The sequence below is a fragment of the Phyllostomus hastatus genome, unplaced genomic scaffold (assembly GCF_019186645.2).
Source record: "Phyllostomus hastatus isolate PE091 unplaced genomic scaffold, TTU_PhHast_1.1 phas_contig_17, whole genome shotgun sequence".
In the NCBI taxonomy this organism is placed as follows: domain Eukaryota; kingdom Metazoa; phylum Chordata; class Mammalia; order Chiroptera; family Phyllostomidae; genus Phyllostomus; species Phyllostomus hastatus.
In genome coordinates, this window is record NW_025333664.1 from 21,775,648 (window position 1) to 21,845,005 (window position 69,358).

Here is a 69,358-nt window from a genome sequence, read left to right on the forward strand (position 1 = left end):
CGTGTGTCCTGATTGTCCACCAGCATCTCTGTGAACCCAGCCGCAGTCCGGGGCCCTCCAGAGCCCCATCTAGTTCAAAGGTCTAATCTGCAAATTTATCCTCAGAAACTCACATTTTACAATCAGCCGGCAGGTGTAACATTTCTGCAAATCCTTCAGAGTAAAATAATGACTGTGTCTAAATGACCAAAAAGATATTAAAAATGACATGGTTATAGATCAGATTACAGTGCAACTGACAAAGGAATCTGCTTTTTTTTGTAATAACATTTTTAAGATAACACTAAAAATTATAAATGAAAGTGTATCAGAGTAATACATTAATTAATTTGTCCCCAGCTGTCAATTTTACCTGGGGTTTATTTGGGGAAGGAACAGTTGGTTTTGGAAAATCAAAGAGAGTTTTGGCTTTGTCACTTGTCATTAAAATTATCATTCTGCTTTACTATCTATCTGGGTGCCTTTCCTTTCCTTTCTCATTCCCAGCCTTCCCTGTTTCCAGTTCCCTCCCTGAGAAACCCCTTCTCCAATGTCCCCCTTTCTTGTATGTCCTTATCCTTTATCCTTTCTTGCCTTTTCCACTTCCTCGGTTCCTTCTCTTTTTGCCCCCTCCCTGTGCACAAGCCTTCCCCAACTCTCACAGACCCCCTGCAACTGACAGGAGCCCGCCGAGACATACACGGACCTTTTTAGTTTGTTTCTTCTTCTTAACTCATTCGGAAGTAACCAACCCTCAGTTCTATTTGTTTCAATATATATTGTCGTAATTTAAACTATTGCCAAAATCATATATTTTCCCAACTTAATTAGAATTTTCAATTTTTAGAAACTTTAATGTTAGTGACAACAAAAAGTAAGTAACTAACATTCTTTAGACGGACAAATATATGAATACATTTTGTAATTTTCAGAAATAGTGTTTTCCCCCATTGGCAAATACATTTACATTTTTAAGAGGCATAGTAGAGACAATAAGAACTCTTTTGTAAACCCAGGCAAAAACAAACATATTTTATGTTAACAAGTTTAAAAAACATCAACCAAACTTACACTACTCTTTTGGGTTCTTTGTGATTAGTGCCTTTCTTTAGTGTGTTCAAAGGTCAGCTGTTTGAGTGCCATATTTTCACTGTGTATAATGCACACTTTTTGGGTCAAATTTTTGAGGGAAAAATAAGGATGCACATTATACATGGGTAGTACTAATTCTGTACCTACACAAATATTTTTAATTCTTTTATTTGTGTTCATGCATTAAAAGTGTAATTCTAGAAAGCAATAATGATATCCATATGTTCAAAAAGAAATGCAAAAATACCTTTATAATACAAAAAAAAACAGGATCTAAATATAAATAAATAAATAATTGATTTAAAAAACTAAAATAAAAGATTTTTTCCTTGAAAGCTTGGACCCAAAATGTGGGTGCGCATTATGCCTGGCAAAATATGGTATTTACTGACCTTGACAACTTTTAGGAGCCTGGAGAAGAGAGGGGAGAGGTATCAGGCTTGAAGTGGCTTTAGCAGCTTAAGTTTAAAAATGCCCGTTTTTCCCCTTTTTCTTTCTGAATTTTACTGTCTGAGAAGGGAGAGAGATCTTTTCCACTCTTCAAGCCATTAATTGAAATCCTTTCTGAGTAGAATCCTTATGATGTAACAACATGGAAGTTTGCACATAATAGATTATATCCCATTTACCAGAACTTCGGCAAAACAGTTTGAGATCAGACCAAGGGTTCCCTTCAAAACAGAAACCAAAACAAAATCTAAAGCAAAGACAAAGTTCAAACAAATGAGTATTGCAAATGAAATCCTCTAAAAGGAGGGACTGGGACCAGGGTTAGAATCTTATCTCACACCAACCAGTATTGCCGACGACCCTGAGGAGGTCCCAATGGCACAAGCCCAGATGGCGGAGATAGAAGGTTCCCGGTGTGTACAAAACAGCAAAGATCAAACCAAGTCCCTTAAAGACAAGAAAGCTAGCAAAAAACTGTAACCAAAATTTTATTTCAGGAAGAGGGGAGAAACAGAGAGCGCTCAAACAGAAACAGGCTTCCTCCCACGGAGTAACAGAAAAGCAAAACTAAGAGACCATTACAAAGCAGTTTGCAACAAGAAAAGCAAACGATAAAGCCGGGACTGGGGAACTGGGATATTTTTTTCTTATCACTCAGCCACGCCTGCCACTGAGTGGCACCTGTTGATCCTGCAGAATTCCAAATGGGTCAAAGAACCCAAGTGGCAGGGCAGGGGCTTCTGGCTGTGCACACCAGGCACTGTACCCAGTTTGGGCTGTCAGTCCACAAGAACCGGTTTCCTTTCCCCAGCAAAGCACTGAAAGGCAGCTGATGCCTCACAAACAAGAACAGGAAGTCGCAGCAGCCGCTGGCAAATTCCTGCAATCCCTGCCATGAGGTCAGCCTGCCACAAGCAGCTGAGACCCTCAGCCCAGGCCCTCCAGGCCTTACTGGGGTCCCCAGAGTTCCATCTGAGGTCACCGAAAACTAGAACTGAAAGCAGTTCCAGCTGCCTGCTGCTACAAAAGCCAACAGTCAAGAGGCAGGTGCTGATGTAAAGGAAAGCGGTTTATTTTCAGGTGGCGGCAACCTGGAAGGCGTGGGACTCACATCTCAAAGCCCGTCTCCTGGAAGATGGGGGCTCATGTCACAAAGCCCATCTCCACCTCTCAGTGGAGGCAGACATTTTTACTAGGAGGGAGAGGGGAACAGAACAAAGAGATCAAGGAAGGGGATTGAAAAGTTCTCTATGTGCGGATGAGCACAGTCCGTTCTGATGAGGCAGGTGATGGTCCGGTGTGCGTCATCCCAGCTTCACATCACCCCGGCTTCGCGCCATCCCGGCTCCACAGTCAGGTCAGCAAACCTCCCGCAGCTGGGATGCCTGCAGGTTGGAGTCTATATCATTTGACGCTAGTTCCTAAGATTCTTACACAAACATGCTGTTCATCCACAAGCCACAGATTCGGTAGCGTCAGCACTTAGAGAAACAATGTCAAAGAATGGTGAGGTGGATTACAATCTCCCATCGTTACAACTTTCCACTGTTACAGCTAAGTGACTTGCTCAGTGTCATACAACTGGTTCAGGCCAAGGAGGTGGCAAAAAGCAGTCGACAAAGACCCCCTGGGCCTTGAGCCAGACCAACTGGTTTCTAATCCCATTGCCCGCCGCACTCCTTGGGCCGGTGATGTCAGCTCTCTGAGCCCAGTTTCCTCATTTTCCCCCAGGGATGACAACAGCAGCTTGGTGGGGAGATGGGAGGATACACTGAGATGATGTAAGGGAAGCACCCGCACAGAGCCATACTCAATCCACGGGCACAAGAATGACGTTCTTTGCAAAGAAAACCCAGGCTCACAGGGCAGACAGCAAGATCACCCAGCAGGGCTGTGGCCGCCACTGGGCTACCTACACGTGTGTGGATGCTGCCCCGACACTCGCCTGCCTGTCTTGCCCAGGGCCCAGCCTGAGCCAGATTCAGGTGACGAAGGATTTCTGCAAAGAAACCCCCTGGGAGGCCCCAGAGAAGGAGGAGGTGCCCAGTCTCCTAGTAAAGGCTCCCCAAGAGGAGCAGAGGCTACAGCCGCAACTCTTGAATCACCCACCAGCTTTCCCAAATGCATTTATTTGTTCAATGTTTTTCTTCCAATCAACTCATTTAAAAAATGTACTGAAAATGGAATTTTTAAATTTTACTTTTTATTGTTGTTCAGTTATAGTTATCCTAATTTTCTCCCATTGCTCTCCCCCACCCCGCCTACCCCTAAAATAGAAATTTCAAATTACTGGCCTCAAACGGAAAGTCACTATCATTTGTCATAAAGGGGAAGCAACCATAAAATTAAATACCAGGAAAACAAAACAACATTCTTAAGTTCTAATTAAATCTCATTTCTTGCTGACAGTTCTGAGCTGAGCCCTGCTTTTTCCTCCTTAATAAATGAGGCGTGCCCTGGCTGGCGTAGCTCAGTGGATTGAATGCAGGCTGCAAACCAGGCATCTCAGGTTCGATTCCCAGACAGGGCACATGCCTGGGTTGCAGGCCACGGCCCCCAGCAACCACACATTGATGTTTCTCTCTCTCTCTTTCTCCCTCCCTTCCCTCTCTAAAAATAAATAAACAGAAAACTTTAAAAAATAAATAAATGAGGTGTTAAAGACACAGAAACTGGCCTGGCTGGTGTGGCTCAGTGGATTGAATACCAGTTTACGAACCAAAGGGTCGTGGGTTTGATTCCCAGTCAGGGTACATGCCTGGGTTGCAGGCCACGTCCCTGGTTGGGGGCGTGCAAGAGGCAACAACAACACATTGATGTTTCTCTCCCTCTCTCTCTCTCTCTCCTTTCTGCTCTCTCTATAAACAAACAAACAAATAAATAAATAAAGTAAGAAAAGACATAGAAACTGGCAAATGAGATTTCCTCCCCCTATCAGTGGAGGAAGAGGAAGAAAATCAAAAGGAAATAGGAAAGGAAAGATGCACATCATATGATTCCATGATATGTAACTGCGTCTGGAGACACTAAAACCACCTGGCACCTACCGTTGCTGCACACGTTGTGTCTTGGAAAACGCTGACCTAATCCGACTCTGTTCCTGCCTCACATGTGGGAAAACTAAGGCCCCCAAAGACTGGGCGGTTTGCCCATGATCTCACAAGGTCGGCGACTTCAGCCAGACCTAGAATCCAACCAGAACTCTTTCCAAAGCATCTTTTCACTTCAGTGGGGAGAACTTAAAAAGATAAAAGTTTAAGGACACCAGTGGTGGAATTTCAGGCCTTGGGCAGTCACTAGCGACACCTGAGCGGAAGGGAAGGAGGCAGAATAGATCGTACTGTAGCAGTCCCTGGGACCCTCGGCCCCACGCCCTCCTGCATCACAGCCCTCCGACCTCCCGCCCCAGCAGAGGGGCAGAGCCTGGGCTCATCAGAGCTACAGCACATAGGAGTGCAGCCCGCTTGGCTCAGACACAGGGGCAGAGGAGGTTCTGGGCCTGGACAGAAGCAAATTTATAAAAGCAGAACTCTCTCTCCAGGAAAGTGCACTTTTTTTTACATTTAATTTTTTTGGGGGGGCGTATTTTCTCACCTTTTAGCAAATGCTTATGTAGCAGTTACATTCCAGGTACTTCACAAATATTAAGTCATTTACTCCTCATGACAAACCAGTGAGGTAGGTACTATTACTATTCCCACTTTAAATATGAGGAAACTGAAGCACGGAGAGCTTAATTCACTTACCCAAAATCTCAGCACTTGGAATTGGTAAGGTCTGAACCCGGGAAATGTAGTTTGACTATAACGTGCAGCTGCCTCGATGCATTTAGTCCTCAGGATTTATGCAAGGAAGGTGTAATTAACTGCATTTTACGGATGCAGAAACTGTGCCTCGAGGCTATTTGGCGTTTATGTCGTAGATCCGGCAGACTCTCGCTTTTCTGCTCTACGCAGCCGCGGCGCACGTTGGGAATTCTTCGTCTGGGGTCGTGCTTTTCAATCCAGCACATGTGGCTACTGCACATTTAAAATGTAGCTAATGTGACCGACGCAATGAATTTTATGTTTTATTGCGTTTTAATTTTAAAACAGGTAAACTATTTTTTCCATTAAATGCAACTTAACCTAATTATTTGGGTAGGACAACCTTTCACTTTAACCATTGACAGTTTAGCTTCCATGCTGATTTGTGTCCAAACTAAATGTAAAATACATACCAGGTTTTGAAGATATTAGTATGAAAAAATTAGATGATCTCACTCATAACTTTTATCTGTTCAACTGATAATATGCTAGCTGTAAAGGATTAAATAGAATATATTATTAAAATTAATTGCACCAATTTCTTTTTATTCTTCTTCAGTGCATGACTAGAAAGTTTGAAACTACAGATGTGGCTCCTGTTACGGTCCCTTGGAACACGCTGGTCCAGAGAACTGGGATTTGACACCCTCAGCTGTGACCGGGGGACTCGAACGGGGGGCTGAGCCCAGAGTGCTCCAGAGAATGTGCCCACCAGTGTGCTGGGGGCTGCTGGTGTGCAAAGAAAGATGTGAAATGCCCCTTGCTTGTGTGGGCCGTGGGGTCGGGAGCCCCACCTTGAAATCCAAATCCACCTCCTACTACAAGCTGGGTGGTCTTGGGTGAATGCCTCACCTTGACTGTCTGTGGAATGGAGGTGACAGCCCCCATGTCACAGACAGTTCCTTCAGTGCCTCAGGGCCTTTGCACTTCCTCTTTCCTCTGTCTCCCCTCACACCTTTGCACTTGTCTTCCCTCTTCTTCCTTAAGAGCCTACTTTAAGCATCATCTTCCTGATGATTCCTATTGAAAATATCCACCCCCAGTCATATTTGATAGAGAACAAATCTACCCTATTTTATTCAAGAAAATATATAACACTTATACTCTATTTCAAATGACCTTGATTTATTGATTTTATTTTCTTGATAATGGTTTGTCTCCCCACTGGTTTATAGAACCTGTGAGGACAAGGATAGGTCAGTCTTATCACTGATGGGTCCCCTGCATTCACAAGACGACACAGCATGAAACAAAGTTAGGAATGTGTGCATAAACCCAGCAGAGTGCCAGCCGCATAGCCTCGCTCAGAAGACAACCACGCCTGCCTTTCTTTGCCCCTTACAGCTGTGGGCTCTTCCAACCTGAACGTGTAGAAGAATTCATTCCCCACCCCTCCCCCACAGGCAGGGGAGTCTTCAAGGCTAAATGAGGTCCCAGAATCCCCTGCTGTGCCCTGAAGGCTCTGAGACACAGGTGAGCTAGTCCCTGGGGTTCTGGAAGCAGGGAAACAAAGATGACTCGCTCCACCTCCCATTCAATCTCTGCCTGAGGAGGTTTTGTTTTTTTTGTTTGTTTTTTGGGTTTTGACGCCAGTATATTTCAACATCAAGACCAAAAAAGGATTTTCACTGATAGGTGCTTGGGGTGTGTTTGGGGGGTGGGGTGCTGCCCAGGGAGGCTTCACCAAACAGCAAGTCCCCCTGCGGCCTGCTAGTCCCCGGGAGCAGGCTCTGTTACAGATGCCTTCCCCACTCTGAGGCTCCATTGTGTCCACGTGTTTTGTGGAGCACCTACACTGTGCTACACTAGTCTAAGCACCTACACTGTGCTACACTAGTCTAAGCATTTCATGTGGATTAACTTAAGTCAAGCAACAACCCTATGAAGTGAGTGCTGTACTATTTATAAGCCCATTTTATAGAGGAGGAAACTGAGGCAGGGTTTTCAGTAACTTTCTTGAGGTAGCACAGTGGGTCTGGGCAGAGGTGGGGTGCACTGGCAGGCAGACTGGTTTTAGGGTGCCTGCTCCTAACCAGTAGGCTGCACCGCGTCTGTCAAGTGAATGCTGTGAAGCCCACCCGACTTCAGGCTTCCTCAGGGCATTACACTGGCCCTTTTGAGCCCAGAGTTAGCTCCTGTAAGTCTGTGGGTTTTGCCAAGTTTCTGGGCGGCTTTCCCATAGCTGAGCCTTGGGCAGCACCTTAGTAGAATGGGAATACTAGAACTTTCTGCCAGGTTCTCTAAAGGTTTAATAAAGCAATGGCGGAAAAGTGCTTTATAAACGGGAAGCACTCTGGAGACTGTCCCGGTTTGCTCCGTATTTCCTCAGCACCATCTTGAGAATGAATGACGTTCTTCCCATTTCACAGATAGGGAAACTCAGGTTCAGAAAAGCAAAACGCTTTTTCCAAGATGACGGCGCGAGTCAGTGGCTGGTGTCTGCAACTCACACTTCGGTGCGGGGCGGGAGGGGAAGGGGTTGGAGAAGAGTCACCCCTAGCGGGCGGGAGAGGCAGGTGGTGCCCGCGGCCCACGCTGGGACCGGACGGGAGGGCGGCGGCGGGGCGCGCGGGCGAGACCCAGGGGGCGGAGCGCTGGGGATGGTGCAATCTTTCGCCCGAGCGCGTCAGGCGGCGGGTGGTTTACTCTGGTTTACATCACCCAGGCAGGAGCTGAACTGAGACACTTGCAGTGGAAGCGGCGGCGGCTCCGCAGGCGTCTGGCTGTGGAGTGTAGAGGCCAGGGCTCCGACGGGCGCCGAGCTCAGCCGCAGCGGAGCAGGCCCCTGTCAAAGGCAAGGTACCGCGAGGAGCGCCGGGGCAGGCGGGCCGCTGCAGGTTAGACACACTCACAAACTTTTAACAAACCCGCCGTAGGGGGTGGGGGTGGCGACCTGGGCCTAAGTGTATCCGCTGCGTCCCAGGTGACGCGGCCCCGCACAGCTTGGGGCCGCCCGAGTGTGGTCCGCTCCTATTGGGGCGAGACTGAGCCCCCAGGTGTGGCAGCTGTGTCCCGGAGGCGGTGAGTCGAACACTGAGGTGTCCGAGTGTCACCCCGAGAAAGGTGTGCGGTTGTGTGTTTTGGGTATGAGGCGCGGGAGTCGTGCGGTTTGGTGCGGGGAGGTCTGTATGTGAGGGACCGTGGGGGACGTTGGGCAACTGTGTATAAAGTCTGGCACTGTGGGGTGTGTCTGCAGGGGTCCGCGTGAGCCTGTGGGGTCTAGGTGGGGATATGTCTCGGAGGACACGGGTAGGGGACAGGCTGGGCTGTCCCCGGGGCGGGGAACCGTGTGGGGCAGTGGGGATGCGGATGCTGCGCGAGAGGCGCAGAACCCGGGTGGGTGCCAGGCGCCGCCGCAGGTGTGCACCCAGCGGTGCGCCTACAGCCTTGCACGTTGCACTGAGCGCGCGCGCGAGCATGTTAAGTTCCTGCAGACGGGGTATGCTGTACTTACCGGTAGGGAGGGGGAGGCGAGGGCCAAGACCGCCCCTTCCCACAGCCCTGGGGCCCAAGCCTCCTTCCCTTTGCCTCACCCCTCCGGATCCCCCCCGCCCCCCCCGCGCCCCCCCCCCCGCGCGCTCCCTTTGTCGCCGCGGAACGTTGTGTCCCGGGACAGTCGGGGGCACGGCTTCCGCCCCCATGGGAGGAGCCTGGCTGTGAGAGGAGCCTGGGGCGCAGTAGATGGAGGGGGAGGCAAGGAGCGGGTATTGGACTTTGTGTAACCTTTTTTTGTATCACTCGTGCCATCCTGAGTGTGATAGGTGTGAGCTCTTTGCGTGTGTACGCGCACTGTTGCCCATGGAGGGAGACCTGTGTGTCACTTAATGATGTGTGTGCCCAGCTCTTCTGTGGATGTGTGTCTGGGCTGGCTGGATTGGAGCGAGTGTGTTTTGGGGGGGCATTGTACCCCTGTCTGCCTTGTTGTGTGTGTTTGGGATGACCCGCCCTTATCCCCCCCCCCCCCCCCCACCCCACCCCCACCAGGGTGCCAGGGATCAGAGGCTGCCTCCATCCTACAGTGGCGCTCCCTCAGGGTGCCTGCCAAATCCCTTGTCCAGAGGGTGGGGGTATCCCAGGCCCCACCAGGCTTGGCAGGGATAGGGTCCAGGCGTCCTGGCAACCGGGCTTGCTGATACAGCCCAGCAGGAACCTCTCCACGGTGTCCCTGCTTCACAGGGCACAAAGCGCCTGCACAGCCAGGGATCATCTTGCTTGACTCAGAAACGCGGTGAGATCAACAGTGTCATCCCAGCCTCATCCCTGGGTAGATTTCCGAGACTCCCGCCACCTTCAGCTATGAATAATAATAACAATAGTAGTAACAAAACAGTAGTGGTCATTTCCTGGTATCAGTCCTATAGCAGGGCCATGCTGCCTTACTTGTTTTAATTTCTTCACCACAAAAATCCCATTAGCTTCGCATCCTGTGAAGGAACCAAGGCTCAGGAAGGCTGAAGACTTTGTCCAGGATTACCCAGCCAGGGTTAGATCCCGGGACTCTGACCACTGCCACCCCCATTGCATTCTTACCAAGACAGGACTGCAGCTTTCACCCAAGGGGAGGGGCTCACCCCGAAGGCAGCCCGTGCACTTGGGGGTAGCATGACTGGAGAGGTGGGCATCAGTCTGAAAATGGACTGTGCGTGACGTTTCCCCATTAATCCTGCCTCCTACTGACCTTCGACTGTCTGAAGGTCTTTAATTGGGGTGAAGTCTCCGCCCCTCTAACTAACACCTCATCCCTGGGCCTCTTTGTCCGTCATCTGGAGTCTGCATGGGTCCTAGGGACCACCTTCTGCACTGACAGGTCATTGCCCATTCCTCCACGCACCACTACGCCCAGTGACACAGCTGCGAGGGCGTGGCCTCCTTCACCGCAGAATGAATGCGGTCTCGGGGCCCTTCTGAGACCTCCCGTGCCACCCGGTGACGAAACTGAGCCGGCAGTGCATGAGCACGGTGTGTGCACCCTGGGAGTCTGGTGGCCCTCGGGCTGTCAGGCGATCATAGATAAAGTTCACAACTGAGAAAAAGAAATCCACCCACCTGTTTTGAGATGTTCAAGCAATAAATGAATGTAGAATCTTTATTTTTATTGAAATAAAAAATTTACTTGCCTCCTGACCAGATCCCTTCTCCTAGAGGTCTCCCAGGAGGCCAAGAGCTCCCATGTGGCTGTTTTACCTGGGTCCTGCCAGACCTTCCCCTGTACTAACTATGGGAATACGGAGATGCATCATCCATAGCATACGCTGCTGGTTTTTTTACCCACACGAGATCGTCTTAGGTGTCGTGTTCAGCGGCTCGCTTTGTCCACTTGATGATATAACCATTCCAGAGTGTATATTTGTGTGTACATACCTTATTCACTCACCATCCTCCCCCACTCCTCCCATCCCTCCCTCCCCTGCCCAGGTGCTAGCTGCCTGCCCTGTAATACTCAACAGACACCACAGAGTCGCTCTTCCTTCCTCTCACCAACCACCAAGTCTGTCTTCCACTTCGCTCTTATTTCACTTAATAGTTCACTCTGGACGTGTTTTCAATTAGCAATATAGAGTTAACTCAATCTTTTAAATGGGTGTAGTTGTTCCACATATGGATGAAATAGAAGTTATGTAACCAGTCCCCTAGTGGTGGATGTTCAGGTTTTTTTAAAATAAATCTTATAGATTATGCTGTTACAGTTGTCCCATTTTTTTCTCCTCTTTATTCCCCTCTGCCTGGCACATCCCCTTCCACCACCATCCCCCCCTTAGTTCATGTCCATGGGTCACATATATAAGTTCTTTGGCTTCTCCATTTCCCCCTGTCTATTACCTCCCCCTGTCTATTTTGTACCTACCATTTATGCTTCTTATTCCCTGTACCTTTTCCCGCTCTCTCCCTACCCACTCCCCCACTGATAACCCTCTGTGTGATCTCCATTTCTGTGATTCTGTTCCTGTTCTAGTTGTTTGCTTAGTTTAGTTTTTTTTTAGGTTCAGTTGTTGATAGCTGTGAGTTTGTTGTCATTTTGCTGTTCATATTTTTGATCATCTTCTTTTTCTTAGATAAGTCCCTCTAACATTTCATATAATAAGGGCTGGGTGATGATGAACTCCCTTTAACTTGGCCTTGTCTGGGAAGCGCTTTATCCGCCCTCCCATTCTAAATGATCACACATGGGCTGCAGTCATACCCTTGTACTTGTGTCATTACATCAATATGTAGAGAGCTTCCTGGTCCTTTTTCAGAACTGTATTCTACTATATGGCTATACTGTGATGTTTTAGCCAGCCCCTTACTGCTGGACATTTAGGGGTATTTTCTGTCTTTTTCTCTTAGACACAAAGCTCTGATGAAGAGCATTTTGATCGGAGGATAGCTTGTGGACACGGGACAGGCAGGAGGGGTGTGTGCGGTGGTCAGTTGAGCTCACTCTGCCAAATCACCCTCTGTCCAGGTCGTGCCAGTGTGCGCTCCCACAAGCAGAGGAAGACAGTGGCCACCAGACAGCCTCACTGTAGTGCCTTTCTCTCCCTCTTTCCAGATGCCAGACACCCCTCTGGCAGCTCCTATGAGTGCTCCCTCCAGGAAGAAGCAGTTAAAGCTGGACGATGACCTAGACATTGAATGTCCCACCCAGAAACAAGCTCGAAGTGGACTCCAGCCCAAGCTGCCCCCCTGCCCACTGCCACCGAGACCACCTCCTGCTGCGGGCCGTGCCCCTGCTGTGTCCATTGCCTCTCAGCTTGGGTACTATGTCCTCCAGGGGCCTGAAGAGGGCGGCCGGGCTTACCGGGCCCTGCACCGCCCCACAGGCACCGAATACACCTGCCAGGTACGTGCTTCGGGGGCCCCTCTCCATCAGCATCACAGGGGGCCTGGAGAGAGCCTCGGCTGCAGAGGACCCTCAGGGCTGAGGAGCCCTTATGTTCACTTAGTCCTGTGTTTATTGGAGAAGCAGCCAGTGAGCCCCTAATTCTCTGTCAAGCCCCAGGCTGGGTTGAGACCAGAGAGGTAAACCAGATGGTCCCAGCGCTGGGGAATTCATAGCTTAGGCCCCCATAGTGTGATACATGTTGTAGGGGTGGAGTTTCGGGACCATGAGAGCACAGAGGAGAAGCCTCTCGTGTACTTAGGAGGGTGTCCGAAAGACTGGGGAGTTAGCTGGGGAGAGGCGGGAAAAGCGAGGGCCAGGCTGGGCAACAGCTGTGCAGAGAGGCCGAGAGGAGTGGGAGCATGGCGTTCCCGGTGGTTGCGTGGAGAAGGCACGCAGTCAGGGCGGGAGATGGGGGCTGACAGCCACTGCACATGAGAGCTCTAGAAAAACCTCCCACTGGGCTGTGGGAGCCACTGAAGGTGTCTGCACAAGAGAAGATGAGCTATGGTGGACATCAGAACTCCTGGGACCCTAGAGGGCATTGGGCCTGCACTGTGGCCATTTTACAAATACAGAGACTGAGGTCAAAAGGTCATGCATGAATCCACATAACAGTGGACCTGGCCCTGGCTGGTGTGGCTCAATGGATTGAGTGCCGGACTGTGAAACAAAGGGTTGACAGTTCAATTCCCAGTCAGGGCACATGCCTGGCCTGAGGCCAGGTCCCCAGTAGAGGGCGCATGAGAGGCAACCACACATTGCTGTTTCCTTCTCTCCCTTTCCCTCTCTAAAAAGAAAATAATTCTTTTTTTTTTTAATTTTTTTTTTTAATAACTGGGCATGCTCGCTCAGTTTCACTATTTCCTCTTTTTCTTTTTTCCAAAGATTTTATTTATTTATTTTTAGGGAGGGAGGGAAGGAAGGGGGGGAGAGAGAGAGAGAGAGAAACATCAATGTGCGGTTGCTGGGGGTTATGGCCTGCAACCCAGGAATGTACCCTGGCTGGGAATCGAACCTGGGACACTTTGGTTCCCAGCCCGCGCTCAATCCACTGAGCTACGCCAGCCAGGGCTAAAAGAAAATAATTCTTAAAAACAAAACAAAACATTGGCCTAGCTTTCTAGGACAAGATCCAGGGTTCTTGGCTGAAATCAGGGACTGGGCAGGGCCAAGGCCCCCTGAGGGTCAGGCCCACACAGAACATCGGCAGGTCACAGCCCGAAAGGACAGAGGTGAGAAAGTACAATGACAGGTGTTTACTGTGCAGCAGGTACTGCGTTGATTGCTTTGTGTGCATAATATCTTCTAATCTTCACACGCTCTATGAGGTAGCTACTGTTACTGGGCCCATTTTATAGATGGAGGACACTGAGGCTCAAAGGGATGTGGTTATTTGACACATCTCAGAGTCAGGAGGTGTCAGCAGACATTGGACCCCGGCAGGCTGAGCCCCGAGCCACATGCCCCACACTGGGACAAGTAGTTCAGATACAAGCAGGACAGGTTTGCCTTTAGAGGGCAGGCGTGTGGAAGACAGGAGAGGCCTGGGAACATGAGGGAGGGGCAGAAGGAGACCTGGCTCCCTTGGGAATGCAGAGAAGCCAAACGGCTTAGGCCTCCAACTGGGAGCAGCAGCAGCTGGCTGCAGCTCCTGCCCTGGGGGCGCAGTGGACAGGGGGACACATCTGGACATGTGGTCCAGCCATCAGCTTCACCAGGGCCCTGGGCTGCCTGATGCAGGTCCCCAGTGCTCTGCCCCAGAAGCTCTAAGGAGCCCCTCTGGGTCCCCTTCCTGCAGGGTCACAGGTTCTTTGCTGTTCCTGCTGGGGAGGGAGGGACCGGATCAAGCTGGAGCCGGAAGCCGCACGCTTTCACATGGTCCCAGTTACTTAGAAACGTTTAGGGGAGTCTCCTGGGACGTGCTTGTCCCCTACACCAGCATGAACTGCAGGGGCTGACCTGTTGTTTCCACGTGTCTAGGGTTTTCTGGCCAGCATGTAGAAAGATAAACAATTGTCTTTGTAGATTGTCACCTAATTCATTAATTGAACAGACCAGGGAGCACCAGCAAGCACCATGCTGTGGTTCAAAAATAGACAAAGGTCTGCTTTCATCAGGCTGACGTTCTGATGGGGGACATGGACAATAGACAAGCGAATGAGTTACATTTATGTCAGGTGACGGGAAGGGCTGTGGAGAGAGGGCTGGGAGCCAGGACAGAGGAGGACCAGGAGGGTAGGGGCGCGGGTGATTTTAGCTAGGGAGGTCCGGGGAGACCTCTTTGAGGAGGTAGCATTTGAGCAGTGACTTGTGTGAACCAGGGAACCAGCCCTGTGGTTATCTCAGGGAAGAGCCTCCCTGCGTAGGGACGCGGGAAAGGCAAGTGCGAATGTCCACTTACCCTAACTTTCAAAAAAGTCTCTGTTTTTGGATTATTTCTTCCATGCCACTCACTGTTTTTTTTTAAGACATATGCTTACAGTTTTTCCTAATGGATCAAATATGTATATGCTTTATTTTTATTTCCTGTGTAGCATAGCTAAAACAGCATGCAAAGGGTTTATGCCAGCTTAGCTGCTGACTAGCCACATGGCTCCCAACGAGCCACCTTCCTTCTCCGAACATCTGAGGCTCCCATCCGAGGTCCTAAGGCCCCAGCTCAGCTCCTGACAAGCTGAGCCACCGCACCACGTGCCTCCCTTCCCTCCCCCACCCCATTTCGGCCTGCTGGTCTGTGGTTGTGACTCTAGAGCTGACCAAGCTCTTTCTTGCCCTGGGCTGCCACCTGGAAAGCGTATCCCATGGGCATTCCTGAATCATTCAGGTCACTTCCCCAGAGTCCCTTTTGAACCACAGGTTCTAAAATAGGTGCGCCCTTCCAAAATATTCTGTATTCCAGCCTCCTTCTCAGTTTCTTTGCAATGCTTACCAGAATAGTGCTGATTGTTTAGTGTGCATAAATATTTAGCTTTTGGGCCTGTTTACTGTCTCCCGTATTGGCCTGTGGGCACCAGGGGGGCAGGGACCTCAGCTGTCAGTCAGGTTAGACACCCAGTGGCTGTTGCAGGTAGGAATGAACGAAGGGTGGGCAGCGTGAATTCTAGAGAATGGAAGCTAGGATGGTGATGGGGATGATGATGATGGGCATAAAGTTACTTCTGCATCATGTGCTCTTTTGGATTTCCCTGCATACAGGGTTATTTTTGTTTGGGTTCCCTGTTATTTTTCAACTATCTTAAGTTTAAGGTCATATAAGGCAGCAGTGAAGAGTACTTGATGGCTGTGAGCCCTCCCAGCTTTGTCAGGGTTGAGTAGCTTGCCGCTGAGGCGCATGGCACAGGGTCTAGCACCCAGTAGCGGCCAAAGGGTTGGCTGGGACTGTTTCCAGGCCCACCTGGCTCCACGCGGTCCCCACCTGTGCTCACGACCATGCTCCACCCACAGGTGTACCCAGTCAGCGAGGCCCCGGCGGTGCTGGAGCCCTACTTGCGGCTGCCCCCTCATAGGCACGTGGCACGGCCAGCGGTGGTGCTGGAGGACACACACCATCTTTACATCTTTTTCCCGCGGCCCCATGGGGACCTGCACAGCCTGGTGCGCCGTGGCCGCCTGCCCGAGCCCGAGGCCGCTGGCCTCTTCCGCCAGATGGCCGCCGCCGTGGCCCACTGTCACCAGCACGGCCTAGTCCTGCGGGACCTCAAGCTGCATCGCTTCGTCTTCACTGACTGTGAGAGGTGAGCGTGGCAATGGAGAACCCACCCGCAGACACACCCGGGAGATGGGTCCTGATGGGGAAAATGAGGCTCAGGAAGGCAAAGTAGCCCTCACAAAATGTGGGGAAGCCTGGACCGGTAGCCCTGCCTAGGTCCCAGGAAAAAGCTGACCGGGTCCTGTTGGAAGCCCCTTGGGGCGGAGCCCTGCCGTTGTGATGACAGCCACAGTGATGAAGGACACAGCTGCGCTGTCTGGCTCGGCCTGGGTCCTTACGAGACGAGGTAGATACTCTCATTGCCCCCACATGACAGGCGAGGAAACCGAGACCCAGAGAGGTCAGTAATGCCCAGGATCCCGCAGCTAAATGAATAGTAGAGCTGGGATCTGAACCCAGATGTGACTCCAGAGCCAGGGCCCTGACGCCCTGTGAGCTTGAGAGGTGAGAGGCCTGGCTGGGTTGCTTGGTGACCGGGTGACCCAGGGTCTGTAGACCTCAGGTTCCCTATCGGTAGGAGAAAGGTCTGGACTGTCGAGATGTTTCCAGGATCTGAAGGTCACAGACAACAGCCAAAAAATGAGCCTTGGGTTCCCCACACAGGAACCTTTTCCTGTAAAACTGAAAATGAGTGACTTTTGGAGTGGGGGACAGAAAGGGACCTGGAATCCTGTCCCCACCCGGACTGCTGGGACTATGCAGGATGGTCCACACGCACATCCATATGAAGAACGCTGATTTCATGTCAAGGTTTTTTCTGGGCCAGGCGGTAGGGGAGTGACTCCAGTGAACTTTTAAAAAACTTTCTATTTTCGAATACTTTTAGACTTACAGAAAAGTTGCAAAAAACTGTCCAAAGAGTTCCCATATTTCCCTCACCCAGCTTCCCCTAAGGTTAGTATCTTACACGACCACAGCACAACCGCCACAACCAGGACACTAACCTTGGCCTTGCGCTATTCGCTAAAGCACTGACTGGTTCAGATCTCACCAGCTTCTCACTATGTCCTTTTTCTGTGTGGGATCCACCCAGATCCCCACCCTGCATTCGCCGGTCACATCTCCTTAGTGTCCTCCAGTCTGACTCGGGTCCACAGGTGTTTCTTGTCTGCCTTGACTTTGACACATTGGAAGAGCACCAGTCAGTTATTTTGTCGAATGCCCCTCAGTTAGGGTTCCACTGATGGTTTTGTTATGTTAAGCTGAGGTTCTGCATTTTTGGCAAGAATATCCCAGAAGTGATGATGGCCCTTCTGGGTGCCTGGTCTCAGGAAGCACTCGGTGGCCACGGGTGTTACTGCGGTATTGGCCTCGATCATTAGTCACGGTGCGGTCTGCCCAGCGCCTCCACTGTAAGGTTCCCAACCTTGACCCCAAGGTTAATGACATTAACCTTTGCCATGAATAAAGCCTTGAGTAATACCTTGTCATTAGTAAGTACCCCGAGGTGTTTGGAGGCCGCCGCATGTGAATACACTGTTTCTCCTCAAACTCCCGCCCGCCGGGCCGGCCGCCCGTCTTCCCTGCAGCAATTATTATAGCGGCGTTTGTCTAAGGGAGCTTTTCTATTTCCTTCTTTCCTTCTACATTTTATACTCGAAAAACTTGCCTTTAGTAAGATGTGGAATGTACAATTTATAGTGATTTTTAATCGAATGCACAACTTCAGATCATTTTGAGCCTTGGGTGAGCACAACACCCACAGCCCCCCCAGAGGGGAGAGAGTGCGGCTTCCTCTTCCCAAGGCAGTAGTTCGAGAAGCAGTGCTGGTAGAAGACGGGCGGTGGGGGCAGATAGACCTGGGTTCGAACCCCGGTTACACTGTTTAACCAGTTCTCTGGCCTTGAGCCGTGGCTTCACCTGCCCGAGCCTGACTTTCTGCATCTGTAAAGTGGGCGGCAGTGCTGACACGGACCCCCACCGCCTCCCCTCCCTTGCTGTAGTTCACAGCCTCTGTCACCATTGGTGAAGTGCCAGCAAGCACTGGGGAAGCGGTGCCATAGCGGTAAAGTGAACAGCGGTGGGAGCAGAACGGTTATTAATAAGGCAACCGAGATGCTCCGTGGGAGGTGTGTGAAGCAGAAGCTGCAAATGGCGTGCTACACACTTTTATTTTGGTCCCAGATACGTGTTTATTCGTTTTCAATTAAAGTAGTTTGCCAGCGTTTCCAAAACGGGAACTCTTTTGTTAAAATGTGATTTCTGGCTTCCCGTGGAGAAAAATGGGAATGTGGGGTCCCCTTGGGAACTACGTGAGCCATTGCTAGCACTGGCTGTGGTGGGTGGGAGCTGGCGTCGCCACCCCAACCCCATGCCCTGTGGATGGACGAGGGTGTCTTTCTCACAGGTTGTACGGGTCGTACGAGGATGAAATGAAATGCTCCAGGTACCAAGCTCAGGGCTAGGTACCCAGTGGACAGTTTGTAAATACTGACTGTGATGTTGGTAATGTCACCCTTTTTAGGCAGGGTTTGTGCTGAGATGTTTGGCCCAGTCCCACTTCCTATTTCTCTCTTTTTATTACCTGCCTGGACCCTAAGTTTGCATCTGTTTTGTAAGAAGTGTAATGCCCTCAGCCCCCTTCCACCCCAGGGACTGTTGGGAAATGTGTTCCTTTCAAAGTCCTAGTTCAAATTTAATTGCTCTGTGACCTTGAGCAGTGGCTTCACCTCTCTGAGCCTTGTCTCTCTCATCTGTAAAATGGGCTCAGTCATCCAGCCACACAGGACTGGCTCAATTCTGCCAGATGGCAGCAGGCACTTGGGAAACGGGTAACATTCAGGGTGCTAGTGTGAGGTGGTGGCTTGGCAGTTCTAGCAGGACCTGACCCCTCTGTCTCTCTCCCTGCTACATACAGGACAAAGCTAGTGCTGGAGAACCTGGAGGATGCCTGTGTGCTGACCGGGCCAGACGACTCCCTCTGGGACAAGCAGGCATGCCCAGCCTACGTGGGTCCTGAGATCCTCAGCTCACGGGCATCCTACTCAGGCAAGGCGGCGGACATCTGGAGCCTGGGTGTGGCGCTCTTCACCATGCTGGCTGGCCACTACCCCTTCCAGGACTCAGAGCCTGTCCTGCTCTTCCGCAAGATCCTACAGGGGAACTACTGCCTGCCTCAGGGCCTCTCGGCCCCGGCCCGCTGCCTGATCCACTGCCTCCTTCGACGGGAGCCAGCTGAGAGGCTCAGGGCCTCCGGCATCCTGCTGCATCCCTGGCTGCAGGAGAACCCGACCCCCTCAGTCCCGTCCCGAGCCCACCTCTGGGGGGCTGACCAGGTGGTCCCCAGAGGGCCAGGGCTGGAGGAAGTGGAGGTGGAGGAGGGAGAAAGGGCAATGGACCTATATGGCTAGGGCCACCCTGCCAGCCTCTCAGCTGTGAACTGTGGGCTGAGTTTGGGGTATCCCCAAGCTCTCTCCTACCGCTTTGAACTGAGACACACCCTGAAGTTCCTTCCAGGAGGGAGAAAAGAGGTGTGTGTGGAATGTGCTGTATGCACACACATGTGGTTCACACACCCGTGCACACGGGCTCATGCACTTGCCAAGTCTTTCTTGGGGACCCCCTGTGTGCTCTGTTGTAGGTGCTGAGAACACAGCTGTGACCCAGAGACAAACCCCTGCTCGCAGAGCTGACAGTACTTTTCCATGCCCACAGGCCATTGTCTTGTGCTGGACTGGGTACACTTAGTGCAGGTGACGACACCCACTCGTGCTGGCACTGGCACCTCTGTCATGAGACAGTTCCTCTCACAAACAACCCAGCTGCCTTTGTATCTTGCACCTTTCAGAGGAAGGGAAGCATCGTGTGCCAAAGGCTCCAGGCCTCCCCCTTGCAACTTAGGGCTCCGGAGCCCCAGCCATGCTGGGAATTCCATGCCAGCAGCTGCGTCCTCTTGGTCACAGGATCCTCTGTCCAGGCCTGAGCCAAGGATTTGGGCTGGAAGATGGAGAGTGCAAATTGTGAGGCGGGTCCTCACCTGACTCGAGGAGTGGTTTGGAATGCGGGTCCAGACCTGCCTGCTGCGGCAGCCCCTGACCTGAGCAGGGGGACAGGTTTAGGTGGCGTCTGCCTCCTTGCCCCCTGGAAAGTGCTAAACCCAGTTCTGAGGACGCTTTTGGGGTCCAGGACCCCCCATTAGTACTATAGGTTTTGTTTACCATGACTACATTTTTACTTTGTGCCTAATAAAGGAGTTATGAAATACTTGTATTTCTCCCAGACGTTTTTCCTATCCTGTCTTGTCAGTGTTCCCAGGCGAGTCCTCTGTGCTCCCTCTCCTTCTTCTGGAGGCAGTGGTGCCTCAACTGGGGTGACTTCTGGCTGCAAGTAACTGAAACCCTGAGTCAAAGTAGCTTAAAAAAAAGGAGGCGTATTTCACACAAAGCACGATTCAGCAGGTGGGGTGGGCTTCAGAGCTGGCCGATTCAGCTCACAGAGCTGTCAGCAGGACCCCGGCTCCCCGGTCCCCCGGCCTCTTCTGTCTCCACTCTGTTGTCCCTGGTGTCTGGTGTCTTAGAGACATCTGCTACCTGAGGAACAAGGGAGGTGGCACTGTGGTACTTGAGAAGTCAACACACTTGAATCCAGCTGCTTGGTGTCTGTGGGCCTCCACCTGCCCTCTTCCTCGCTGTGTGGCTAAGCCTGCCTGTCCCTTGAGGCTGGACCTGGAACCTCTTCTGACGCTTGTCAGAGAAGGTCCCTGCACATTGAAGCCCTCACCCCGCAGCCCTGCAGCAGCCCCCTGGGGTGCCAGCTGAAAGATGCAGATCCTTGGGCTCTGCCCAGACCTAGTGAGTTGGGCGCCCCGGGGCTCTGCTTGCTAACGAGCCTCCTAGCGATGCTGCTGAGCATCCTGTTTGAAGAACCCCTTGACTGGGAGAAATCCTGATTCCTTGGGGACTCAGCTCATTTCGGCCCTTTCTGTGCCTGTTTGACCCCAGCCAGATGTAAAACGCATGTAAACTATACCCGCCTCTGAGGCTAGGATGGGCCCACAGGTGTGGGAGGGCTTTAGCAGAGGTCACTGTCTGAGCCACAGCCATCGTGCCAGCTTTATGGGGACAGACATGCAGCCCACATCCCCTTATCATTCTCCCCACTTCCCTGGCTTTGTGGTTCTTCAGAGCACTTAGCACCACCTGGCAGAACATTCTAGATCTGTTTGTCTGTGTTTCATACTATGTTTTGTTTACCGTCATGTCCCCAGCTCCTAGAACAGTGTCTGGCACACAGAGCTGCTCAGCGAGTGTTTGTTGAATGACTGAACGAAAGCTGTTGCTCTCTAGATCCTACCTGCCTAGAGCAAAGCCAGGACGCTTATTAGGGGTGGTTCCTGTTTACTGTGAGCACACACCCACCACTCGCATGGTGTCCAGTGCTCTACATGCATTATCTCATTTGACATGTGATAGTAGCCCCAGTGGTCCTTGACCCCTGTTATCTGTGCCCTTGTTAGTTCTCTCCCACCCAGAGTGGGGCTGAGCAGTGTAACTGCAAATGACGACTGCAAATGATGAAGCATGGCTTTTAATGCTAGACCATAAAATATACTATGGCTCCTGCCTTGTTCCCCTGCATCAACTGTTCTGGGGAAAGCCAGCTGCCAGGTGGCTGGAACACTCACGGAAACCTGTGGACAGGTCCACGTGGTCAGCGACTCAGGCACCCTGCGATCACCAGCACCAACCAGCCATATGAGTGGGCTTTCTTGAAAGTCTCTCCTCCAGCTCCATCAAGCCTTTGACTGAAGGCCCAGCGAAAATCTTAACTACACCATCACCGGAGACTTTTAGTTAAATGACATAACTATTTCCGAACTCTTAACCCCTAGAAACTGTTGTTTGAAGCTACTCAGTTTTGGGGTAATTTGTTACTTATCAGTAACCAATAGCTGCTGCAAGTCTCACAGCAACCCCGTAAGGGAGGGACCGTGATAGTCGCCGCTGTACGGAGAGAAAAACTGAGGCCCAGAGGCGGGGATGCCTTGTCCAGGGTCGCACAGTGTACACTGGGGACTGAACCCAGGTTCGAATGGGGGGAGTTTGCCCACCAGGATAAAGGATGTCCAAAGTGGCTGCCAGCTCTGCCCTCGAAGGGCCAAGGCAAAGACCAGAACACCAGAAAGTACGTATCTGCTCCAAATACAAATTTGTGCAGGTGACCTCAGGGCTTAAGGGGACACGACCACCACAGCCAGCAGAATCAGCAGGAGAAACAAGGCAACAGGAGTGAAAAACAGCAGACGCAGGCATCTAGAGTTCGGAGAGCGATATTATTGGACACAGATGATAAAATAAAAATGTTTACTAATAGGGCTTACAAAAAGAACAAGCTTGAGCTGTGGCTGGTGTGGTTCAGTGGATTGAGCACAGGCTGCGAACCAGAGGGTCACCGGTTGGATTCAGAGCACATGCCTGGGTTGCAGGCCAGGTCTCCAGTGGGGGCCATGTGAGAGCCAACCACACATTGATGTTTCTCTCCCTGTCTTTGTCCTTCCCTTCCCCTCTCTCCTCCCCCACTCTCTAGAAATAAATAAATAAATAAAATCTTTTAAAAAATTGAAACTATGGCCAAAGTACAGGAATTACATATATCAAATGACCTAATAGACTTGAAAACCTAACTGAACTTATAAAATAAAAAAAATTAACCAAAATTAATCCAGAAGATGAGTTAAACAGGAGATTAGATGTGGTTAAAGAGGACATTACTGAGATAGGAATCTGACATCAATCACAGATTCAAGAGACTCCATAAGTATTCACACGTAGACACATCATAGTGAAAATGCAAAAAAGCAGAGACAAAAGATAAAATCTTAAAAGCATTAAATGGGGAAAGCAGAGATTACTTTAGAAAGAACAGTAGTACAACATGGATGCTATGTGAAAGAAGGCAGACACAAAGAACCATGTATTGTAAGATGTAATTAATATAAAATGTCCAGAATAGGAGAATATGTAGAGACAAAAAGTGGATTCATGCTGGGGGCTAGAGAGTGGGAGACAAGGAGTGTGTGCTAATGGGTACAGGTTTGCTGTTGGTTTTTTTTAGGGGTGATAAAAATGTTCTAAAATTAGCCCTGACTGGTGTGGCTCAGTGGATTGAGTGTCAGCCTGTGACCCAGAAGGTCGCCAGTTCAATTCCCAGTCAGGGCAAGTGGCTGGGTTGCCATCTGGATCCCTAGTTGGGGGCATGCAAGAGGCAACCACATGTTGATGTTTCCCTCCTCTTTCTCCCTTCCTTTCCCTCTCTCTGAAAATAAATACATAAAACCTAAAAAAAAAGTAAAATGCTTTAAAATAAATAAAAAACATTACATTGCACACTTTAGGTAGGTGGATCTTACAGTTAATAAATTATATCGCAATAAAGCTGTTTTAAAAAAGAACAACAGTCACACTGACAGGTGATGATGTCTCCACGGCAACCATGGAAGCTAAAAGACAATGAATGGAATGCTGCCATCTTCACCGTGCTGGAATGCCAGCTAGAATTCTATACCCAGTAAAAATGCTCACCCCTAGGGATTCTGAATCAGTTGCTCTGAGATGTGGCTTGGGCTTTAAGGTTTTTAAAAGCTCCCCCAGGGAAATCAAAAGTACAGCGCAGGCTGAGAACCTCTTTTAAGGGGTGCATTTCAGGCAAAAGGAAAGTGATACCAGATGAAAGTCTGAGATTCATTCATTGAATTAACATAGAATTGGTGAGCACCAGAAACACAGCAGGCAGCAAAACAGACAAAAGTCCCTGCCCCCTAGAAGAGGGAAACGGACCAAAAACAAGATAAATAAGTAAAATTTGCTGTTAGGTAGTAATTCATTATTTGGGGGGAAATGAAGCCAGGAAGGGGGACTGTGAAATGCTGGATGTAGATATGTATGTGAAATTTCAGATAGGACAGGGAAAACCTTTGGATAGAAACCAAAATAAAGGGAGAGAGCAAGCCATGAAGGTGTTTGGATTGTGGCAAATGCAAAGGCCCTGTAGTGGGTGTATAGTCTGCCTTGTTCTAGGACTCAGGCCACCGGGGCTGGAATGGAGTGAGCCAGGGGACAGCAGTCAAAGAAGGAGAGGAGGCAGTTCACAAGCTTTTACCAGACTTCTGAGTGAGATGGAGACTATGGAGAGTGTTTTGAGGAGTGACAGAGTCTGATTTACATATAGCAGGACCCTCTGGCAGCTGAATGGAAAATGGGGCTATAGGGGCCAAAAGGAGAAGCAAGAGCCCACAGAGGAGGTTGTAAAACACCTGAGAAGAAATGATGAACAGCGGAATGGGGTGTGCGGGGGAGGGGGGGCGAGGTGACAGGTTCTGGATCTATTCTGAAGGGGGACCCCTCAGGATCTGACGATCTATGGGACGAGGAGTGGGAGGAAAATAAGGGACAGTTGTTTGCGCGATGCCAAGAGCCTCCAGCGTGCCGCAGGCAAACGCAAACTTCATGAGAAGCCCAATAAACAGGTGGAGAGTGATCGCCGAGAGGAGGCAGAATCTGGCTGGCTGAGGGTGGCTTCCGGGGCCTACCAGGCCTGAATTCAAGCCCGACTCTGTGGCCTCGGGCAGTTCTTAAACGAAGTCTCCGTTTCTTCTTCGGCACACCCCGCTAAGGAACGGGTCTGCGCACCCGGGTGCTGGTGGTTCCGCCGAGCTGAGGCCCGCTCCGTCCAATCCCCGGCCCCGGCCGCTGCCCCGCCCCTGCCCCCCCCACCCCCCCACCCATACCCGACGGAAGTGCGGGCGGGGCCCCGCAGCAGAGAGAAGGTCGGGGAATCGGGAGTCCATTGGGGGTGGATTAAGGCTGCTCAGGGCTGACTGAGCGCCCGGGGCCGCTGTGGACTGTAGCAGGGCAGTGTGCGCCAGCAACCGCCTAGGGTGGCCGGGCGCCGGGGACCGGAGGGGGTAGGGTGTCCCGGATCCTGTGACAATCTCCCGCCCCCACTTCCGGGGCCTCCACTTTCACTTTCTCTTCCGCCGAAACTGCTCCCCTCCTCCCGACTCACTGGGGCTGGAAGGCTGGGAGTTTGGCTGAAATCCCGGGCACCGGGGCGCTCCCTGCAGGGAGAAGTGGGGGCCCTGCCCGGGGCTTTCTAGTGTCCCGGCTGTGCGGTGTGGCCGCACCGCACTCTCCCCCTGACCCCAGGCCTGTCCCTTTTTTGTGGTCGCTCTTTGCTGGCTTGGCTCGGTACCTCCTGCCCTTTCTCCTGCTACGCAGGGTCCTGGCTTGTCTTCTATCCCAGGCCCAGGCCCCGGTCCTCGGGTAGTGTGATGCTACCCGACTGCTGCAGGGGACACCGAGGCACGAAGGGGGCTTGGGCCACGCTGGAGGCCACCGGCAGGGGCTGATTTGCTCCTGATCGCTCTTCCTCTGCCTGGTGACCTGGAGATATAGCATTTCCCCGGAGCTAGAGCCCCCTCCTGGGGTGATGGGAGCAACCACGCGAGATGGACGAGAAGACCAAGAAAGGTGGGAACAGGCTGGATGCGACTGGGAAACTTCGGGTGGAAGGTTGACCCTGCCAGGACCCTGCCTCCCCTGCCAAGAAAGGCCTGGGAGAGGGGCTTTAGCCCTGGCCCCTCAGCCCACTTGCGCTTCAGTTTCCTCCCTGGGGGCCCAGTTACTATCAGAGCTGTCTGGTCATTCTTTGCTGTGATGCCCATGAGGCCTCCGTGGGCCAGCGCTGGGCTGAGATGGGAGCTCTCAGAGGACACAGGAAACTTCCCAGGCTGGTGGGGGAGACAGACCGATCTGAATACTAAGGATCCTTGCCTCTCCTCTAGCCCTCTCCACCTTGTGTTGTAGAACCTAAGTCACCACTCTGCTCAGAAACCCTCCTGTGCTTCTCTGTGTTCGAATAAAGCCCAGAGCCCTTGGGTAGCCGGCAAGGCCCTGCTGGCTTGGCTGGCCTCAAGCCTTCCTCCATTCACCCCATTGCTTATTCTGCTGGAGCCCCACTGACTTTTTCTGATCTAATCCAACCACTTCTTGCTCAAGGCCTTTGCTCTTACCTGTCTGTCCACCTGGAACACTCGTCCTGATTGGGTCTTGAAAGATCCAGTGTCTCCTCTTTCAGGTCTCAGCTTCAATGCCACCTCCTCCTAGAAGCCTTCCCTGATTTCCTTGCCCTGTTTATTTTGTTGCCAACATGCATCACAGTCTGTTTTTCTCTTGTTACATTTGTCTGTCTTCTCACCAGGGTGAAAGATCCTGTTTATGTAATTCAGCAATGAATTACACTGTCCCTTTCTGGGACAGTGGCTGGCACACAGTAGGAGCTTAGTAAATTCTCGTCAGGTAAATGAATGGAAGTAAGGGGGAATTGGGGAGGAATATGAAGGAAAAACAGAACTAAATGAGCAGGCAGGGGGGCATATCAGAGAAGGCTTCCCAGGATATGCAGGAGTTCGCCAGGAAGACAGAAGCAGCAGCTTGTGCAAAGGATCATCTCCTGTCTTAGTCCTCATCCCCAGCTCCTGAAAAATAAACCGTTTTAACTTGCTGCCCCTGTGTTGAATTTTAGCCGAGGAGATGGCCCTGAGACTGACCCGAGCAGTGGCTGGCGGGGACGAGCAGGTGGCTATGCAGTGTGCCATCTGGCTGGCAGAGCAGCGCGTGCCCGTGAGAGTGCAGCTGAAGCCGGAGGTCTCCCCAACACAGGACATCAGGTGAGGAGTGTGTGGCTGGCCCGGGGCACAGGGCACGCTGAAGCCCAGCGGGCCAGAATGTATTCCTGCCCATAGAACAGTTACTCTTGTTTTTTTTCCTCTTTTACAGAATTCATTTTATACCTATTATATCAAACAGCATTTTAAACATTGACATGGAAAACTCCCTGATAAGATAAAGACAAAGGTGTTTGTCTTACAAGAAATGAGATATACCGTCACTTAAGTCTTCAAAAACTGTTGCACTTTAACTTTCATAATTTTTAAAGATTATTTATTTATTGAAATCCTCACCCAAGGATATGTTTATTGATTTGAGAGAGAGGGAGAAAGAGAAACATCGATGTGAGAGAGAAGCATCCATCAGTTGCCTCCTGCATGCTTCCTGACTAGGGATTGAACCTGCAGCCTTTCTGGGAGTATGCGAGGAGGCTTCGACGATCTGAGCCACTCGGTCAGGGCTAAATTTTTTATTTATTGAATGACTTTTTTAGAGAGAGAAAGAGAGAAACATTGACCTGTTGTTCTACTTATACATTCATTAGCTTGATTCTTGTATGTGTCCTAACGGGGGATCGAACCTGCACCTTGATGTATCGGGATGGTGCTCTAACCAAATGAGCTACCTGGCCAGAGCTGACTTTCATAATATGACAATGCATTCATGAAACAATCTGCAGACAAGTAGTTTTTAGCAAATTAGAGAACATTGTTAAGCAGACATGACAGTCCTAAATTGTTTATTAGGTAAGAATTTTTTAAACTTCACTTATATTAGCAGTAATGGTGGAGCTGGAGAGTACTGCTCTTTCGCCCAGCTGCACCGCGAGAACCACTGGTAGTGTGGGGGAACTCATGGCCCTTTCCAAGGTCACGGCTCTTCCACCTGCAGGTGTCGTTCCTCGCCTCTCCCCGTGCTTGTGGACAGGTGGGGTGATCCACTGGGTGTCGGGATTCCTTCCGATAGCCTTGAGGAATGAATGGGTCAGTGAGAATAAACCAAAGAGTGTGTATGTGGGATCCTCACCGACCCAGCAAGGACTCAGGACCCTCGGAGCCCCGCTTAGAACAGTCACTCTGACTGGCAGGTTCTGGTGAGGGGAGACCTGCCTTCCAACCCCAGCTCTGGCACTAATCAACTGTGAGGTCGAGGGCAGGTCATTTCACTTCTCAGAGTTTCCGTTTCTGCCATTTGAAAAATGGGGCATAGTAGCTATCTTCTGGGGTTGTTAGGGGTGGATTAGGATGTTGGGTCTCCTATTATGGGAAAACACATAATCACAGTGGCCTAAACGAGTTTGATGGCAGGCAGTCCGGATGGGGAGGCTCTGCCCCTGCAGGCCTGAGTCTCATGCTCCTCCTGTCTTGTTGTTCTGCGGTTCGTGGCCCCCATTCCGAGGTTCACAGCTGGGTCCGAAACGGTCACTCGAGCTCCAGTCTTCACATCAGCATCCTTACCATCCGGAAGGAGGGAGGGGAGAAGGGCCGCCCCTCCCACACTTCTTTGAAGGGCACAGCTCAGAAAGTTACACACACTTCTTCCACGTAATTCCCGTAGACCAGAACTTACTCTCCTAGCCTGGGGGGAGCGTGTGAACTATAGCCAGGGAGACAGCAGTGCACGCGATTCCTGGTCGAGGCATGTGCCCGGGTCGCAGATTCCATCCCCACGAAGGGTGTGTACAGAAGGCAGCCAGTCGATGTTTCTCTCTATCTCTGTTTATCTCCCTCTCCCTCTCCTTCCTGTCCCCTCTCCATATGGTATATACTATATATCATGTACATATTGATTTTATATATGTGATACATATATATAACATACCGCTGCACCACAGCTTCGTTTATAGCCATTGTACTTGTTATTGTAATAACATAATATAATTAGCTGTTACATCAGTCAATAAAGGGTGAGTGTCAGAAGAGAATTGTTTCCGTGAAAAATAAGTTGATGGCTTCGGAAAGACGACAGGGAGATGCGTTGCCAAAAAAACCCCTTACCACTCTAGGGTGAGGCAGTTGTAAGAAAAAATGGTACAAATCCACAAGAGTTCTGTAACGAGGTGCTTTGAGAGCGTCTTTAAGTTTTTGCTCCACTTTAAAGAAAAAGCTGATACTGCAAAGCATGGACCATGTATGTGGTTCATCCAAAAATGAAAATCACAGGAAACTCCAGTGGCAGATTCGCACTCAAAGAGCAGCCGCTGGCCGTTCACCGGGAGAGCGGCAGACGGCTGTGTGTGGTGACTTGTGAGGTGGAGTGAAGTGGTGGAGTTTCGTCTGTGGCTGTTTCTGCGATTCTCCGCTTCAATGAATTTGCTGATTAAACTGATCAGTATGACTGATGGCATTGGATACGAGAGCTCCAGCTATATTTTTTTGTCATTGGTGCTAAAGTTATAGCTTGTAGCTTCTGTTTTTTGTTTTTTTTAACTATAATTAAGGCTTCTATGCTTTGCTTCTAGATTGATTCTAAAAATCTAAACCCACTAAAATAGCATGTATAGTACTTGAATTTTGGAACTATTACTCATTGTAGGATAAGTAGTACAGTTGAAAATGTATGTACTTTTAAAAAAATACATAATCTTTATTATATTTTTTCCATTACCATTTAGTCCCCTTCTGCCCCCTCCCCCTCAGCAATCACCACACTGTCGTCCGTGTCCGTGAGTCCTTTTCCCTGTTTGCGCCATCCCTCTGCCCCCAACCTCCCTGCCCTGACTGGCTGTCATCTGCTCTCCATCTATGAGTCTCCCTCTGTTTTCCTGGTTAGTTTGTTCATTAGATTCCACGTATGAGTGAAATCACACAGTATTTGTCTTTCTCTGACTGGCTTGTCTCACTTAGCATAATACCCTCCAGGTCCATCCATACTGTTGCAAAGGGTAAAGCTTTCTTCTTTTTTTTTTTTACCCGAGTAGCATTCCATTGCGTGAATGTCCCATAGTTGTTTCATCCACTCATGTGTTAATGGACACTCGGGCTGAAAATGTACGCACTCTTATGTTTTACGTTTTGATGGTGGAGGTCAGCCCTCTTAATTTCCTTTTAGTTCTCCTCCATTCTCCTGGATCAGACTCAGCTATTCATATTTTTTATTTCAAACACTTTTTTAAAAAGATTTTATTTATTTATTATTAGAGAGGGAAAGGAAGAGAGAAAGCGAGGGAGAGAGCGAGGGAGAGAAACATCAATGTGTGGTTAGCTCTCGTGCACCCCCTACTGGGGACCTGGCCCACAACCCAGGCAGTGCCCTAGACTGGGAATTGAATCGTGACCTTTTGGTTTGCAGGCTGACACTCAATCCACTGAGCCACACCAGCCAGGGCTATTTCAAAAACTTCATATGGGAAAGTGGATGGTAAACTTTTGAGTCTTTACATGTCTAAAAATTTCTGTTTTACTCTCACTTCATTGATAGTTGGCTAGGTGTTAAAAATCATTATCCTGAAGCATTTTGAGAGTATTTTCTGGAATATTTTAAAGTAAATCTCAGATGTTATTTCATTCATGAATAATTTGATGTCTTTAAAAAAATAAGGACTCAAAAATAACCTCAACACCATTTTCACACCTAAAAAATTACTAATTCTTTTAACTCCCCCAATCTGTTTATATTCAACTTTCCCTAATGATCTCATTTCTGTTTTTTATACTTGTTTGTTCCAACCAGGAACCAAATGAGATCTACACACAGTGCTTCTTATTATTGTCTAAGCCTTTGTTATTCTCTATTTTTATACCGTTAATTTTTCTCTTTAAGAAAGCTGGTCTTTGACCTTTAGAATTTTTCCTACATTCTGGATTTATTAATTGCCTCTTCAGGGTGCCATTTACTCTCTCTTGCTTTCCCTGGGGACTTGTAGTTGGAGCTCAAGGCTGGGTTAATCAGGAGTCACCTGTCAGTTTCCAGGAGTTCTTCCTCATGTTCCGATTGCTTGATGTTCTCCCAGATCCCTCTGAAGGTACAAAGTGAGCTTTACTGTTACTGCTGGGTGTCCTAATTTACGCTTCGTCTAGGATCAGTCCTGGTTTTGCATCTCACCTCTCCCCTTTAGGCTTTCGGTCTTCCAAAACCGTGTTGGGATCCTGGAGACGGTTGGTGTTGAAAGCCGCTTTCTCTGGAATGGGACTGTTTGGATTGAAATCGGCCTCTGACACTAACTGCTTCCTTGGCAGAGTCAGCCAGCCTGCCTGTCGCCCGTGTTTTTATCTGTAAACTGGGGACAGCAACAGTGCTGCCTCAGGGGTTTGTGGAGAGGATTGAACGAGTTAATACATGTGGAGCGTCTTGTAGAGGCTTGGCATGTGGTAAAAAATAACCGGGGTGCCTAGCTAAGGAGCAAGGGAGAGAATGGTAGAAGAGGCTGGAGAGTGGTGAGGGGCCAGGTCCCGAGGCCTTTGCGTGCACGGGGAGTGCGGACTTTATCCCCGGAGCAGCGTGGAGCCGCTGGAGGGCCTTCAGCAGGGGGTTCTTATAAAGGAGGAAGCACCAGAATTCGAGAATCCAGGAGAGAGACCCCTCACACTGCCTGGGGGCTCGTGTGTGTGTGTGTGTGTGTGTTGCACAATTGTACAAACGTGCCCATGCTGAGAGCTGGTTGCTGAGGTCGGACCTGCAGCCAGAGCCCTTGTTGCCACCCCTGTTCTCCGCAGGCTGTGGGTGAGGGTGGAAGACGCTCAGATGCACACGGTCACCATCTGGCTCACAGTGCACCCTGACATGACAGTGGCTTCCCTCAAGGACATGGTGAGCGAGGGGACCGAAGGGAGAGGTCAGGGCGGAGGCTTCCCGTGGCGCTCTGACTGTACCTGGTCCCTCTCCCATACCCCAGGTGTTCCTGGACTACGGCTTCCCAGCGGCCCTGCAGCAGTGGGTGATTGGGCAGCGGTTGGCCCGGGACCAGGAGACACTCCACTCGCACGGGGTGCGGCGGAACGGCGACCGTGCCTACCTCTACCTGCTGTCGGCCCGCAACACCTCCCTCAGCCCCCAGGAGCTGCAGCGGGAGCGCCAGCTGCGGATGCTGGAAGGTGAGGCTCCGCTGCTGCATGAGGACGGGCTCGCCCGAGGTCCTGGGGCCGGACTGGAGGGTCTCACCCCTAGTTGGGGGGGACAAAGGACACGCCAGGAGGGAGTCATTTCGGGCCATCTTGGGGACAGCGGCCTAGGGGGGAGGGGCTGAGTTCAGTCCTGGCTCTGGCGTTGGTCAGCTCCGTGGCCCTAGGTGAGGCCCGTCCTGTCTGCACGTTAGCTTTCTCAATCTGTGAATTAGAGAAGATGATAGCCACTAGTGTTGACACTTTCTACTTCGTATTTTAAAATAGTTCAAACCTACAGAAAAGTTACAAAATTGTACACAGAACTGTATAACAAATCCCCGTGGACCCTGCGTGTGGGTTCCCCAGGTGTTAGCATTTTACCGTATTTGTTCTGCTTTATCCTTCTGTGGAGAGTGTTATTTATAAAACTTATTTGTGTGCATGTAAGTAATGTTTTCCTGAACTGTTTTGGGAGGGTGGTGCAGACACGAAGGCCCTCTCCTGTAAATACTTGGGTGTGTATTTCCTGCAAAAAGAAGGCCCGTTTTCGCACGTTGCCGCGGACAGCTGTCAGGCCGAGGAGACCGACCCCGAGGCAGCGCTGTTGCCGTGCTGTCCTTCGGAACAACAGCCCTGTGTCCGGGGCTCCCCACCCCCCACCATCCCCTCTAGTCTTCGCTGCCCTCGGTTTCCCCTGGACCCTCCTGTACCGGCGTTTCGAGTCCAGGCTGGTTCTTGGTTTTGGTCCAGTGTCTCCTCACAAATGGATCGGTCAGCATTTTGGCAGGACCACCTGAGGAGTGCTGTCCGTCCTTCTGGGAGCATCACCTCAGGGCACGGGAGGTCGGTTGTGAGGCAGGGTTTTGAGCCCTGAGGACACGGGAGCGTTCCTGGGTGGCGGACGGACTCTGACCCTGTGGGCTCCAGGATACTCAGCAGGTCTGGGCCCACCTGGTAGGACGAAGCTGGAGACCCCTCCAGGGAAACGGGAGAGGAGGGGAGGGGGCCCGGTGCAGGGGGCAGGGTTCCTGGCTGACCAGGGGGTGTGGACGAAGTGGGGTGCGTGGGTCTACCAGCCTCTCAACCGATCTTTCCAGATCTGGGCTTCAAGGACCTCACGCTGCAGTCCAGGGGCCCATTGGAGCTGGCACCCCCGAAGCCTGGGGCCCCCCAGGAGCCGGGTCAGGGGCAGCCCGACACCACTCTGGAGCCCCCACCGGTAAGCTGTGCGTCCCGAGTCCCTGACTCATGCTGCCCAAGACCCTCAGCACACCGAGCTCACCAGCCCCTCGTCCCCAGGTGGGCTGGCAGTGCCCCGGCTGCACCTTCATCAACAAGCCCACGCGCCCTGGCTGCGAGATGTGCTGCCGGGCGCGGCCCGAGAACTACCAGGTGCCCCCCACGTACCAGCCCGACGCGGAGGAGCGAGCGCGGCTGGCGGGGGAGGAGGAGGCGCTGCGCCAGTACCAGCAGGTGGGCAGGGATGTCCCCAGAACCCGCAGACTGGGCCGGGAGGCGGTGGCCAGGAAGGGAGGCTCCTCCACACTGCCGCTTCTCGCCGGGTGTTGCCTTGTCCCCTCATGGACAAAGGGCAGGCAGTGACCCCTTCACTTCACTGCGACCCTCCCTTGCTTGCTGGCTGTGCCGCCCATCCAGGCTAACATGTCCTGCCCCCTTGTGGGTTGTGGCTCCGCCCCCAGCTTTGATGTACATGCCAGTTATGCATACAAGTGTACCTGGTAGGGACCCCAGCACCCTGGCTGAGACCCTGACTGCGGCCCACCTGCCACTCCCTCGTCTGCCTGTGACCTAGCTCTGCTTCATTCAGCCTTGACCTCACCCAGGACCCTACTATTTCCAACTGCCCTGCCTCTCTGGCTGCAGCCCACCCCTGACTTCCTGTGACCTCAGGACCCGGCACCTCCCTGCTCCCTGGGAGGTCAACCCCCTCCTGCCCTGCACCCTCTGGTCCCACCCCCAGTCTCCCAATCTTGGCCCAAGCGCTGGTTCCACAGAGACACCTGACCTTGAGTGTTCCCCATTCAGGTCAGATGCCCCGTCCTCCACCTGCGTTCCCTTGGACCTGGTGCTGCCCTTGCTCACCCCAGCCATGAACTCACTCCTGGTGCCATCTGCAACCTTGGCCTGGCCCGTCCTCCCTGCTGCCTTTCTCTGCTCCCTAACTTGATCACTTCCCCTTCCCGTACCCCTGACCTACTCAGTGCTCCACCTCCATCCCCTGGCCGGCCCCAGCCCCTCCCAGCTTGGCAGAAATGTGAGTCCTGTTGCCTCTGACCCCCTTTCCTTACCACCATCACCACCATCGCTCCTTTGCCCGGCTTGACCCCTGGTTGCAGCCCCAACTTGCTTCTGCCTGGCCCTCCTCCTGCCTTGGGTCCTACCCTTCCCAGCGGCCCTGGCTCATGCTCACTGCCTGGCCACCCCCACCGCTGCCCGGGTATCCTGTCTCCCAGCCTTGCCCCCATTCTGGGATCTGACTGACCCCCTGGTCCTGGCCACTTCCTGGTCTGACCTGCCCCGGCCCCGCCCCCTGTGCCCAGCGGAAGCAGCAGCAGCAGGAGGGGAACTACCTGCAGCACATCCAGCTGGATCAGAGGAGCCTGGTGCTGAACACGGAGCCCGCCGAGTGCCCTGTGTGCTACTCGGCGCTGGCACCCGGCGAGGCTGTGGTGCTGCGGGAGTGTCTGCATACCTTCTGCAGGTGCGGCCCCACCCCCAGCTAAGTGTTGGTCCCAGCCACCAATTAACCAGGGCAGAAAGGGGATGGGTGCTCTGCTCACATCTCATTGGACACCCACAAGACCCTGCCAGGGAGGCGCTGCCTCCCCGTTTTGCAGGGGAGGCATGTGAGGTACCGAGGCCACACGGCTCAGGCATTCTGGCTCCAGTGCCTGCGCCCCTCACTACTCCTGACCCAGGCCCATGCAGGGGCATTGAGGCCCTGGCCACCTGAGCCAGCCTCTCGCCCTGCACCTGGTGGTGGGCAGCCTGCTCCCTTCCGAGCCTGCGCTCCTGGCCCATCCATCCCGGGCTGTGGAGGGCACATCCTGCTATTTGGTGAGCAGCCCCTGGGTGCCAGGGACTGTGCTCAGCCGGGGGATCCAGGAGGGACCGAAAAGTTCAGTTACTGCCTTCTGGAGTTGACGTTCCGGTGGGGATGCCAATTATTCATCCAGTAACCACTGACATAATTGTGAATTGTGACAAATGCCTAGTACCAGTGGACTGTGGGGAAAGAGCGGGTCCCAGCCCCAGCAGGGCGGCAGGGAAGCCCTGGAGGCAGCTGGTGTGGGCGCGTGCCTGGCCGGTCTGCAGGAACGAGGGTTCGGTGTGGCCGCAGCAGAGGGGTGGACGGAGGCGTTAGGGAGGCAAGTCGGGGGTGGAGGGCGGGCTCTCGTGAGCACAGTTAGGGGCTCCGGCTTGTTCTGGGCCTGATGGGATGGGAGTCACTGGGGAGGGACATTGGGGACACAGGGAGCCCGGGAGGAGGCTGCTGCAGTCCTCCAGGCAGTCGGGGATTGAGACCTGGACTGGAGCAGTGGGGTGGGCAGCAGTTGGGGCCACCGTGACGGGTTGGTGGGAGGGACAGGGAGAAAGGGAAGTGCTGAAGCGAAGCCCACCTGTCCCGATGGGTGAGGTTCAGGCGACCCTCACCTTTACTCTGTCCCCTACTCCCAGGGAGTGTCTGCAGGGCACCATCCGCAACAGCCAGGAGGCAGAGGTCGCCTGCCCCTTCATCGACAACACCTACTCGTGCTCGGGCAAGCTGCTGGAGAGGGAGATCCGGGCGGTAAGGCTGGCGCGTGAGGCAGGGGCGCACCTGGTCCCAGGGAGCTGGGCCCTGAGCCGGGTGAGCTCTGAGCAGGCAGGCGGGAACTGGCTCGGGGTGCCGGTCTCAGGCAGCAGACACTTATCCGAGAGCCTTCTCTGGGTGGGATGCTGGGGACCCAAGCAGTGAACAGGACAGGAATGGGGGGAGATGGTGAGTCAAGAACCCTGCTTATGAAGGAGAGACAGCCAAGCAGTTAACAGCGGCCCTGGGTGACCTCCAGTCAGATACTCAGCCTCTCAGTGCCTCGGTCTTCTCCTGGTTAAAGTGAAAGTCAAGGTTAGTTTCTGTTTCGAGAGCTGTGAAGGTTACAGTAGAAGGGATGTGCTAAGGACTTGGAGTGGTGTGCGACACAGGGTCAGCCCTTGTCAGTTAGCTTTTGCTGGGTAGCAGGTCACTCAGGCTTAGCGGCATAAAACAACCACCATTTCTTTAGCTCATGAATCTGCAAGTTAGCAATTCAGTTGGGCTTATCTGGATGATTCTTCTGGTCCAGGCGGGGCCTGGCTGATCTCATCCGGGCTTAGCTGGTGGGTCAGCTGTCCTGGGCTGACAGATGATGACCTTATCTGTGATGGCTGGGATGACTGTGCCTCTTGCCACTGAGGCCTCCCATCTTCGGGCAGGCTGGCCAGGCCGCTCATGTGCTGTGTCAGTTCCGAGGGCGGCCAGTGGGCGGCCCCAGGGCAAGAGTGCTGTCCAAGTTGGCACGTCTCCCTCTTGCTGCTGCTCCACTGGCTACAGCAATTCATGTGCTCAAGGCCAGATTCTGTGCGGAGGGGACCACACGCGAGTGTGGAGTTGGGGAGACGTGGACAAACTGGGGCCGTTCCTCCAGCAGTCTGTCACCGTGCCGTCTCCGTCTGTGTGTTTGCTACTGTTCCTGTTACTGACGGTGTTATTGTCACGTTCCCTCCCTGACTGCTGGTGATCTCGAGCATGTCCTCTCCTTCCCTGGTCTCCCTTCCCCAGTTGGAAAGTGGACTGTTTGGCTTGATTTATGGTTCTTGGTATTTTTGAAGATTTTTTATAAGCATTCTTTATTATTTTAAGATTTTGTTTGTTTGTTTATAGAGAGAGGGAAGGTGGGGGAGAAAGGGAAAGAAACAGCAATGTGGCTGCCTCTCATGCACCCCCTACTGGGGACCTGGCTCACAACCCAGGCACGACATGACCTGACTGGGAATTGAACTGACGACCCTTTGGTTTGCAGGCTGGCTGGCATTCAGTCCACTGAGCCACACCAGCCAGGGCTGTTTTTTAAAGATTCTATTTATTTACCTTTAGAGAGAGGGGAAGGGAGGGAGAAAGAGAGGGAGAGAAACAGCAATGTGTGGTTGCCTCTCGAGCGCCCCCCACCGGGGGCCTGGCCCGCAACCCAGGCATGTGCCCTGACTGGGAATCAGACCAGCGATCCTTTGGTTTGCAGGCCGGCACTCAATCCACTGAGCCACACCAGCCAGGGCTAAATCAACTTTATTAAGGTTTACTTGGCACCTTAATAAATAAAATGCACCCCTTGTACGTGCAGTTGGGTGAGTTTTGACAAACATCTCTTGTGACTACCACCTCAATCAACATATAGAACACAGGCATGATTTCTATTTCATTGTGACTGCATAGACACAACGGCTCTTGCTATTTGGCTATAAACTTTCTAAATATTGTAAATCTCTGTGGCATATCCTGTCTGTACCTCCTGTTAACATCCCAGTGTCTCAGTGTGTAAGTAGTGTTTCAGGGAACATTTTGCATAGTGTCTCTTTTTCCTTAACATTGTTTTCTTAGGATGAACTTGTAGAAGTGAGTGAGTCCCAAAAGGATGAGAAAGGTTTGGGATGATTGTAACGTTATCGTCACATTGCTTTCTCAGAGTGAAATGTACCAGGATGCTAGTTTAACCACATGTCCTCTGGCATTGCTTGTTATCATTTTTGTCCATTTTTTTCTTTTCTTTTTTTATCATGGTAAAACATATATGAAATCTACCATATTAGCCATTTAAAAAATTTTTTACAGATTTTATTTATTTATTTTTAGAGAGGGAAGGGAGGGAGAAAGAAAGAGAAACATCAATGTGCGGTTGCTAGGGACTGTGGCCTGCAACCCGGGCATGTGCCCTGACTGGGAATCGAGCCTGCAATGCTTTGGTTCTCAGCCCGAGCTCAATCCACTGAGCTGTGCCAGCCAGGGTGTAGTAGCCATTTTTAAATGTGCAGTTCTGTGGTATTAAGTGTATCCACATTGTCAACAATAAAAATAAAGGACAAAACGTATATTCACATTATTATTGTGCAGCCATCATCACCATCTTCCTTTAGAACTTTTAATCCACCTTCTGAATGGAGTTTTAAAATACTGATGTGAAGAAAAGAGTCTGGGGGCTGGATTGTCCTTTACGGGTTGGGGGCTTCCAGGAGGGTGTTTGGTGGCTGGGAGCACCACCTGTCAGGTGTTCTGAACCCTGGGGACCAAGGCTGTGGTCTGTCGGCAGCTGCTGAGCCCCGAGGAGTACCAGCGGTTCCTGGACCTGGGCATCTCCATCGCCGAGAACCGCAGTGCCTTCAGCTACCACTGCAAGACCCTGGACTGCAAGGGCTGGTGCTTCTTCGAGGACGACGTCAACGAGTTCACCTGCCCCGTGTGTTTGCGCGTCAACTGCCTGGTCTGCAAGGTGCAGCCGGGGGCCCGCGCTGCCTGCTCACCCTAGTCCCGCCAGGCGCTCCCTGCCCGTCAGTGCTTGTTCCACGAAGGGCCTGGGTGTCATGACTTGGGGCTGCACATCATTGAGGGTCCCTGGCCTGGGCCCCAACCTGAGCCTAAGCCTTGGTCCAAGCTCTGACCCTGGCCTGAGCTCTGATCCCACACTAAGCCCTAACCCCTGCCGATCCCACACTAAGCCCTAACCCCTGCCCTACGCTGATTGGCCCTAAACCCAGGCCTGTCGCTGGGCGCCCCCCCTCATCTCCGCAGTTGATCATTAAGAGGCTGGTGAAGAGGAGGCAAGTCTGGGCCTGGGCGCCCTGAGCAGGCGCGGTCTCAGAGCCCTGGGCTTGCCTGAGGCCGAACCTAGCCAGAGGGGCCACGGCCCGGGTGAAGGGTGGTCTGGGGTTTCTGCGCCCGTCGGGACGTGAAATAAATGGTACACATTATTATACATGCTGACCCCGACTTCACCTGCCTGGCCTCCGTGCCTTCTGTCAAATGGGGATGTGGCCCAGAGAGCGAGATCCAGCCAGACACAGCCCCTAGAGGTGCTGTGCGCGTGTGTGGGTGCCTGTTGTGTTCCCCGCCTCCCCAGATTCCTGCGGGAACCTTCTCTCACCCGAGCCCCTCACTCACTGCAGGCCATCCACGAGAAGATGAACTGTAAGGAGTACCAGGACGACCTGGCCCTGCGGGCTCAGAATGACGTGGCTGCCCGGCAGACAACAGAGATGCTGAGGGTGAGGCTGCGGCAGGGCTGAGGACCTGGGGGTTTGAGTTCTGGGAGACGGCAGGGGGGTGGGGGCTTCTCTGAAGGGCTGCGGTTCACAGGGCCCTAAGGCTCTGACCTCCCTGCTGGAGTCACTCCCATGTAGAGCTGGCACTTGGGATAGGTGCTTGGGTGGAGGGAGGAGGCCGCAGAGACAAGGAGCCTGGGAGAGGGATGCCACAGCTCTGGGGGCGGGGTTTCCAGTTTCCCTCTGCAGCGGGGAGGGTGCTGGGGAGGGTGGGGGCAGGGGCTGAGGCCGGGCAGCTGCCCCCGCAGGCCCGAGGTCAGCCCCCACTCCGCCTCCTTCGCCCCAGTCCATGCTGCAGCAGGGCGAGGCCATGCACTGCCCACAGTGCCGGATCGTGGTGCAGAAGAAGGACGGCTGTGACTGGATCCGCTGCACTGTCTGCCACACGGAGATCTGCTGGGTCACCAAGGGCCCGCGCTGGGGTCCGGGGGTGAGTCCTCGGGGAGCAGAGGCTCAGGACATGTGGGGGGCGTGGGCCTTGCCCGAGGGTGAGGTTTGGCAAACTGCAGCCCGGGGGCCTATCCAACCCCGGGCCTGCAATTGTAAGCTTGTGAAGTAGGAATGTTTCTTACATTTCTTAAACAGTTGAAAAATATCAAAAGAATATTTTGTGATGTGAAAATTATATGAAATCTGGCCCTGGCCGGGTAGCTTGGTTGGTTAGAGCATCAGGTTGAAATGACCAAGGTTGTGGGTTCGATCCCCAGTCAGGACACATACAAGAATCATCCACTGAGTGCATGAATAAGTAGAACAACAAATCGGTGTTTCTCTTGCCTCCCTTTCCTCTCCATCTCTGAAAATCAATAAATTAAGGAATAAAGTTGAAAACAAATGATAGGAAATCTGAACGTCAGTGTCCACAGGGAGTGCTGGGGGAGCACAGGCGCGCTCCTTCCTTTGCGGGCGGTCTCTGGGCTCTGGCCGCGTTGGCGCTGTGAAGGCAGAGACGTGTGGCCTCCGAAGCCAGAAAGAACCGTCTGGCTCTTCACAGAAGCAGGCTGTGCCCCTTGCCCCCGAGGACAGCGATGAAGGGCTCGGTCCGGAGTCAGGCGACTCAGGTGCCTGGCTCTGGCACACGCGGGTGGTGTGGCCCCAGCTGTCCCTGCCTCCTCTGAGCATCAGTTTCTTCGTCTGTAAAATGGAGGCGACAGCTGGGCCTGTCTCACTCAGGCTGCTTGTCAGAGTCCAGTGAAAAGGTGTGGGGAAGGTGCTCGGCAGGGCACCCATCTTCTCGTGCGGTGTCTGCCCAGGGGGTGTTCCCGGAGTTTGGGGGGCTATGGTGGTTACAGACACGCAGGCACTGGGGTGGGGGGCGGCAGAGGGGCCGGCCCTTACTGAGTACGCAAGGTCCCCCAGTGCCCTTCCCTGCTCTGGGTCTGGGGTAGGCCGACGGCGGCCATGGAACTGGGGTGCATAGAAAGGCCTTCACAATGGCCCCCGTCAGGTCGCGGAGGCTGAGAGGGCCAGCTGAGAAGCGGGGGGACCTGCCTGAGTGCCAGCCTGGAGTGGAGTGTGCGCTGTGTTGGGGTGTGATGGAATAGTGGGGTGGGGGCACTGTCTTCCCTACACTGACCTTCTCTTCCCCGTCCTCTAGGGCCCCGGAGACACCAGCGGGGGCTGCCGCTGCCGGGTGAATGGGATCCCCTGCCACCCCAGCTGTCAGAACTGCCACTGAGACGCTGGTGGCCCTGTGCCTATGCCGACCCAGCCCCATGTCCACAAGTTGCTGTAGAAGAGGGCAGGGGCTTTGGCTGTGATTTCTGGCTTGGGAGATGCCTTTGTGCTTGGCTGAGACAGGGGTCCCCCAGAGGCCAAGGCCCTGAGCTGCATGGATGATGGCCTTGTTTGCTACGGTGTTGCAAGCGCCCTGCCTGAGCTGGCCGTTGTCCACAGCCGCCTCTGCCCCAGTGCCTTTGCCTTTCCCTGGGGCTTGCTGGCCAGACCTCTCACCTCTTCCTTGCGGCTCCCACTCTGCCTGACCCAGCCTGAAACACAGCCCTGGCCAGAGGCCTTGTGGGATGGAGCCTCCAAGAGCCCCGTGTGAGCCCACACACTCCCACCCCCCTTCCGCCATGTCTCCCGCACCGGAGCACTCACACCTGCCACTTCCCGTCGGCCTTCTGGGGCCGACCTTTCTCTGGCTTTGCTGTTGGAGGCCTGGGGCCCCTTGGAACTGCTGCTAATTCTCTTCGGAGTCCAGAGGGAGACCTGGTGGTTTCTGGAGCACAGCCCACCTGGCCCAGGTTCTGCCGCTCCCTCTTTGCCACTGGTGTAAGCTAATTAAAGTGGTTTTCCAGGAAGGGACGAGTGTGATGTCTGTGAGAAGACACAGGCCGGGACTCTGCACACACGCAGGATCCCAGGCTCTCCAGGAGCTGCAGCAGGAAGTGTATGCGCGAGCTGCGTGGCCCCCGAGCTGGTGCCCAGCTCGAGGCAGCAGGATGCTCCCCGGACGGGTGGGGTTTACGGAGTGCCGGGAGTCCGGAAGCAGGGTCTGCAGACCCGTGTGGACTTGAGGGCTGGGGTGGGGCTGAGCAGCAGATACGCCTGGGCAGGAAAGGCTCGCTGCACCCCTGGGCCGCTCAGTGGCCGTCCAAGGTTGGGGAATTACATCTCAGGATCAGGCGAAACTGCTGCCGTTGAGGGGTGGGGTTGTCCATCCTGATTTTACCATCTCAGGCAAGAGGTCACAGTGTCAGTCCAGCAGTATTCATTGGTCCCTTTTCTGTGCTGGTCGGAGATTAGTAATGCAGTTCTGTGTGTCCTTTCTCAAGTTTTCGCTGCAATCTCAGACACCCCCTCCCCCTGGTGAGACCCAGGCCCACGAGTCTGCACTGTGAATCATCACAAGGGTGGGGCGTGTCTCTGCCATTCAAGGCCTGAACTCCAGGCTCCAGAAGTTGGGGCATGTGGTTTTGGGGGAATGGGCTCATTCTAGCCTCTGGAAACTCATTGCCACCCTGTCCTCAGATGCCCCAACTAGAAAGAGGTGACCCCAGGCACCGTGAGCAGAGCTATCAGAGAACATGTGTGGCCGCTTGCCCTTCCAGTGCTGGCTCAGCAGCCGTCCAAGCTGAAGGGCAGCCTCCTATGTGGGAGTGACGCGTGGTCTGGCAGAGCCACCGACTTGGAGGACGCAGAAGCATTGAGACCTGGATTGCAGGAGTGAGATGGGGCCCAGGTCAGGGCAGAATGCTTTCTCTTACCGGCCCCTCCCTCCGCCTCCTACCAGGGCCCATCTTGGCATCCTTCGGGGGCCTGGGCACGAGAGAAAAGCAAAAACCGTTCTCTTGGTTCAGAGGTTGCACACTGGTTAGCCACGGGCTGGACCCAGCCCGCCCAGTATTGTTTTAGAAATACGAATTCATGGCCATGATATTTAAATTGAGAAACTATTAAAATCTACATGCCTAGCCTTTCTTGAAAAAGGTGAAGCTCGGTAACCCCAGGCTGCCATTTCCCCGTGGCAGGAACAGCTGAGCCATGTACAGTAGCTCCCTCCACCCTCGGGTTGACTCTGGTCTTTATCATCCCCAGTGCGCTTCGCGCTGAGGTCTTTCCAGTGCCCTTGCGCCATTCTTTTTCTCATAAATATTAATAGCTATTAAGGAAGTACTTCTCTACCAATGGCTATTCTTTTTTAAGGATTTTATTTCTAGAGAGGGGAAGGGAGGGAGAAAGGGAGAGAAACATCAGCGTGTGGTTGCCCTCGAGCGGCCCCCCACCAGGGACCTGACCCACAACCAAGGCATGTGCCCTGACCAGGAGTCAAACCGGTGACCCTTGGGTTCCCAGTCTGGGGCTCAATCCACTGAGCCACACCAGCCAGGGATACCTATGGCTGTTTCAAAAGTGAGGACAAGACAGGAAGAAGGCTTCATTGGCCATCTTTCACTTGGCCCACTTCATTCACCTTGACACAAACAGGGAGTTTGAGTGCTGCAGCCAAAGTGGAGGGTGCAGGGCGGCCCCAGGGTTCCAGCCTCCAGTGCTGTACTCAGCAGACCAGTGGGTGAAGGATCTTAGGCAGGTTCACCCTGGCCGGGCAGCTCGGTTGGTTAGTGTTTTCACAATACACCAAAGTTGGGGGTTTGATCCCCAGTCAGGGCATGTACAAGAATCAGCCAATACACAAATAAGTAGAACAAATCGATGTTTTTTTCTCTCTCTCTCCCCTGCTCTTCCTCTCTTTGAAATCAATTACAAAAAAAAAAAAAAAACAACGAAAAAAGATAGGCAGGCTCACAAGTGCTCTCTACTGCAGGGTCAAGGGGAGGTGCCACCCTCGCCCAAGGGGTCATCCCAGGCTGGGGCCCCGGATCTTGAGAACCCATCACCAACTGGCCAGAGCAGACTTGAACCCACACCCTCTGGGCTTCGGACTCAAACCGCCTACCTGAAGCAGCAGCAGGAGGTCCCCCATGTACCTGAGGGATATAGCCAGTCCCCCAGAGCAGGAAGGGGAGTGGAGGCCCACTGCTCAGAAGAGCAGCTGCTGCTGGCGTGAGCAGGAATTGGGGTGGCCCACGGCCCCCACCAGGGCTGACGCGTGCTCTCCAGTGTGCGCAGGCACGACAGCCGCTCACTGAGGAAGCAGGAAGCCGTGGCGGCCCCACAGCCTTGCCGCTCACCAAGGCTCCTGGGCAGATTCCACCCCTCCGTAAGTGCGGGGGAGTGGGGGGGCGGAGGCTGCCAGCCAGGGCGGGGCCCCTGTGAAGACTCGAAAGACAGCAGGAGCCAGAGCAGAAAACAGGATGGGGGGACGGCAGGGCCAGGAAAGAAGGTAAGGGCAGGCCGCGTCCTCTCTCGGTTGGATTTGGCAAAAGCCTTTGGCCTACTCCTCTGTCACCACGTAATGCCTGAATGAGCGTGGGCCGAAGCGTAGGGCTGGCTAAAGGCATTTGCTGACTAATAAATGTTCACCACAATGGAGTCAAAACACTTGCATGACCTCACAGTTTGCAAAGCACTTTCCCAGACATTTCACTAAACCGTATGGGATGGGGCTCTGTCTTACGGGTGCTGACCTGCAGAAGCTCAGACTGCCATGAAGTAACACTCTTGCCACGATGCCACTAATAATCGTTCTAAAACCCATCTGGTTGTGGCCCGTCCTCCCCTCCCGAGCCGCCTGGGGTCCTGCTCCCTCCACGGTGCCCAGAGCTGTCCCTGGCCTGAACCCTAAGCTCCCTTCCACTGACACTGCCCTCTCCATCTCTGCACAAACCCCAAACTCCAGTCGTCCTGGGCTTCATGGTCCACAAAATGCCCACTTTTTATCCAGTTGTTATTTGTATACTCCTTTCCCCTCAGCCTTGCATATCGTGCGCTGTTTCCTGACACCACTTCTCTCATTCTCCGGCACCAGCTGGGTGCCCAATGATTCCATTCTCACGCCACTTGGAGTTAACATCAGATCCCACAAGTTAAAGGGCTCAGTCTCACAAGACTGCCTCACTTCAGATGCCAGCCAGGTAGGGTTCCTAGCTACCCACACTTCTTCTGCCTGGCCCACTTCAAATTCAGGGGTTTCTACAACTCCCTCTCAGATTCAGTGATTTGCTATTAGGGCTCTCAGAACTCAGGAAAACACCTGTTTGCCGATTCTGCAAGGTGCGGGGAGAGGACGCAGGTCTCCCAAGCCCTCCCTGGACACCCCCCACCCCCGCGCCGGAAGCTCTCCAAGTCCCTGAATGAAGAGTTTGTAGAGTCCCATCTCCAGCCTCCCCTCACGTCCTTGGAGGTCCGTGGATCAGACTGAAATTTTCCTGCTTGGCCTTTCTGGTGACCGGCCCCACTCTGAGGCTACCTGGGGGTCCCACTGTGTCACCCCATTAGCATGAACTCAGGTGGGATCAAAAGGGAATCATGAACAAAAGACACTCAGCAGGAAATTCCAAGAATTTCAGGTGAACTGGGGACAAAACATTTCTTATGCCATATATAACTTTCCTTTAGTGTCCCAGTTCTCAAAATCCCCTACTTAACCATCAACTCTTACAAAAGTGCCAGTGCCTGCCACCCAAACTTCCTTCAATGCAGCTCCGAGGCAGAGCTCCCAGACACAGGGCGGTGCCCTGGCCAGCCCCGTGTTCTCCACTAGGCAGGTCTCGGGGCAGCTCGGGCAGCTGGCCTACGGTGGTGGAACAAGGTCAGGGAGCTGTGGTGCCAGCTCAGCCTTGGGTGCCCTCCCCTCTCGGCCAGGGAAACATTCAACATCCCAGACGACATGGATTCTTGCTCCCGTGACCGGCCCATCCGTGGGGTGGAGGCAGCAGGCACTTGGCATCACTCCGGGCTCCTGCTACCCAACAGCTGGGAGTGTGAAGATGTTGGAAAAGGCTGGCAAGAAAAAGCTCTCAGAGCTCCTTTGTGGACAGAAATTCCACATGGAGGCAGTGCGGCGGTCACACCCAGCTCTGGTCCAGGTCCAGACGCGAATGTCGGCTCTCAGAAACGGCATCCCCAGAACACGGTGAGAGCAATAGCCAAGATCACCCCTGGTTCACATCCCACACCCCTTGTGCTGCTTGACTGACTAGCGGCACCCAGCGGCTGCCAGCTGGGGTGTGTAGGTCATACTTCTTGCAGGTGAAATGGAAACAGGGCTGCAGGTATTGTCCCGGCTCTCCAGGCAAGGCAAGGCTGCCCGGGAGTCCGCGGACACGGTCGCAGGCCAGGGGCGGGAGGTGGGGTGCACCAAGGCCAGGTGTCCAAGACCGGGTTCCCCTCCAGACAAGTGGTGGATGGAGAGAACGACAGGAGAGGAGATTAGTAACCACATATGGCTGTGTATTTCATATAGGGCTCTGTACAAAATATTTACACATATTCTTTACAGAACAGTAAACCACCTGAAGGTAAAAAGATTGTTTTCTTCTCACCGATGGGGCGAATCCTGATGTCAGCAAAGCTATAAAACGGATGAACTTGCTCCTTCTTAGGTCACAACAGAAGCAAATGCCACCTGCTTCCCGGGCTCCGAAGGGCTGTGGCCCCGGGACCCTGGCCACGTGCTCTCCTCCCCACCCCCCACCAACCCCTTCGATGTTGGTTCACACACGGCTTGGTGCCGCGGCAGCGGGGGGCAATGCGGCTGTCCGTGTGCGACAGAGGACAGACTGGCTGAGGGAGAAGCCTGGGGACACCTGTCACATCGTCAGCTCTGGACCCTGAAAGAACCACCTTTGTCACCACGTATCTGCCACTTCCCAGATGAACCCATCCACATCACGCCCACCCCAGGTGGGACCCCTGCCGCAGACCCTTCACCGAGAGCTCGTCTTGTTGTAAAGTGCCGAGTGTGACTTAGTGTAGACGCCTCTCCTAACCTCCCTGGGCTTCCCCACTGCCTGGCACACTGAACGCCCTCCGCTCGGCACATGGAGAGCAAGCGGGAAGGACGTGGGGGTCTGGGTGTGGTGGGCGGAGTGCTTCTGGCACGTTCACATTGAAACACTTGTCAAGACGGAGCAGTGCCAGAGAGAGACCAGGAAAATGAAAGTACATGGCTGCTTCGTACTATACAACCCCAATTCTTTGAAGAAGCAAAAGGCACTTTTTTTTTCAAGCCAGAATTAATCTAAAACAAACCTGGCTTCACTTACAGGAAAAGCTGTCCCAGAAGGACTGAATGACCCATCTTGTTCCCTGGGCCGGAAGGGCCCCCAGGCGGCATGGTGCAGGGAACCGGCTGTGGCCGGCCCTGACCACACTCTTCAGGCTGCGGTCTGTCCCCTTCTGGGTGCTGAACGTTTCCACTGGCACTCCCAACCAGGAAGGAGAGACCAGCAGTTAGGAAGATAAGCCCCAAAACGAAGCCAAGGTAGTGAATGGGTGCCTATTTGGGAACAGACGGCGACCGGAAGCAAACAGCAAAGGCAGACACGAATGGGCGCTCTGGAAGTGCGGAGCTGTTTACAAACAGCCACTCTGGCTGAAGTGAAACGTTAAATAATTGAGTAACAACGAAACTGCAGGGTCTTTGAAGCTCATCCTTCCGATGAGAACTAATTTTTTCCAGGAACTATTATTTTTAAAGTGAGGGTGCTTTATGTGATGGGTGTTACATAATTCTAAAAATAGCAATCAAAGTGTCTTATGCCTTGGCTGGTGTGGCTGAGTGGATTGAGCGCCCGACTGCAAACCAAAGGGTCGAGGGTTCGATTCCCAGTCAGGGCACATGCCTGGGTTGCAGGCCAGGTCCCCAGTAGGGGGTGTGCGAGAGGCTACCACACATTGATGTTTCCCTGTCTTTCTTCTTCCCTTCCTCTCTCTCTAAAAATATATAAATAAAATATTTTTAAAAACTGTCTTCTATAAGCAACTTCATGTGGCTTGTGGAAGAGAACAGGCAGAAAAAAAGGGCAGGTAAAGCCAGTCTACGTCTGGGCCCTGGTATTCAACATTTCTTCTCACTTGATTTACAGTACCTGTGACCTCTAGGCTGAAAAGCAGCAGGCTTCACCCAGTAACCTAGTTCCCACGTGTCCCTTTGATTTCTGACCAGCTGACGGAGCGGCTCCTAAGAAGGGCGGATCTTGTTCCTGGGCTGACCTGCTCTGCCCCTCGCCTTCGTGCCGCTGTCCGAGTTCTTTGGCAGTGGCTCCTTCCCTCTTCGTCCGGCCAGAGCAGACAGGACAGGAGGAGCTTTGAGGCGGGCATTCAGTGTTCCATCTTACTACTAGGCAGCCAAAAGGGTCCCCAGTGACCAGGCCTAGTAGGTTCCAAAGGCAGTTGGGAGCTTAAAAAAACAAACAAACCACTTCCTCCAACACAAGAGGCGGCAGCGGAGAGCCCACTCGGAAGCCCACTGTGAGGGGAAGAGCTCTACACCCGGGCCTGTGCCCAGGGTCAGACAGGCTCTGTTCCTGGCCTCTGAGGCGAAGGCAAACCATGGACAGGCCGGGAAGGCTGGTAGGAATAGAAAACCCTTGACAGAAACCCTTTTAATAAAGGACATTCCACCCATTCCCACCCTTCCGCGGAAGGGCGAGGCCTTGGAGTAACGCCGGAGGAAGCACCTTCCCCGGCCTCTAGGGGAACAGCTGCAGCTGGAACTTCGGGGCCCACTCCAGGGCGCTCTTCACCACGGCCAGCGCGGCCGCGCCGAGCGCCACTGTCAGCCCCATCACCGCCAGCTTCACAAAGCGGTTGGTCCTTGGTTTGGTCAGGACGTCCTTCGTTCTCTCCTCGGTCTGCAGAAGTCCCCGAAAGCGCTGCCGCAGCACCATGTCAGGCCTCTGCTGGGCTGACGCCAGCTCAAAGTCTTTGAAGGTAGAGGCTGCCGTTCTGCAGAGGAGGAGAAGAGAACAAGAAGGAAATAACATGAAAGAAACAGAGGAGGAAAGGAAAACCAGATTAAATAGGCGGAAGGCAGGGCTGTCCACCACTCAGAAAGCTCTTCATAAAGACCCATCGGAACTCCAGCAGGGATTCTGCTGGCACGAGTGCAGCTCTCTGGGCACACCCCCACAGCCCTGCCCCACCGGCACCCTTGCCCGTCACTCCCTCTCACTAACAAACACCCCCACTCAACCAGCGGCTTGGCCTCACTCACTTCTCTGCCTGCTGCTGGGCCGCTGCTTCCCGCGCGAGTTCAGATGGGGGAAACTGAACAAAGAGGTCTCCGGCTCTGCTGATCAGCGTCTCATAGGGCAGGTCCTGAGGGATCTGGGACAACAGGTGGTGGACGGAGGCCATGTCACAGTCACAGTCCAGGACTTCCTGCTCTCGATACAACACGATCTGTGGAGAGCGGGGCCTCGCATCAGGGACCAGAACGTACAAGGCCTTGGCCACGTGCATTTCATTCTCCTTTGACATGAACTTAAACTGGTAACAGACAGGGCTCACCCCAAACGTTTGCTGCAGTCTCGTATCCACTTAGGAAGTAATAACGTGCAAATCTGAGTGCTTTTCCTACTGGCTGACCCTTCCTGCTCGAGGTGGACTTGCACCCACTGATGTGAAAGACTGACCAATTAAATGAAGGAGATTCTTTTAGGAGGAAGAAGAGGAGAGACACTACTGGAAGATTCCTGGAGCTCCAGCACAGAAAAAAATGGTTCAAAACAGTGGAAAGAATGGTCTTGCTCTCTTCAAAGAGCAGTGGAGAGCACCGATGAGTTCACACCTTCACCGCCCGCCCCACTCTCAGCCCCGACGAAGTAACACGCGTGTGTTACTGGCAGATGTAACATCTCTAATAACTGGGGTGCCCTCGTACCCCCTGGCCACCTCGGTTTCTGTCATAACACCACACCGGAGCTGGCCGTTTGTACTTGCTCCCGGAGGTGTCAATGGGAACACACAGTTCACAATGCGGGTGAGCGTTTTAAAGGTTCGGAGGAATCAAGCAATAAGCAGATCTATTTGTCTTTGTTTAACCAGCACTTCCCAAACTCGTTTTCCCACAGAACGTATCTTTCTGTGATGCTCCCCATCACCGCCGCACAGAGTGGCGCCCGGGGAACCCGAGCCTGGGAAGTGCTGTCCTCTGCACCCTTCCTCGCAACCACCAGGTTTCCACTGAGGGAGAACGACAGAGCTGCCGGCACGGGGTCGGTACCTACCACGGCGGCGAAGTAAATGGGCATCAGAGGGTGGCAGGCCAGGAAGAAGTCGTATAACCGCACGACGTGCCGGAAGTCAGACAGCACGTGCCCAAACCAGGTGATGAGCCAGCTGAGGGCAAAGATGGTCCCCACCTCGGCACTAGGAACGAGGGAATCCAGATGTTAGGTTCCCTGCTGAGTCATCCCTTCCCTTTTTCTGGGCCTTCTTTGTCCTCAGTGCTATGAGAAGAAAACAACTGGGAAATATGCTTTCTGGAAAATTCAGCCACCTAGGAGTTCAGCATTTTTTCCTCACAAAATTCGAAGTCCTTAAAATGGATCTACCGTCATGCCATTAACGCTACAATAGGATCCTGGGTCCCTTATTTCACTGGGCGATCTCCTAATGGCCAACAAATGCCTACTACAGGAAAATGAAGGGTCCATTTACAGAAAATGATGTCATGGTTTTCCTTCTGAGAAAGTCTTACCCTATTGGGGGCAAAGATACATATTCTCAGGCTTGAAAACATAACTCTTATTAATTTTTTAGTTAACATGAGAAGAGAAGCATCTTAAGACACAGCTATTTTTAAAGAGATTTTATTTATTTATTTTTTAGAGAGAGGGAAAGGGAAGGAGAAAGAGAAGGAGAGAAATATTGATGTGCAAGAGAAACATCAATCAATTGCCTCTCGCACACACCCAACTGGGGACCTGGCCCACAACCCAGGCATATGCCCCGACTGGGAATTGAACTGGCGACCTTTGAGTTTGTAGGCTGGCACTAAGTCCACTGAGCCACACCAGCCAGGGAAGACATAGCTGTTATCAAAAAAATTAAAAAGACAGGCATTGGCCAAAGACACATTTCTAACTCAAATAAGAAGAAAAAAAATCATATGAGATTTGTAAAGAAATTTTTTCTCCTCCTTGGTACTTGGTAAATAATACCACCCACAGAGGGCCTGTCTTTCTTGTCTCTGGATCCTGCAAGACTCTGTATTTCCTCTGCAGCAATAATCTTGAAGTCCACATTGGCACACTTACCTCGTCCATCTCTGCCCACTAGACATAACCTCCTCAAGGGCATGGCTGTCACATGTCTTGTAGCCCCAAAAGAGCACAGCACTCAAAAAGTGCTCTGAGACTCTGTACAGAACTGAATTCTCCAGGGAACTGGTGGCAGGAAAGGGCGACTCAGAAGAACCCGACAGTGACCAATGAAAGACGATGACGGGCTAGACACGTGAGGAAGGAACAAAGGCGACGGAAGGCAGAAGGCGTGTGTGCACACGGACACATACGTACCTCTGCATGAAGTCGTGGAGTTCGGGGTTCACCCGGTCGATGATGGGCATCAGATAGTTTAGTATGTGTTTGGTGTTGTCCATTGTCCGGTCCATGAAGTCCCTAGAGGGAGTCAGTTCCATCAGCCTGGTCAGCCCCAACACTTAGATCGGGGTGGGGGTGGGTGGGGCTCAAACCGCTGAAAACACCGATGAGGAAATGGGCTGAGGAATTACCCCCAGGGGCACTTTGGGGAGGGATGCCTGAGTCTTCTGTCCCTCTGCGCTGGTACCTGAGGTGGTGAGTAGATAATTTTTCTACCAGCGACACTGCCAGCCTCTCTCCTACAACCAGCAGAAACGTGACCACGATGTCATGGTAGCCCTGGTAGTAATGCAGCTGAGGGTTGCTCTCCAAGATGAAGAGGATGATGTCGATCAGTTCTTCCTGGAGCCCTTCTCTCTGTTCTTCTGGCATGCCTGGGGGTGGGGGGAGGAGATGCACTTGAACATGGCAAGCAGCCTAGTGACACAGAAGTTAGGAAAACAGCAATAGGTTTTCAGAGAAAGGGCTTTTAAAATTTATTTATTTATTTATTTTTAGATAGAGGGGAAGGGAGGGAGAAAAAGAAGGAGAGAAGCACTGATCAGGTGCCTCTTATACACACCCTGACTGGGGACTGAACCCACAACCCAGGCATGTGCCCTGACCAGGATTCAAACCAGTGATCTTTCGCTTTGTAGGGTGATGTCCAACCAACTGAGCCACAATGGTCAGGGCTCAGAGAAAGTTTGCATCTTAGTGACACACATCAGGGTCCACACACATGAAGGAATTAAGTGGCATACAGAAGAGAGCCACCGACTAGTGACCTTACAGCGGGAGAACCCAGACACCTTCTTGGCTAAGTCGCCACAGCAGCAGGGCCACGGGCGGCAGCAGGGCCACAGGCAGCATGCGCCTCCCGATGCGACGCACCGAAAAGAACTCAGCATCACACCTGTGGTGCTCCCATCAAGAATGTATAAACCTAAGTCTAATATTGAGAAAATACCCAACAAATTCTCATTGAGGGAAATTGTATAAAGTAATTGGCCTGTCATGAAATACAAAGGAACTATTCCAGGTTAAGGAAGGCTAGGGACGTGGTGTCTGAATGGGAACTGCATGGATTTGTATTTCCTCCTCCTATGAAGGCCGCTCCTGGGGGAGATGGTGGGATCTGAGTGAAATGTGCATACTAGACAGCAGTGTGTTTTAATGTTGTTACTGATTTTCATAAGGACACTGTCATGATATAAGAGCCTTGTTTTTTTAGGAAATACACTCTGAAATATTTAGGAACAAAGGGGCACAGTCTGTAATTTATTCTCAAACAATGCAGAAAAAATTTATGTGTATGTACATGGAGGAGAGAAAGCAAATATAGTAAGATATTAACATATAAGAAAATCTGGGTAAAAGGTATGGGGGGAATTCTTTGTCCTATTTTTGTAACTTTTCTGTAGGTATGAAATCATACAAAATAAAAACAAATTAACTGCACGTTCCCCTCTAAACTGAACTAAACGCCACAGGAGACACGGTCCCCTGGGGGCAGAGACGCGGTTGGAGAGGAGGAGCCGTCCTGGGCGCTCGTTCTGAGTAGGCAGTTGGCCTGGCGGTGGGCGGTGCGGCCCCTCGGATAGCCCGCTTTTAGTGTCCAAGCGCCAGGTCCCGGCCGTTCGAACCTCGTTAGAAGAACGGCACACGGCACAGCTTGCCCTGCACCATTAGCCTTTTCAGTTAAAAACAGGTCCTGTGAGAGAAGCAGCTAACGTAAGGGCCCAGATTAAACTGAATGACGGGTTTAAAGTGAGAGCAAAGTTCATCTCTTGCCCATATTTTCCCTCCTGCTTCTCAAAAGGGCACACTTTAAAAGATAAAATTAAAAAAGAAAACGAAGTAAATCCAGTAGAAGGGTAGGTGAGGTCAAAAAGCAGTACCAGAAAACATTAGACTCTGCTTGAAGTTCAGGATGAGAGAGTGGTCAGCTGAGCTCAGAGGAATGTGAAAGCAAAAACAATACTAAACCACATGGAAAGTTTGGCCTACAGAAAGAATATCATAGACGGATGTTATGTAAATAAAAGAGGAATAAAGGGTTCAGAGGGAAAATGTGGGGGGGGCGGGAGGTGAAGGGAGGCATCTGTACTAGGTGGTCTATTCCACAGCAGCAGAATAGGGAGACCCTGCCTCACCCCACCTATGCCTCAGCCTGAACCTCTTTCAGAAGCATTTTCTCACAAGCTACTGGCCTCAGCCCATGCTGTCGACTTTCCTAAAACCTCTCAAAGGTCCACAAACCCCACTTAAGCAGCCACTAGCCTCAGTGTGCCCTGTACCTCTTGCTAAGCAGCTTCCAGCATTAGTGGTAGCGACCTCCAAGTCCAGCGTTGGCAGCTAGCAGCTGCAGATCGCTGTGTAGCTGCTACCCAGTGACCCCAAGCTGGGCACAGGCAGTGGCTGACCTGGGGCTGCATGAGAGCCCCTCCCTAGAAGCCCTAGAGGTCCCAGAGCCAATACGCCCAGCAGCCAGTGGCTGGCTTCAGACCACAAATGAGCATCACCCAATTAGCTACACAAATGACATACCCAAAGGGTGGACTCGGCAGGCACCAGAGCCCCACTGAATTGAATTCTGCCGGGGGCTGGGGGGGGGGGGGGCGGGCGGGGGGCGGGGAAGCCCCTGCACCACAGGGTGTCTCTACAGTCACAGACAGTCCTCACCAGTCGGTCTAGGGCTCTGTCCCACCCACCGATGTGCCAACAGCAGTTAAGGCTCAACTATCACAGAGGGGCACACACCACCTCTACAAGGGACTCCCCAGGAGCACTGAGCGCAGGTGACCAGGGAGTCCGCACCTTGGGCCCCAAAGAACACCTACTATATAAGGTCACTCTCCAAGACTGGGAGACGTAGCAGATCTTCCAAAACACACAAAAATAAACACAGAGAGGCAGCCTAAATGAGGAAACAGCCCTGACTGGTGTGGCTGAGCTGGTTGGGCATTGCTCCATAGAGTGAAAGGTCGCCGGTTCAACACCCAGTCAGAACACACACTGGGAAGCAGGCTCAGTCCCCAGTCAACCAATGAGAGGCAGCTAATCAGTTTCTCTCACACATCAATGTATCTCTCCCTCTCTCCCCCTCTCTCTAAGAATAAATGAATAAAATCTTAAAAAAAAAAAGACAGGATGAAAAAAACAAAATTAAACAAAAAAAGTCCTAAGTTAAAGAATAGGACAAAACTCCAGAAAAAAAGAAAAAACTAAACGAAATAAAGACAAACAACCTACCAGATACACAGTGTTTCCAGTTTCCAAAACCCTGGTTATAAGGATGCTCAATGAACTTAGGGAAAGAATAGATGAACTCAGTGAGAACTTCAAGAAAGAGATAAAAGAACGTAAGAAAGAACCTGTCAGAAATGAAGAATATAATAACTGAAATGAAAACTACATTAGATGGAATCAACAGCAGATTAGATGAAGCAGAGAATCCAATCAGTGATTTAAAAAACAAGCAGAAAACACAAAAGGAGAACAGCAAAAATTTTAAAACCTTTTTTAAAATTAATTAATTTATTTATTTTTAAAGAGAGGGGAAGGGAGGGAGAAACAGAGGGAGAGAAACATCGATGTGTGGTTGCCTCTCATGTGGCCCCCACTGGGGACCTCGCCCGCAACCCAGGCACGTGCCCTGACTGGGAATTGAACCACCAAGTCTTTGATTCGCAGCTCACCCTCAATCCACTGAGCTATACCAGCCAGGGCTAAAAAAATTTTTTAATGAGGATAATTTAAGGGAACTCTGGGACAACATCAAAAATAACAATATTCACATTGTAGGGGCACCAGAAAGACAAGAGAAAGAGCAAGGGATTAAGAACCTATTTAGAAGAAATAATGACAAAAAACTTCCCTGACCTGGTGACGAAAATAAACATTCAAGTCCAGGAAGTACAGAGAGTTCTAAACAAAATGAATCCAAACAGGCCCACACCACAACACATCATAATTAAAATGCCAAAGATCAAAAACAAAGACAGAAAATGAAAAGTAGCAAGGGAAAAAAAGCAGTTAGTTACCTACACAGGCACTCTCATAAGACAGCTGATTTCTCCGCAAAACTTTGCAAGCCAGAAGGGACTGGCACAAAATATTCCAAGTGATGAAAATCAAGAAGCTACAACCAAGACTTCTCTACTCCACAAGGCTATCATTTAGAACTGAAGATATAAAGAGCTTCTCAGACAAGAAAAAGCTAAAGGAGTTCATCACCACCAAACCGGTATTACAAGAGGTGTTAAAGGAACTTCTTTAAGAAGAGGAAGAAAAAAAGACCCAAAAACACGAGTAATGACAATAACGACATACCTACCATTTATCAATAAGTATACACCTGTGTCTTTTGGTGGATTAAATCAAAAGACAGAGTGCCCTGGCCGGTGTGGCTCAGGTGGTTGAAGCGTAAACCAAAAGGTCAAGGGTTCAGTTCTCAGCCAGGGCACTTAAGAGAGGCAACCGACTGATGTTTCTCTCTTATATTGATGTTTCTCCCCACCCCACTTTTTCTAAAATCAATAAGCATGTCCTCAGGTGAGGATTAAAAAAAAATGACATAGGGTGGCTGAATGGAAAAGAAAATAAGAACCAACAAAACCCACTTCAGATCAAAGACAGAGACTGAAAGTAAAGGGATGGAAAAAGATATTTCATGCAAATGGAAAGGATAGAAAACTAGCGTAGCAATATTTGTATCAGACAAAATAGACTTTAAAACAAAGGCTGTAACAAGAGACAATGAAGGACATTTCATACACAACAGCCAAGACACGGACGCGACCTAACTGCCCATCAGTGGATGACTGGGGAAAGAACATGTGGGACACATGCACACAACGGGTGGGTATTCCTTGGCCGTAAAAAGAATGAAATCCTACCATTTGCAACAACATGGATTATGCTGTACAGGGTAATATACTGAGTAAAATAAGTCAAATAGAGAAAGACAAATGCTGTATGATTTCACTTATATGTGGAATCCAAAAAACAAAATAAATGAACAACTGAAACAGAAGCAAACTCCTAGATACGAAAATGAGCTGGTGGCTGCCAGACAGAGGAGTGTCAGGGGGCTGAGTGGCAATGGCGAAGGGATTAGGAAGTATGAAGTGGTGGTTACTGAACAGTCGCAGGGACGGGAAGCGCAGCACAGGGAATACTACAGCCAATAATACTGTAGTAACTACGGACGTTGCCAGGTGGGTACTAGACTTATTGGGGAAGTCACTTCCTAAGTCATATAAATGTCTCACAACTATGCCGTACACCTGAAACTAATATAATATTGAATATCAACTATAATGGAAAAAGAAAACATTTTCTAAAAAAAACAGCAAAAAATAAATGTCACTATAGATTTCTGGTTTTGTTGTTAATAAAAACAACCCCAAAGCATTTCTTGTCATCTGGTAATGACATAAGGGTAATCAACAGTAATCAACATGACATGAATGTTTAAGAACTCTGCTCCCAACAAAGAACACCTAGAAAACACACACTGTACTGCTTCAGTTTCTCACTTCACTAGTCGCTTCCAGGGGAGACACTTTGGAGCAGAGCACTATTACCTCCTTTCAGCATGTTTTGACCTGGTTGTTTTCTTGACTCTGTTTTAGAATGAATCTTTTCTGCATCATCTAATATGAAGTTCATGCACTCATCAAAACCAATGACACAGCCCTCTATCCACACATTCACTTGCTCAGAAAGCCACTCCTGAATCCGAGATCTGTTTTGTAAGGACCTGAAGATGAAGTTAATGGGCTGCACCATCACCTTCCGCACTTTTGGGCCCTGGCCACGGTATGCCATGGCGGAAGCTGACAAAGTCCACACTAAGCCATGTGTTACCTCAAAAAGCTACTTCTGGAATCTGTAGATTTCTTTTTAAAAAGTTTATCTTCGACACAGAGGCCTAAGTTAAAGTTACTAAAAAAACAAATAAAAACCAAAGGAGCAGGATAGAAAAAGGGGATTGGACCATGGGTGTATGTTTTCATTAAAACCAAGATGCATACATACAAATACTGAATCATTATGTTGTACACCTGAAACTAATATAATGTTGTATGTCAATTATACCTCAATAAAAAGAAGTAAATAAAAAAATTAAAATTAAAAACCAAGATGGCAGGCCACTGGCTATACAAAAACCACTAAACCTCTCCAGGAGGCAAAGATGTGAGTAGGAATAAAGGCCCTTTAAAATACAAAACCCACCCTGGCTGGTGTGGCTCAGTGGATTGAGTGCCAGCCTGCAAACCAAAGAGTTGCTGGTTCAATTCCTCATCAGGGCACATGCCTGGGTTGCAGGTCAGGTCCCCAGTGGGGGGTGCGCAAGAGGCAACCACACATTGATGTTTCTCTCCCTCTCTTTCTCCTTCCCTTCCCCTCTGTCTAAAAGTAAATAAGTAAAATATTTTTTTAAAAAATTCAAGCCAAATCATGGGTTTGGAAGACTGAAGCAATGGATTTACAGTAGCGATTTTCAACCTTTTTCATCTCATGGCACACATAAAGTAATTGCTAAAATTCTGTGGCACACCAAAAAATATTTTCGATTTTTTGGTGATCTGACAAAAAATAGGTATACTTTTAACTCATTCACACCAGATGGCTACTGTTGTACTGGCTGTTTTCATTTTTCCAATTTGACAATCTAAAGGAAAAGAGGTCAGTGCCCTTGACTAAATAGTCAGGTATTGTGTGTTTAAAATTTTTTTATCCCCCATGGACATGGGCTTCATTTGGGGACTGCTGGGGAAAGAGAAGGAGGAGCTAGCACTGGTGGATATATGGAGGGAATGGCTTCTCAACTTGCTTTTTATTTTTTAATTAATTAATTTTTAGAGAGAAGGGATGGGAAGAAAAAGAGGGAGAGAATCACCAATGTGTGGTTGTCTCTCCCTACTGGAGGCCTGGCCCACAACCCAGGCATGTGCCCTGACTGGGAATCAAACCGGGGACCGGTTGGTTTGCAGGCCGGCACACGATCCACTGAGTCACACCAGCCAGGGTTCAACTTGCCTTTTAATTTAGTGTATGTTGCCTGGAGGTGAGGATGAGTGAGAACAGCTGTAGAAGTGAGAGAAGGGGCAAAGAGAAGGTCATGGAATGGACACGTTTCTTAGGGAAGGACACCAGGACCAGGATATGGGGACTTGGGTGGTGGGGGAAGGAAAGCACCCTTCCTACACTGAGACTCAACCAAGGTCATTGCTTGATACCAGCTTCCCCACCTGCTTTCCCCCCATTCTAGCTCCCGGCCCAGATGTCTGCCCTGCCGGCTCCCTCAACCTCCTGTGGAGAGGAGGGGAATGTAGACATGGAGAATGGTGGCACCCTCCTCCTCTGGGTCCCCTGCCTCGGAGAACTGCTCACTCATCCTGCCCTGAAGTCCCAGCCACAGCCAGGCGGTCAGGAAGCCAGGGTGCAGGCAGGAAAACAATTGTGCCCTCCACCACCCCTCCTGACACTCTGTCCTCCCTGGCTCCTCAAATGAGCCTGCAACTCTCGGCTCAATCCTTGCGTATCTCGCCTTCGTCCTGTCCCTCTGGTCTGGCTGTCCTGCCAGCTGAGTGGATCACTGCAGTCCCCAGTGTGAGTCAGTACAGCGCAGCTACCTACAGCCATGAACCCCAGAGGCCACTGTGGCCACATGGAAGACATCCCTGACACTGAGCTCAGAGGGCCGGGAAGATCACTCCACACAGGACACGGCCCCCACCTGCCTGGCCAGCAGTGCCCTGCTCATGCGTAACAGGCATGAGCCACTGCCTGAACAGCTCCCTCGGTGTGGCCAGGTCGGCCTGCATGTCCCGTTTACAGTCAAGCAGCACAACCTTGGCACTGGGGCAAAACTCCTGAGTCTCTCTTTGCCACTTCTAGAGGACACTGTCCAGTGTTTTCGGCCTGCTAATGTCAAAGCCCATGAGCAGTGTCTGAGTCAGGATAGGCCAGAGCCAGCACTGTCATGGTTAAGAGGAACCTGAGGTGTCCCACAAGAGCTCAGCGTGGCACTTGTCTACCTCACAGCTCTCGGTGGGGACATAACTCCAGGAGCAGGCATCCTTGGCGAACACTACCACCGCCCCGTGGTTCCTGCTACATGCCGCCCCTGCCTTCCCTGCACACCCTGCTCCCAGGCCTCGCTGGCTGTCCACACTGGCATCTCAGGGACTGCGCTGAGATGCTCTGCCCCCTCTGCCCCTTAAAAATTCTTGCAGCACACCAGGTGCAAATCACATTGCTGGTTTAGAGGGTCTTGTTCCCTTTAGCAATTCTCTCTTTATGTCCCTAAAGGCAGACTTGCCAATGGAAGAGAAATGGGTCATAAAAATGAGGTTTGTTGCCCAATTTCCTTCACTGTGAAAATGCAGACACCAGTCATTCTTCTCATTCTTCCTGGAATGGGGAGGCAGTTTTAGAAACAGACTTCGAACATGAGGGAATGACCTCCCTTCCAGCCCAAGGAATTCAACATATGTATATGCAAGATATTACTACTTATAAGCCCAATCAGAGGAGGTATCACTAGTTCTTGTCAGTATCTGCTTCCTAACCAATCTGCTCCTTAAAGCCAGACGGAGGCTCTAGTAATTCCTATTCTCTTCCGCAGCTCTGGAAGCGGGGGAACAAACCTCTGCTTCCAGTCACCACCTCGAGGCCAAGAGAAATCACTTTTGGCTCAGGCTCCCAGTGGGGGTCTGAGTGTGACGGAGGAACTGAAAGGTGACTCGGCGGACCGGGAGCACATGTTGGGTCCCGCTGTGTGCTGGGATGGAAGCTCCAGGACAGGTGCCAATGTGACAAGGTAAGTGCAACTGGGACAGAGAGCTTCTCACCAGGAGGAAAGCGCCGCAATGACCGCCGGACGTCCAGAAGCACTTGCTGGTAGTCCTTGCTCTCTCGTAGGCTTTTCCCTATTGGAGGAAAAGGAACACGTCACCATAGGAACGTCAGGGAAGCCAGATCAGGAGTGAAACATTCTGGTTCTAGCCCAAAGCCAAGGAGGACACACTCCTGCATTTTCCTAAAGAGAATATGACTCGAAATACAATGTTTGGAGAGGAATCCCGAGTTTAGTTACAAACATGTTCAATGCAAGTCCTGCTGACCAGAAGAGGAGGGGTCACAATATCCAGGAGGGTCACGGAGTCAGGTGGACACAGCAGCAGAGGAGAAGTCAAGAGGCCAGGGGCCTCCTGTGGCATCACTGGGTAACTGCTCTGAATTTCAAAGTCCACATCTGTGAAGTGGTAATATTTCCACCCTGGCCAGTGTGGCTCAGTTGGTTGAGTCACACCTCAACCCCAGCTGAGTGCTGTATAACAAGTCTACAGCTCCTTCACAGACCAAAATCAAAAGCTACCAGAAGAGACTGTGCAAAACACCCCCACACGGACTCCAGCTTACAAAGCCGGGGGACCTGGAGCCCGGTAGAAGAACATCATCTCAGGATTCAGAGCGTAAACATGACACTGCCCTCTCCTTCCAACAGAAAGCTGGCTGCTCCGAGGCGGTCAGTTTCAAAGATAATAACAAGTGGTAACTTAACACCCACTCAGCTGTCCTACGACACTGTGACCTTCCACGGGCGGAGGCTGTTGCAACCATCTCCAGCATCTGGCACACAACAGGAACACAACCAGGATCTACCAAATAAGTGAAAGCATCCCCGGCAGCTGGGCTTTGCCACACATGGCAGAAAAGCAATAAATGTCTGTGGAGTGAACGGGTGGCATCTGCAGTACTTTCGTCCGTATTCTGTGCCCTATTCCAAGGAACTCCTTTTACTCCATGGCCCTTGCGGGTTTGTTAAGTAACAGCTTTTCACAGAATTATAGACTTTTAGAATTCAAAACAATCATAGTATCTTCCAGTAAAAAATCTTTTATGTTTTTTAAAGATATTATTTTTCCCCACAGCCTAATGTTTCTCACAATGTAGTCCACATACATCAGAATTAGGTGGAGTGCTTGTTGAAATGCAGACTCCTCTGAGTGAATACAGACTGCAGTGCACATTTTTAATGAACTCCCCTACCTAGCCACCTAGCCAGTAATAGCTCCCTACATAACTACCTAATAAAAGCTCGTTCTACTTTTGAATAAACCTTTACTTATTAGTCTGGACTTATATTCAGAGTTGACCCAATCACATTCTTCGGCGCTTTAAATCTACTCATCTCCTTTTAGTGTGACATTAGCATAAACACCAGAGATCCTGGAATTCTTTTCCCCTTGCCTCCCAAGTAAGCTCCCCGCACAGCACCCCCTTACTTGATATAGGAGGTGGGTCGCTGGTGCTGACGTTGAGGAGCTTGGGCCACACTTCTCGCCTGATCTCGTCAGTCAGGAGCCCCCCTTCGCTGATGGCCATGCGTCTGAGGGCAGCGACGTCAGTGGGATCGCTGTTCAGAGCCTGGTATATCTCTGCCACTTTCTTCTTCCTTTTCCCGTTAAAGCCTGCAGAAACAAGCAAACGGAAAGTGGGGGTGGGGGTGCATTAGGCACATACCCAGCACGTGTACATTTTCTTCCAGGCTCAATATCCTAATTTGGTCTGAGGTATAGGTAGGTATATTTAAAGCCAACATATTTAATTAGCACAATTAGATATTTAATTAGCACGTAATGTACAAAACAGGAAGGAAATATATCATGTAAGTAACCAGCAAGGAATTATAATGATAATAAATGCTCACTAAACTTAGACATATCTAACAGTTACTGTTGATGTTTTCCTAACAGAATGCCTCTTCTTTCTTAGTATGAAGCTTTAGAGCATATATCTCTTTCTCATATAATTTTTTCCTGTGGTTTAGAGAGGAAAAATGTAAAATGTATGCCACCAAAATGCAACACTACATTTTTAAACAAAACCGCAAGTTTCCAGTTACTGGTAAAACATCAGAGTCCTAGAAACACTTCCAAGTCAGAGGGCAAAAGCGTGTGCTCGCTGGAGCTCTCGAGCGTGGGCGGTGAGAGGGCATGACGTCGCACCCAGAGCGAGGGCCGCGCTGATCACCGCGATCAGGAAGCGACGTTTTAAGCTTCTCACATCCTTATGTGAGCGTTTGTTATTTATACACAGGCATTTTACTGTGTTTAGAATACTCTTTAGGAAACCAGTCAAGAATTTGTGGTTGATGTTTATCCTATTACAATTTTTTCTATTTAAAATAATGGAGTAACAGGTTCTTAAGAGTTTTCATGCAGAACATCTAAGTTTAGGAATGGCAAACACAAGGGAAGTTAAACGGGGCACCATAAAAGAGTGTCACAAAGGGGTGCACTGAAGCTGCCAGAAAAAAGACTGTGCAGACACCGAGAGCTCAGGGCATGTTGTGGGTCAGGCCGGGCGGAGAAGCTGAAAGAGGAAAAGGAGGGTGTCAAGAGGCTGGGGAGAGAGAGCAGGAAAGACACCGGGAGACAGGACACACAGGCCCTTTCACTTAACAGCAGGTGGACCCGTTAAAAACATGTATGTAGCACGTACTTGGGTGTAAGGCACTGGAGACATGTATGGTGGACGACAACATTAGAAGGCAGGCTTTACAGAAGACGAATATCGAAAGGTACATTAGGTTTAGAAGGGACACTAAGCGGCTTTCCTCAATAACTTCGTATTCCACGCAACAGTCCACAAACTGTTTCCATGACAAAACTGCATGTTATTAACACAAATGAAACTTGGCACTGATGGTCCTGGTTACCTGCCTATGACAGCTGTGACATGTAGGTCAGCTGGTCTGGAGCCATATGCAACCGCAGGTGCAGACAGGAAAATAACACAGGTGACTTTGAACCTAAGAAGACCTGTTTTCCCGGCTACACTGTTTTTTCCTCGGTAACCTAGTACAGTGACCATCTCTTTCCGTTTGTCTGAGAGGCTCCTGGTTCACGCCTGTAATCCTGGCATAACTGTTCATCGCACACCCCTCCTGCGACCTGTACTTTCAAAAATGTCCCAGCTTGGATGCTAAATTACATGGTTACTCTATCTAGAAATCATAAAAATTAAGTCCCAATTTTCTGTCAGCGCAACACCTAATTAGTTAAATGTTTGTTTACAAGGTGTGTCAAGCTCTTGGCTTCAGTGTGTCCATCCATATGTCTGCTTGTCTGTCCATCCATCTATCCACTTGTCCATTAGTCTAGCCATTGATTTATCAATCCATCCTTTAATGAACATCTACTCGTAGTAAGCACTGTACATGGGCAAAAAGATTAATTTGAGCCCTGACTAGTGTGGCTCAGTTGGTTGGGTGTCATTCCACAAAGTGAAAGGTCACCAGATCGATTCCTGGTCAGGGCATGTGCCTGGGTTGCAGGTTGGGTCCTGACAGTGGCACCTACAAGAGGCAACCAATTGATGTTTCTTTCCCTCTCTTTCTCCCTCCCTTTCTCTCGCTTTTAAAAAGAAAAGTAGAAAAGATTAATGTGACTCCCTCCCAGCCTTGGAGAGGCTCACAGTAGGGATGGACACAAACAATTATTACACATGATATAACGGAATCCTGAAGAATTATGTAACTCCAGACAAAAGAATGACTGCTTCTCATGCAACCTGGAAAGGCTCCACCAAGAATATGCTCTGGTACCTTCTTAAAGAAAGCTCTGCACTCGGACGAGTGGTTGAAGCGAGAGCATTCCAGGGAGATGAAAGAGTGTTGCCGAAGACCTTGTCACAGGAAAAAAACATCATGTCCCCAAAACACAGAGACAATTCTGTAAAGCTGAGGTGTTAGGTAGAGGGAGAGAGGGCAGAGTTGAAGGACTGCAGTGAACGTAGCTTATGGGAGAGTCTGGGCTTTGCTCTACAGCCAAGCAAAGACAGGGAGGGCTGTCACCCGGGTCACAGGGCCCCACTCTGGAAGAGAAGGCTGTGAGTTTTCAAAGAGGGATTGCAGACACGCAGGATGCAGAGCAGACTTTGTATGGAACAGACTGAGACCAGATAGCAGCAGGAATTGAATTAATTTCCAATGACAAATATAAAGTACCAGATAGCCTGTAATGTTTTTTTCTCAGAGTTTCCTTGTATTTTCTACATGCCACAAATTAAGAATCCTTTCATGGTAAAATGAATACTGATTGAGGCAAGCAGATGTTTAGAAATCCTGTTAATCTACCTCAGAGTGTGGAAAAATTTCCTCCATTTCTTTAGACGTATATCCACCCTGCCCCTCTTCCTAAGTAAGCTGTTTAGCAATCTGGGGAAAAGGGAAACCGTGGCTTGTATCTTGGAGAAAGGACTACTGCTTGCCATCAGCTGGATTTCCATTACGTTTTGGTAAATAATCTGCCGGAGTTTTTACCAATTCTGAACCCAAACCACAGCTCCAGTGCTCAGTTCTCTTAACACTCTGTTCTAACTCTATTCTTAGTCCTGCATTTCAAAATTTACTACTATCTTCTGGTTTTCAGTGCCCTGTGGGGACGCAATGTACACAGAACAGAATCAAAAAATGAGCTTAGCTACTGTTCCTTTGGAAACACTGGCCTGTGATAAACGGCATCGCCTTCCCCACGCTGCCATCCCGGTGCAACCCTGAACAGGGTCCTGGGCTGCCCGACAGCGGGCTGTGTCCTGAGAAGGTGCTGTCGGGCAGTTTTGCTGCTGCTCGAGTATCACCGAGTGCACTTACACAAACCTGGGTGGTACGGCCCACCGTGCACCTAGACCTTGTTGTGATACCACCTTCATATACGTGGTCCATCACCGACCCAAACGCTGTGTGGCACAGGACTACAGATTTGTAGATTCTTTGGCCTTTTTCTGAAGCTTCTGGTACTTCCCAGGGTGGGATGCTGCTGGAATGTGAACTTTAGCTGCTGTCTGTTCGGGACCCAATATCACCTTCATCGACCCCATTTTCGATGAAGTGTTAATGGCCGAGGAGGAAGGCGCTCCTTAAGTGTGCCCCCCCATACAGAAATATTTATTACACCTAATATATAAGTTCTCACTGTGACATAAAAAGGGAGAAGAAAACAGGAAAGTCAAGTGAGCTAGAGATATATAAATTACAGGGCGGTAAGGTCAACTGCTAGATTACACAGTGAGGAAGAAAATGTTAGTAAAGTCTCAACTGAAACTAATTCACACATATCTTCTTCACCTCAGAGAAAAATCACAGAGCTACTTCTGGGATACTCAGGAAAATATTACAATTCATGCTTACTTACTTCCTATTTTAAGATAAATTTTGTAGATGGATTGGGGGTGGGACACGCACTTCCGGCCGTGAGAACGTTGTATCCTGGCAGGGGGTGGCGGGGGGGAAGCCCACATGTCCTTGGGACGTAGCGTGTCCACGACCTCAGTCTCCCCGAATCATTTCTCCCCCAGTTTCCTTTGGCCCCACTTATGAAAGAGATGTATCACATGTCCCAAAGTTGACACCTTCCAAATTCTTTGCAGCAAGAGGTCTTGGCTACCATAACCACGACGAAATGATTACCCTACAGCTGGCTGCACAATGTAAGACACTGCTATAAATAAATCCCCGGTGCCTGAAAAGCGATTCATTCAACACAGAGAAAAAATGATACAGGCACTACTTGGCCGGCTCTCCATTAAAACAATCACTTATTTTAATAAGGGGCACTGAAGCAGCAGTTCTTAACAGTTCAGATAAAGATGACGGAGCCTGGTGCTGTCTCAAAGCCTTCCCAACCCCGGCTACAGAACCCAGGGGGAGATTTCTGCCTCCTCAGAGAAACACGCATCTCCAAAAGCACCTGGTTTGGGAAACTACATATACATACACATAAACATATATGTGTGTGTATATATATATATGACAATGACTAAAGATGAACACTAGCTATGCTTCCTCTAAAAGTTTTTCCATATCAGCAAAATACATATTAATGGCTTATAGTAGGTAAAAGATCTACATGTGAGTACACTGTAATGGAATCTTATGTGAGAGTACCAAATTCCATACTTATTCGGTTTAAGCTTGCATATCAAGAAAGCTTTGAGGTCTTTAAACAAAAGTCAGACTCAAACTGAGCAGTGCTAGCCTTTGTCAAAACACTGGGAGAGGCAGAGAGGCACAGAGAGAGAGAGAGAGGGAGAGAGATATCCCCTCAGACACCACCCCTATCTCACCCCTTGAACTCCAGATGTTGACACTGAAAGTTAACTTAAAATTTTAGGCTTGAGCCCTGGCCAGGTGGCTCAGTTGGTTGGAGTGTGGTTCAGTACACCAAAAGGTCATGGGTTCAGTTCCTGGTCAGGGCACAGGCCTAGGTTGCAGGTTTGATCCCCAGTCGGAGCACACAGGAGAGGCAATCAATCAATGTTCCTCTCTCACACGGATGATTCTCTCTCTGCCCCCCTTCCTCTCTCTAAAATCAATAAGCATATCCTTGAGTAAGGACTAAAAAAATTTTAGTCCTTGAACTTAATATCTGTACCAGAGAAAGACAGTAGGAGAGTACAGCCTTACCTTTTTCTGAATAAGGTTCCCATTAAAAAAAAAGTAAGACAAAGTAGCTTCTGTTTCTGAAGGTCCTATTTAGTTTCAACTAACTGTACCAGACTTAGCACAGATTCGTTACTTGAAACATACAGACAAGCGCGTATTAAGAATGACGGCTTTACCCTAACAATGCAAAAAAATATTCTGAAGAGTAAACCGATTCAATCATGAACTCTACACAGGAGAACTGCTAGAGTTAGTAACTTTGTTAATTCTCCAAAAATACTCTAAGTTCCTCCTATTCATCCAGAGAAGTAAAATCAAGGAAACCAGGACATCAAGTCGGCATAGCTGTGCTACCCCAGGTCACCAGACCCGCACCACTGGGGCACTCACTGACTATCAGGCCATGAAGAAAGAGGTCATCCAAACACCAGCAAAGGGCCACAAAGCCAAAGGGCCAGGGGAAGTAGTATGCGTGAGATCCACTTCCACCCAGGACTAGCACAGGAGAAAGGGGGGACAACAGAAAATGAGCCCAGAGAAACATCTGATATCAAGTGCTGCATCAGAATATGTGGGTTGAACATGTCGATTGGTTCTACAACATCATGGACACCGCCGATGAGAGGATGGAAGAGTGGGAGAGCTGCTTCAATCTTCTTAGAGGGGACAGAGATGATTTTACTTGGTACAGAGTAAACAAGAAAAATTTTAACTGTCATGTCTTGTATGTAAAACATATGTGAAAACAGCACACAGCAAAACCATGATTTCACAGAAATAATTGTATGAAACAATCATTAAACGATATCAAAATAGAAAATTGCTTTTTACACAATTAAATAACATTAAACTAGGTGGAACAGAATTGAGACATAAAGTAGATTAGTGTCTGCCAGGAGCTGTGGAGACTGGGGAGTGTGGAGTGATGGGCTTCCTTTTCGGAATATTAATGTTCTGAAATTAGGGCTGACGATTGCACAGCCCTGTGAAAGTACTAAGAACCACTGAACCGTACACTTTTAAAGGGCCGGATTTTATGGTAATTATGAAAAGAAATAGGTGGTCAGGCACACCACGCAAATCAAGCCGGCGACAGATGAATGAAGTTTGGGAACCTGCCGCACAACTAGGGAGGCGGCACCAGGAGTCTGCGGACGTGGCCCGACGGTGTCAGGACGGCGGTGAAGCTTGGCCTCAGTTCTCCCAGACCAGATTCTCCCTTTCAGACGCGATGAGGACAGGCGCAGCGTCCCCGCCCCTTCCTTCCCGCTGGGGACCTAGTTCTGCCACCACGGTTTCTCAGGTCTCATCAGCGTCCGTGGATCCCCCGCTTCTAGGCTCTGTTTCTCTTCAGCCTGTTCCTCTCCCGCCGTCCCGACCCCTGCCCGCGGCCCTGGGCGCACCCTACGTGGCCCGTCGGGAGCCCCTTGCTCCGGGGCCCGCTCCTCCGACAGCTGTCCCCGGCCCAGGGTCGCCCCTGTCGCTCAGGCCGCCCTCGCAGGCCACTCCTCGACGCCCCGGCCGGATTCCGTACCTGCCGTCTCCGCGCCTCTGTCCGGGAGACTGGAGGTGGGGCTGTCGCCCTGCGCACTCCGGGAAGTCATGTCCCGGGGGCCCGGGCCCCGGCCCGAGCCCCGGCTGGTGGTGAAACCGAGAGGAGCCGCGGCCGCCGGCGCGTCAGCCAGAGCCCGCACCGCCCCGCAGGATCGGCTGGGCGGCCGGCTGCGCGCAGGCGCGTAGGCATCTTCGCCACGCCGGCACGTGACCGTTCGCTACGCTGGAGCAGGCGGGGCTCTCTAAACCGGAGTCCAGGAACAGAGAAAGATATGAGAGAAGGGAGGGAGGAAGGGAGGGAGAGAAACATCAATGCGTGGTTGCCTCTGGCGCGCCCCCTACTGGGGACCGGGCCCACAACTGAGGCCAGTCCACTGACGGGGAATCGAGGCGGGGACCCTTTGGTTCGCAGGCAGACACTCAATCCACTGAGCTACACCAGCCAGGGCGAGCCAGAACGAGTGTGTTATGGACCAAATTTTGTCATTTCTTATTTATAACTTACCACTTTTCTTATTTGTAAAGGATGCTGATTAATAAATAAGTTCTGAAGTCAGAGTTATTGGGAAAGTGCTTAGAATACTATTAAACAATTAAAGCTAGTGTTTTGTTTACCAAGGATTTTACCTTCTACCTCACCTCCCACTGGTACTCCTTTCATACCTAGCTACTTCAGGGTTTTCTCAGAACCATTGTGTATGGTTCTGCAGGTTCACTGCACAACGCCGGGAGACGCCATTCACACAGATGATTATGTGATCAGCGCCCCTTTGAGTTATACAAAACTGGCCACTCATTCAAAATGAGCATCTGCCTTACCAGGTTTTTGACCACCTTCTCATCTCTAATGACACTCCTTTCTCTCCAATTGGCCACCCATTCCCTTGGTCACACCCTTATTGTTGTTGGCCAGACAACAGTACCCCCTCGGGCTCCCATGATTCTGGGTGCTGGTTGAGCCCTAAGGAAACAGTTCTTTATTCTCCCAGACCCCCAGCCCACTTGGCTGCTAGTGGCCCCTCTTGGTTTCCCACCCATCTTGTTGAATTCAAGTTCCATGGCCTATCTATCATTAAACGGCATGTCCTTTGTAAAAAGGTGCTCTGGGTAGCTTTCAGGAGCAGGAAAGATTACTTTGAGGTTAATTTGATTTTTAAAAGTAATGTTCAATTTATTAAAATTAGAAATCCCCAAATAGAGTTTTCTTAATTTCAGCAGGCAAATTTTACAATTCCATTCATAAATCTAGTAAATTTTAACAACCACTTCTTTGGTCCCATCAATAAATTTGGTTAATTAAAAGTTCCATTGAAGACTTGAAATTGTATTTATAAATTTAATCATTCACTTTCCTCTTTTCAGTGTCACAATTTTCTAACAATGCCTTTTCCACCCTTATGTAATTCTTATAAATAAGATAAATTAAACTTATAACTATGTTG

At 51.0% G+C, this 69,358-nt stretch overlaps 4 protein-coding genes across 6 annotated transcripts; 2 read left to right on the plus strand and 2 right to left on the minus strand.

Moving 5' to 3' along the window:
• Positions 1-7,974: 7,974 nt before the first annotated feature.
• TRIB3 (tribbles pseudokinase 3) lies at positions 7,975-20,104 on the plus strand. Of its 3 annotated transcripts, none has more exons than XM_045833102.1 (4): positions 7,975-8,164; positions 11,860-12,150; positions 15,637-15,926; positions 18,759-20,104. In XM_045833102.1, exons 2-4 carry the CDS (start codon positions 11,860-11,862, stop codon positions 19,249-19,251), a joined length of 1,074 nt encoding a protein of 357 aa, XP_045689058.1. In that variant the 5' UTR covers positions 7,975-8,164; the 3' UTR covers positions 19,252-20,104. The 3 variants fall into 3 exon arrangements, with proteins under 3 accessions (XP_045689058.1, XP_045689059.1, XP_045689060.1); XM_045833103.1 differs by having other exon boundaries at positions 7,975-8,126; XM_045833104.1 differs by having other exon boundaries at positions 7,975-8,121.
• Positions 20,105-24,665: 4,561 nt separating this feature from the next.
• RBCK1 (RANBP2-type and C3HC4-type zinc finger containing 1) lies at positions 24,666-41,266 on the plus strand. Its single transcript, XM_045832677.1, has 13 exons — positions 24,666-24,803; positions 25,117-25,368; positions 26,423-26,567; positions 31,224-31,317; positions 31,403-31,601; positions 32,708-32,829; positions 32,910-33,083; positions 34,172-34,332; positions 35,310-35,421; positions 37,955-38,134; positions 38,808-38,906; positions 39,250-39,393; positions 40,561-41,266. The coding sequence occupies exons 2-13, from the start codon at positions 25,347-25,349 to the stop codon at positions 40,639-40,641; spliced, it is 1,533 nt and encodes a 510-aa protein (XP_045688633.1). The 5' UTR covers positions 24,666-24,803; positions 25,117-25,346; the 3' UTR covers positions 40,642-41,266.
• A 4,471-nt stretch (positions 41,267-45,737) lies between these two features.
• On the minus strand, positions 45,738-68,097 carry TBC1D20 (TBC1 domain family member 20). Its single transcript, XM_045832678.1, has 8 exons — positions 67,897-68,097; positions 61,201-61,386; positions 59,764-59,841; positions 51,105-51,291; positions 50,834-50,935; positions 49,541-49,682; positions 48,526-48,713; positions 45,738-48,257 (listed from the first exon to the last, which is right to left on the minus strand). The coding sequence occupies exons 1-8, from the start codon at positions 67,964-67,966 to the stop codon at positions 48,002-48,004; spliced, it is 1,209 nt and encodes a 402-aa protein (XP_045688634.1). The 5' UTR covers positions 67,967-68,097; the 3' UTR covers positions 45,738-48,001.
• LOC123814936 (small nuclear ribonucleoprotein E-like) lies at positions 56,444-56,731 on the minus strand. The gene has a single exon (XM_045833090.1). The coding sequence runs from the start codon at positions 56,729-56,731 to the stop codon at positions 56,444-56,446; it is 288 nt and encodes a 95-aa protein (XP_045689046.1).
• Positions 68,098-69,358: the final 1,261 nt, after the last annotated feature.

Bases quoted from the DNA above. Each gene is read 5' to 3' on its own strand.
- LOC123814936 (XM_045833090.1), bottom strand. From the start codon at position 56,731: ATGGCATACCGTGGCCAGGGCCCAAAAGTGCGGAAGGTGATGGTGCAG.
- TRIB3 (XM_045833102.1), top strand. From the start codon at position 11,860: ATGCCAGACACCCCTCTGGCAGCTCCTATGAGTGCTCCCTCCAGGAAG. The intron at 12,151-15,636 runs GTACGTGCTTCG...CTCCACCCACAG, and splicing joins GCACCGAATACACCTGCCAG to GTGTACCCAGTCAGCGAGGC. The intron at 15,927-18,758 runs GTGAGCGTGGCA...TGCTACATACAG, and splicing joins GTCTTCACTGACTGTGAGAG to GACAAAGCTAGTGCTGGAGA.
- TBC1D20 (XM_045832678.1), bottom strand. From the start codon at position 67,966: ATGACTTCCCGGAGTGCGCAGGGCGACAGCCCCACCTCCAGTCTCCCG. The intron at 61,387-67,896 runs GTACGGAATCCG...TTGTTTCTGCAG, and splicing joins CAGAGGCGCGGAGACGGCAG to GCTTTAACGGGAAAAGGAAG. The intron at 50,936-51,104 runs GTACCAGCGCAG...GACTCCCTCTAG, and splicing joins TTATCTACTCACCACCTCAG to GGACTTCATGGACCGGACAA.
- RBCK1 (XM_045832677.1), top strand. From the start codon at position 25,347: ATGGACGAGAAGACCAAGAAAG. The intron at 26,568-31,223 runs GTGAGGAGTGTG...TGTTCTCCGCAG, and splicing joins TCCCCAACACAGGACATCAG to GCTGTGGGTGAGGGTGGAAG. The intron at 34,333-35,309 runs GTGCGGCCCCAC...CCCTACTCCCAG, and splicing joins TGTCTGCATACCTTCTGCAG to GGAGTGTCTGCAGGGCACCA.